Here is a 69,756-nt window from a genome sequence, read left to right on the forward strand (position 1 = left end):
CGCGACTTACCAGCGGAAGCGGAAGTAGCTTCACAAAGAGTAAATTAAGTGTCAAGATTTTCATACACATCTGCTCTAGCGAAGTTACCAGATGCAATCTGTGCTGGCTTGACCAGAATATCGAATACGTAATTATAATTAGAGGATTCATATTGATCAGATTAATAACTTCCAAATATGACGGCAAAATAATGCAGTAACCGTCGACTTACACATTGACCACAGCGCCACGCATGCGCGACAAGAGCGCAATTCAAAACGAATACGGAAGGCAGGGACAGTGACTTCTCTGACTTCACTTATCTTTTGCTTGACCGAAATGCTCTACAGCAGATCGAAAATGTGAAAGTACCATTATCCCACTATGCTAATACAAAACCAGGTAAACAAGCAGTGAGTAAATATTTTATGAAAAAACAGTATACCTATAAAAGGGCACCTTTCTAAATAAAATCACATATTCATGATTTTCCATAAATGAATAAGCAGTTAAACTCTTGACGTGAGGCCAACTTTTATCTCAAGCAGGTAATACAATGTAAACATGACAATTCAACACATCTGATTTACTGGCAATTTATAACACATTATATGTCCAAGTCATTAAACACTACCTTGTTGCAGCCTCCTTAATTTGCCCATCAACTCTTCAACTTTGGGCTCCTGCCCTCCGCCACCTGACAGCAGGGCATGGAAATATATCAGCATCGTCTGGGGTTTATCAAGATTTGTTTAATTTGTACTTTGTGCAACTTTGACCAATTTACCCTTTTCCAGTAGTGTGACAGTAATCAAGTCATCAATGTTGAATCCTGTTTCGAAAATAAAAATAAATGTTAGATAAGTCGTTTTTGTCTTATCTTACCATCATGCTCCACTGTGCCTACCAGCTAGTGTTAGCAAGCTAGCTAGCTAGCTGAGTTTTTTAACTACCATTATTTCAACGTTAACGTTTCTCTTTTAGCTAACAGCAATGACTTTTCAAACAACACCCAATTAACTGTAACATTTGAGTGATTAGCCAGCTATAAAGGAAGATACTGAACATTACCACTATATTTCTATTCTGCTTTATTACAAAGCTGTTACAAGCGTTAGCTAACGTTAATAACAGTTAGTTTAAGAGCCAAGGACAACTGGATGGTAGATGCTATCATTTATGCGGTACCTAAGTCAACTGATTCCTTGTTGGTATAAAACCAATATAAATGAGGAAATATAGTGACTTAAATTTACGCCGTCTAACCTGCAGCTTCGCTCATGTTTATCCAGCGAGGGAATCTTTTCCTTAACTATCCAGACGGCTGAAGTACCCACTTTTCCTCCAGTGACGTGCACACGAGCCGGAACGCGACGTTTGGCGCCAAAGACATATCTAACTTGTGCGTGCACCACAGTAGCAGTATTGTATTGTATAGTGCATGTATTTATTTATTGCTAAAAAAAATTAGTTAACTTACAAATAAAAGTTATGCTTGGACAGCAAACAGTTTCGTCAAACTTGCTGTTGTCAGCCGTTACTGCTTGTCTACAAATATCTTATAAACAATGAATAAAGATAACTTCTCCTGGGCTGCCACAGGGTTAAGCTTATATGCAATTTATATTTTCTTTTAACTCAAACATATCTTTGGCTTTTTGTACTGTGACTTCTTGTTTTTTATTGGCCAACATACTGTGTACACTGATATTATATCTGTCCTCAGTTAAAATCTGCCAATAATATTGGCCTTGTTGATTTGTTGGTCAGGCTCTAGTAACAATCAACAACTGAGCAGGCTTAGTTTTATCAGACAAATGCCTTCACAGGTTCTGGATGTTTCACTTTCTTTATCCGATGTGGTGTTTCCTGTCAAACAGTTGAAATGTAAATTAACACACAAAGTTGGACACCTTTCATTGTATCAGTTTTAATGAAAAGCTAACAGCAGTGTAGAGGAATGCGTTTCCACTTTGATTTAATGCAAATATACAATGCAAACAGACCTACAAAGCCCCAAAATTACATAATCTATACACATCAAACCACTAAGGAGTTCTATATACATGTACACGTTAGTTAGATACAAACGCAAGAGTTAAAAAAAAAAGTCTAACAGGGCTGCCAAACAACACTGTGTCTCTCCAAAACAGGAATACCTGCACAGTGTGCATTATCAGCACATGCATATGGGAGTTGAGGGTCATGCAAGAGGTAAAAATCAAAACAGAAATCACAGAATAAAAAATGTTGTTCATGTTAAATATGTCATTCAAGTTGTGTGTGTTTACGTGTAAGAGTATTTTGGCTTCCAGTGCATGTTGATTCCTTTCCCCAGTTTCACTTTGTTGATCAAGACTGTAACCAGTATGTTATGGTTTCAAAATTAACTTAAATAGTAAAGTCTTTGTAAATTTCCAAACAATAGTCTGAGTTTGTTTTCCTCGACACCAGCTTATAGCAACTTCAAAGCAACCCCGTTATCCACATCAAGCTCAATAAATAGATAAGTTATAAGTACCATTTCCTTCAAGGCTGGTATCAATTGAGACGTTTTTAAAGTTGGATCAGCTTGGTATAAAAGTGGTCAGAAAGTCCAATACTTCAACATTAATTCACATCAGTTGTAATGAGAAAAAATAAATACAGCACTAAATTTTCACTTCACATTAATGAGTAGATGAGAGGAAATTACTGAAGGGAGTAAAGAAAAATAAAAGGAAGAAGGTAAGGGGACATCTCAGCTTTGGAGTCATAGAAATAATTTCAGAACAAAAGTTTTCTTCCTTTTGAAAAGATATTCCGTAAGAATATATAGTTTATAAATATTAATTTATGTTCATGTTTGTCATATACATCCAACAATGATTCTTTCTTTTACCATTAAAAGATTTCAGTTACTGTACTGGGTAAGCAAAGTTCTGACATCAGAGCATATTTTTCCCAAAAAGCAACACATCCATATGAATCACTCCAGCATGCCTTTCAGGGGCAGGGGGCATATTAGCATCATATACAGTACTACACTTAACTATTTACAGCTGTGACAAGCAAGCTAGAGGTATTCCTCTGGTAGTTCTAAAGAATCATAACACATCTTTAGTTGTGTTTCCAATGTTGCCATGCAGAGGTGCTTTACACCAGCAGGCTGAAAGGGAGAGATACGTTTCGGGAAAACAGACAGATTGAAGGAGGGTATTTCTAGCACTAACTTCTTCTCTTCAGGCAAAGCTGGTTTACATCAATATCAAGCGCTACTGATACCTTCCCCTGCTCTTTTTCTGTTTAATCTCTGCAACAAGGCAAGGCCGAATGCCAAGCACCCACAGGATAACATGTTTTAAACTGTATGTTCCAAGCCAAACTGGAAGTTGGGGGTAGGTAATGTAGCCATAATGTAGCTATCTGTGTTAGTAGAAGCAGAGGACAGTTAGGGAAAGCAGAGTGGTCAAAATTGAGGAAAAGACAGATCATTACATTCTGTCATTAATGGAAGGATTGGTATTAAATAAATAGTGTCCCTCTCAGCTGCATTTTATGACAGGCTGCACCTGTTTAAAAAAAGAGATGTGTGTGTGTGATAGGAGAGGACACAAAGAGTTATCATGTGGAAAAAAAGTGAAGAAAAAGTTTAAAGGAGTTAGAGAGAAAAGGGCATGTTAGCAACATTTCACAATAAAAGGAGGCATTCTCTATCTCCCTCCTGTTCTCTTGAAGGTGCAGCCTCATTCACGGGAGCGTCCCACGATAGCCAGGATGTAGAGGAAAATGTTGATGATGTCAGTGTAGAGGTTGAGGGCAGCAAAAATGTACTCCTCTGGACTCAGGGCCAGTTTCTTGTTGCCCAGGAGAAGCTGAGTGTCCACAGCCAAAAACTGCAGAGAAGAAGCAAGCATGGCATTAGTCACTTCAAGAGATGTCTACACTTGGGATCTAAGAAGAATGACCTCATCCATAAAATAAGTACCTTAAGCAACACGTCCACACCAATGCAAGGTTGTTTTCGGTCTGAACGCTACGCTTTGAGACAACATGGATGCCTCACTGGAATGTGTTGGTAACCCCATCCTTTCATGTTTTCTTGGCTTTTCCTTTCACTCTTAAAACTCAACTTTGTCACACACCATCTATCTCTTCTCGATCCATTATGGCCCATCACACCTTCTCTTACTTTGTTCATTTGATTGAATTCTACTCTTCGCAGTGATGTCTACCTCTTCTGATGACCCTAAGCACTTATTTTACCTTTTATATAATAAAATGTTCTTAGTGCTTTAATATATTCAGATCTTAATAACAAAGTTAGCGTCTTACTTTCCCCTTTCTAAGCATGAAACTTGGCTTGTGCTTTACTTCTTAACATTCTGCAGATGTAATTATCCCTTATTGGGCAGAATAAAGTTCACTGGAAGGTGGAAAACTGTCTGTATGCCAATGGTGATGACTGTCTAGTAACTGTATCCAGACGACTGGACGCCATTGCCCCAAAAATATCAAATTACCCAACTGGATGAAATGAACTGCCCTTGCTCAAGTAATGACATCCAAGTGATCATTTCTATTGCATCAAATCTGAAACTGTCAACATTACGGCAAAAACGGAATACAAGCAACTGAAATTATCAATGGGAAAAAGATGTAATTTTCCAAGGACAAAATATGAGTGTGAAACTTACGCAGGTAAAGAGCAGGGCCCCCAGTGAGGCATAGACGATGTGCAGGATCCTGTGGCGGATGAAGATGCAGAGGAATGAGAAGAGCAACAGCACGATCAGGCACACAAGCAGCACGCCCCGGCAGGAAGTGAAGTCATACTTGCTCTGTGGTGCAGAAGGAGAGAAAAGACAAATGTTGGAAAATATGAGCTGTGATAAGACATGAGACCCACCACTTTAAAGACTTACGGAGATTGTATTCAAATGCAGAAATACAGAAAATCTATTTGTTTGAATATTTCATTTTTAAATCTTTAGTCCAGGTTAATTTCGGTTCAATTTTGCACCTTTTTTATCATCACAAACTTAGTCTGTCTATCAGTCTGACTTCTCATTTTGTCAATTTAACAGTATAAAGTATAAAGCTGCTAGAAACCCAAAATACAAGAAAAATGACACAGGCGTTTTTAAAAATGTACAAGCCATTTGTCATAATCACCCATAACATTACTACAGAACAGTTGTGGGTTGTACAAAATATTGTTTCACAATTTATACAAACACACATACAGCAGCATACAATAGTGTGAAAGCTCCACATCAGCACTTTTAACTGGTTTTATCGGCTTGTCTCTACATGATATATACATAAAGTTGTTACTGTAAATGAAACATGTTCATTGTATTCACAGATAAATAGATGGACTCCAGAGTGTTAACAAGCAGCTATAACTCTAAGATGATGATGATGATATTCCTGTGTAAAAGTGTGCCTTCAGTCGGCAGTGTGTGGGATTGACTTAGGTTGCACACCTCTCAGTGAAAAACTAAAATCTGAGGAAATTCTCACTTTTGCTTCTCTAACAGTTCAAATAACAAAGAACCAGAGGGACAATGTTTGTCTGTGTGTGCGTAAGCATTTAAATACATTTAGTCAAGCAGCTGAGTGTGTTTGCTGACCTGTAGTGAGAAGAGGACGACAGTGAAGCAGACCACTGCAGTGATGCCCACTGCCATGATGACGGTCTCTGTGTCATAGAAGCTGGCAATCATGCCCACCATGTAGGAGAGGCTCAGGGTCAGGATGGACTGCAAGACACAGAAAACACCAAATTAACATCACTTAAGACACACAAAGAACGGTTTGAAATCCAATATTTCTCCAAGTGGGCAAGGGCAAGTTCTTACCAGTGCAACCAAGTTCCAGGGGTGCTTGCGGCGGAATTCTCCACAGCAGCTGAGGACGATGAGAGACACGAAGAAGACTACGTAGGACACGTAGTATGTCCACGGATTACGTCGCACAAAGTACTTGGCCTCATCTACAAAGGTGAAGACGGCAACAAAGGAGAAAGTGACCAGCAGCTGCACTGTGAGAACCATGAAGACCTGGTGGGAAAGAGGAATGACGCAATTTTTAGGTGAGATGAAAAATGTTATTTTAGTGGTATTTCATATTAAGTTATATTACACGCTATATTTCATTCTTTATCAGACCCATTGAATCTATTTGACACAGTAAAGGACCTACTTTTCTGATGAAGGCTTGTCGGATAGTCTTGTCCTCAAAGCCAGAGTTGGTGAACTCCTCATTGTCGTAGTAAGATGGAGGCCCATCACCGTGGTAACCAGGGCTGCCGGCAGGTGCTGGTGACCAACAATAACAGGACAACAATTGGGGTTTAAAAAAAAACAACAACTACCAACAAACTAGGCTAAACGAATGGACACGTCTGTGGTGTTTTCAGCCCACTGTGATTGTCGTATTGATCATCTCATTGATTGCCTAGTCATCTGTGTTAAGTCTGATCTAGCCAGCAATGTGTTTTCTTTCTGGACAAAAATGTGCTTACACAGTTTTTCTAGCATTCACAAGCCGTTAGAGTGTAAATCTATTTACAGAGAAAACTCCATCCAAACTGGTAACTTTCACACGGAAAACTGAGACATCTTCATGTGGCAAAGAGGAAAAGTTTCCGGAAAGTAATAAATGAACACGACTTTAGCTGAGCACATTGGTTTTGGTCCTGAAAATGGAGCATAAGCAGAGTCAAATGACATGATGTGCTCACTTTCATAGAGGTACACCCCAACTATTTGGCTATGTCATGGTTTATCGCCTGTGATTCAGGTATCTAATAATGAAAAAGGGAAAAGTCTATTCATAAATGCCTCAGATATGTAGTTAAACACTCACCTGTAGCGTCGCCGGGAAAGCCTGGTTGTGCAAGTCCTTGCTGATAAGGCCCCTGAGGGTAGGGTCCCTGTGGGTAGGGCATCTGAGGGTAAGGCATCTGAGGGTAGGGACCAGGGGTGAAGCCTGGGCCTGCCTGGGGGAAGCCCGGTTGTCCATAGGCGGCTGCTGGTGGGTACGGTCCCCCTGGGGCTTGACTGTAGTTGGGAGGGGGCATGCCGAAACCTGGCTGAGGGGGTCCATAGACGTTGTTATGAAGTGGGTTGGTCTCACCCATAACAGGGTATCCACTCTTGTCCTGAGACATGTTGTGGGGGAAGGTTCACTCTGCTGCTAGAACAATCTATGAGAAGAAGAGATGCAGAATTGAAAAAACAACTGTATCCTGCACAACCATACATTAAGCAGGTAAGGAGATTAAAGGAGGAATTTAAATCTTATATTCACACTATGAATATTCATACAATTTCAACATCTTTATTACACCACAATTGTCCAAGAAGGAAGCAGAGAAAAAGTAATGACGGTACACTATCTAGGCCAAACTGGCAAAGACACAAACTGCATCTGCCTGATTAAAAAGGTGACAGCAGGAAGCGAGGACAGAGGAATGGAGCAGAGCTACAGCACGTTGCCTTTCTGTTTAAAATGTCTTTCTAAATTCTAGCTATATCATCATTTTGTGCTGTTTCACCTTCCTTTTTTGGATTGATTTTGATTCTGCTGAAATATGCCTCTTATTCACTCAATAACAGAAAAAATATAATTGGATTGGTCTTCATGAGGTCTTAGTGATTGTCAGAAACAGACTATGTTAACTCTGAGTTCTTAACTACAAGCAACATGAATGGAGAACTTAATATAACATGGGATTAAACGCTGATAGCCACGGGGAAATGTGCTTATTTCAGCACACAAAACGTAACATTCAGGGTGGTGAAATGTAGACAATATAAATCACACAACTAGAATAGAATAGCAGTAGAAAGCAAGTCTATAAATAATGTGTGAACTATTAGGCCTACATGTCTTTTTTGGTGTTACATTTTCTGTACTAATACGTGATACACAAAATGAAAAAAGTTAAAAGTAATGTAAGGTTGTTTCTGCTGCTGAAGCACAGAAGAAATGAGAGAGGAGAAGAAAAGAAGTTATGAGTTATTAATGAGTTTACACTCATCCTGTTGGGCTGCAGCAAGTGATCTAATGTCGGAAAACAGGCCAAAGGTTAGAAAGTCACTAGGGGCATTTGGCAATGGGTGCTAAGAGAAGTCCAGTCTAAAACCCTGCAGATTTAGGAAGTGAACACACACTGGCAGCAACCGCAGTTCCTAGAAAGAGCTCCACAAAAAGGTTTTCACAAGACAGATAATAATAATATCAATAATAATAGTGTGCTACTTTGCCTTGGCTGGTAAAATGTGTGCATTGAGACAGATAATAAATAAACACAGCCAAATAATACTAATAATACTAATAATGCACACACACTGTAACATTATTTGGGTGACCCCACTATCTAATGATTCATATTGGGTGTTTAGTGTTAACAATTTAACTTGAATGAATGTCACTTGGGGCTGCATTTTCTTAAATCTTATAGACTAATAGACTGTGAGATAAACTACATTCAGATTACATAAAACAAAGTAAAGCTGCAGATCCTCACAATGAAAAAGCTGAAAGTAGGTAATGTTTGACCTTTTTGCTTAAAAGGTGATTGATAAAAAGATTTATTTTTATTGCTGATATTCTTTCAATTCATTCAAGATTCAAGATTGACACTAATCATTTCAGCTCTAGTGTCAATTGTACACCGCCAGGTGGGGGTGGTGGTGGTGGTGGTGGTGGGAGAACTTGATGGCAGAATGTGTTTTATGTGATTCCTCCACAGTTTTTTTTGTCATTTAGAAACTTTCCCAATAACAAGGTTCAATCAGAGGTGTACTTGATCCTTTTTACTGCAGTGAGGTGGTGGATTCTAGTGAATTGACCTGATCTCAGCCGAAACTTACACAAGTAATCACAGGCTACATTCATACCTAAATAAAACGGTCAATCCCACACACAGGCTTTATGGATTTAGCCAGCAGGGAACGTGAAGCAGGGATGGATGGCATGAGAGAAATGAGGAGACGGCACGGTGTTTGCCGCCACACAAGTGCGGACAGTGTTACCATGGACGCAGGTGGTGCCTTGGTAACCAAATGTATTATTAATCTGCTTTGCTTGAAGAGACCTGACATATTGACAATTACTGCAGTATCCTTCCCCCCACCAGGCCCCCGCACAACCCTGGTCAACATGTTTCTGTGCCTTTTACGTGGCAATCTATAATGCTAATGAAGCATCTACACCCATGACACAGAGCTGCACACTAGAAAACAGAAATCTCTCAGCAATCGAGGTCAGATTTACAAGGTTGATTAGTGCTTTCAAATGTGCTGTGCAGGTTTCATATAAAGGCCTAAAGCCCCCGGAGGAAAACTTCAGCTGAGCAGGAGGGGAGCCAAAAGCCATTCCCCTAATTGCTGACTTCAAAAGAAGAGCTTGAGTGTGCAGCAGACTGACTTTACAGTGCTGCATAGGCCTGTGCTGTTTAAACTACTGCTACCGCATGTATATGGTACAGCTGTGTGTATAGTGCATATATATGCACACACAAGCAAGCACACTCTCAGGCCTTGTGCTATTTCTTACACACACACACACACACACACACACACACACACACACACACACACACACACACACACACACACACACACACACACCACGAATCAAAGGAATACACAGGAGTACAAAAATATCCATTCAGTGGCAGATTAGAGAGCTAAAAATCATGTTTACTGCTTCTCACACTCCCTCCATCCCTCTCCTCTCCTCTTTTCCAGGCCACATTGAACTGAGCGTTATGCAACACTGCTCTATTTTGCCCTGGAAAACGCATCCAGACTCCAGTGTGTGTCCTCATGATCCCCGTCTGTCCATCACCAGGACAGTGCAGTGAGGTACTGCAGACAAACATGGCGAGTGCTGGCTCTGCTTCATACTGACAGTCTCCATTAAGATCAAAACAGATTACAATCATTATCTGAGGAGCCAAATCCCTCCCGGCTTTCCGGACAACAATGGTTGTGTAAGGGAGGCATACAGTACACAGAGTACAGCAGTTTTGCTGAATTACCTTAAAAATCCATCTATCAGTCAGTAAAATGTTTGCACTGTAGTCAATATTAGATCAACTTAAAAAGATCACTCTCAATCTGAATTGACAAACACTCCACTTAATAATTCTGTAACACGTCAAACGTTATGTTTGCTTGCGTCACACAAGACAGGACATCTGTCAACCCAGAGATGTAACTGAATAACCCAAGAGTCCTTAACTAATCATGTGACACACACTGTCACAGCATGTGATCCCCTCCCTGTCCAATGTCCATGTAAAGCATTTCACTTTGTAACTCAGGACTTGAGAGAATTTGCCATCCATGTTAGGGCTGGACAGTAAAGCTGAAATCCCACGTAGAATAATCATGCTGATGTAAGAAGCAATAAACTGTGCTCTGTAACTAACAATAATTTTCAATATTGATTAATCATCCTATTATTACTCCTTTTAATTCCATTAATCAATTCATCTTTAAGTCTATTTAATGATTTCCTTAAGCCCAAGGTGATGTCATCAAGTTGCTTGTTTTGTCAGACCAAAAGTCCAAATCTCAAAGATATTCAGTTTATTATCACACAAGACAAAGAAAAGCAGCAAAACCTCACAATTGGGAAGTTTTAAAAAACTGTCCACAATATCACTGTTATGTATCAGGCTACATGAGGGCAAACTCTTCATTTGTGTAAAACAAAAACTTCAATAACTAACTTTGTTCATCTATAATTAAAGCTTGTTGTGACTCATTTGGACAGAAATTTGTAGAATGAACATGATAAGATTATATCATCAGTGTATGATTTTGTAGAAAACCAACAAACAGTAAGTGAATTATCCCCCAGTCTTGATTCATATTCATTTCTAAATTGTAGCAAAAGCTTAAGATGATCTTGTAAGTCATGTTTAACAAAAGTGACTTCACATGTTTTTAGTACTCAATGAATACGTATTGGTCTGTGTGTAGCTTTTTATCTGTGTATGATGGATTAACTCCATAGTAACACACCATGCAGTAAAGAGAATGGGGCACTAAAGTTGGAAAATGTGCATGAAGTCACAACATCTAGGTCAGGAGAGATGGCCTTCTCTGATATTTTGACAACAAATATATGTGTCTTGAGACATTGACACATGTAACTGTAACCACTAAAAAAGTACTTGTTTAATAAAGCCCAAAAGAAAAAAGAAATAAAATAAAACCCTGATCTCCAACAGTTTTTAAAAGAAAATAAGGTTAAGGCGGTTCAACAAAGGACGTTAAAAGTTAGTGCACTCTCTGCGAGCCACTCATCTCACAAGTGCACAAGTTCAATTCAACGACCACAATAGTTTCACTTCCATGTCTGAGAAGTGGTGAAAGTGAAACCAGTCAACACAGTTTTTTGGGTTGTTTTTTTTTTTTTTGAGAGTGGTGATTCAGTTTGAGGTACTGTTTATGCAGCTTTACATGCATTATGTGGGAGATTTCAAATCCTCTTAGAAGAGACGCCCCAACACTAGGATAACGGCAGTGCCACTATCCCTGGCTGATAGCTATCGCTAGGGGAATTAGGTTAAAGGGAGGGATTCAGTGGGCTAGCCAGAGAGCCACGTTAACACAATTAGGCTAGTACAATACCTCCACAAACCCATATACAACATGCTATGTGCATGCCTGAGCAACACCAGGAAACACAGTGACAAAACAGGAACTGCCACACAAAGCAGTGGGGCCTACACAGAGGGCAGCATGTTAACATGTGTGGCGCCAAAACAAGTTAAAAGTTGTGATTTCTGATGGAGGAAAATACAACTCATTTGAAAGATTAAGTATACAACTTCTGAATATGCTGTTTCACCGTCACATGATGGGTGACCAACTGGGTGGTAACAGTTTTGCAGCCTGTGGGGGGGAAAGTTTCACATGGTTGTTTCACACCAAGTACAGAACAAGTTGATTTTAATCAAACTCCTCAAAGCACTCAGTGTACAATGATAAGAGTCCTATTATGAAATTGTCACTTGGACCACCTGGTAGATAAATCTCCTACACTGTGTCTGCCAGCCGATGCAGCAGTCTGGCAAGATATTGTCATCATGACACGCCGTGTCAGCAGCAGCTCTGGCTTTGTCAAACCTGTAGACACCTCGCCTTGTGACAGATGGCTGCACTTTGGGTAGGCTAGCATAGTATGGCAACATACGGCTGACACCATGAAACAAATCTCAATTTCTCTTTATAACAGGACTGATTTTTTTGCTAAAAAGATTTCACTTTGATAATTTCACATTTTGAACAATGTTTTTGTGTTTTCTTGTGGTGACTGCTGACTTTGTCATTATAATGACATAAAAGTTTATGGTTTGAATACCAGCTTATCTTGTAATAACATCAAGTTTCTAATTATAGCACCAAAATTTCAGACATTATTATATAAGGACATGTTTTTGCTGAAACAAAATAAGATGCCATGTTGTAATAACAAGAAATAAATGTCATTACAAATGTAGATTATCTTGTTGTAAGAATAAAATAGCAATACACTGCCGTGGCATAGCCATAGCTCTAACAAACACGACTAATTTATCACCAGCTTAGAGTTGAAATCGACTATTCACTTCTTACAATGTGTAAGCAGTTGCCAATTTCAGGAGGTGGCGTCGGCAAGATAGCTCAGCTTTATTGCTCTTGTCTGGTCAATACAAGCCCATTGATCCTTGAAATCCAAATCTTACCAAATAAAACTCAAGTGTTCGTAAAACAGACTTATCTTACTCCAATACTCCATCAACAGGAAAACAGAATTGGCACATAAATGCTTTTTTCAGGATGAGGCAGTTATTTCCAAGGCTGCAATGGAAATTCAGTAATCCTGGACTTAAAATGAAGTCTGTTTCACAGCCGGATAGTGACACAACAGCAGAAACATCCACTAAGCTCTCCTCACCTTGTTCTTCCATTAAATGCTTATCCACTAACAATAGTTTTACTGTAACCCTCAACATTAATGACAAAATGTTCATTCAAAATCCCTCACTCAACAAATCAAGAAGCTGCAACCAGCTAAGCACAGCAAGTCAAGTTAAAACTGTATTATATGGAGAACAAACCGGATGGCATCATGCATAGTGACCAGCTGTCAGAGAAGAACAAAGAGGCTGTTTATCTGAGTTGATGAATGTCACGCTCAGGTATATTCCTTTAGCTTCAGTCAACGCAGGACAGCCAGACTGTAAGTGGAGAACTTCAACTAATAATTAAAAAGCACTTAAAGGAGAGTTGATAAGGACTATATAATAATATATATAATATAAATCACATAAAATTAGGAAATCCTCACATTTGAGAAACTGGAACTCGGTAATATACAGCTTTTTTAAAATAAAAAAATGGTTTAAAAGATTAATTGATCATCAAAGTAGTTGCAATTAACTCATTGATTAATAGAACAACATATAGATAACATATATCAATATCATGACAAATGCCTGTCACTATTTTCTAAAGCCCAAGGTGATGTTGTTGAATGTCTCGCTTTCTCCAAACAGTCCAAAATTTAAAAGATATTCTGTTTTTCATCATAGAAATTAAGTTTACATTTAAATGAAAGAGAGAAAAGCAATAAATCCTCACATTAGAGGAGCTAAAAAATGACTATATAGATTAATCAATTATTACAATGGTTGCGTTATTGTTTTTATGTCGACTAATCGTGTCACTTCTAGAAATATCATAACATATGATGTTGCCAATATCACATCAATAATTTACAGTGGAAAAGCACCACAGATATTAATTGTATGTCATGCATAGTGACTTACAACACTAAAAGATCAATCTGAGCCAAAAAAGGAGGGAACGACATCCATTTAGAGGTTATACGCGACAGGAAACCAAACCTGAAACATGAAGCCAACATAAACAGCGAGCCTCGTTTTCATGGTGAACCTGCAGCGGGCGCAACTCCATCGAGGCCTCACCACCGCAGACAAATGCGACACTGCGATCATCTGTTACATCAGACTCAAACATATTAGCCCCAAGATAGCCGTCCCGTCACTGTAGGAAAATACTGCAAAAATGTCAGTGATCAGGAGATAGCAAGATATCCGGCACCCCTGCTCGCCATGATGAATCCATTAAATAAGTTGTTTTTTTTAGGACGTCGACCACACGCCGCGCCCCCACGTTTACAGTCCTGAGCTGTCAGCAGCTTGCAAAGCCAAATTTCGCTTCTTTGTGCCTTACTGTATCCATATATGTAGTTTGCAACTCTTCTGCTTATGCTATCTGTTTTGTTAATTTACCGCTTTACCGTTATATCTCGCAGATGTTAAGTGACCGTTGGCGACAGGCTGGATGCTGACGGCGGCTAACCAAAGCCGTGCTAGCTAACAGCAAAACTTGCATATTTAATGAAAATTAAATTCTACTAACAAAACACACACGGCTGATATATTCTCGCCAAACTCTAACACCCTTACCTGTAATGTTTATTTCAGAGTAGCTGCCGACATTAACTCTCCCTCCTCCTCCTCCGGCTCTGGACTCAGACTGAACAACTGGGTCGAGAGCCGCTGACGACACCAAACGACGTCGTCACGTGGTGTGTGGGAATCTCCGGTTGTTACACAAAATGACAACATGTGTCTCAGCTCCTGCCACAATGACGCAGTATTTTCCATAACGTCGTTAGGGTCAACATATTTGTGCAGGTAAAGGTCTGTTCTAGCTTTGCAAACAAAATACTGCAATGGAGTGATCTAGATGTATCTGAAGAGTTCTGCATGATGCATAACAAAAGTACTGTACTTAAGTACAATTTTGAGGATCTTGACTCGAGTATACCCATTTAATGTTACTTTATACCCCCTTTTACTTACTACATTTATCTGACAGTACTAGTAGTACTCATATACTAGTATGGTACTGCTGTACTTTTACTCTAGTACGAGTTGTAATGGAGGTTTTCACTTTGTTGTATTAGTGCTTTTACAAAAGGTACAGGCGTATTTCCACCTTTATTTGTTATTAAACTTCATGGTGGTTTCTGCCACAGTCATCCATGTCTGTTAAACATTCTAAACTGGGTTCAAGAAATACTAATCTTTTACTTTCTGTACACATTAGAGGAACAAGTGGGCGTATTGCTGCTGCATTCACATGAAAAAGAATTCCTTGTTGCATATAATCAATTCAAACAGCTATTTGCATATTTTACAATTATTCTGTGACCATCTGACACCTACATAAACCATTAGACCTATAGGTCATTAGCTACATAGATGAACATGACAAATCCTGGTTTAACCCTGTACAGAGCCAAGGAATTTGTGGGCAGCTATTGACCTGGTCAGGTAGACAAGTCAACATTTCAGCTGACAAACCTACTGACACACCTAACATGGGCCCCAGGGCAGTTGCCGTCTTTGCCTGGTTGGTAATCCAGTCTTGTGAGAAATGCTGTTGAGTGGATTTTACAAATATATATTCATTGTCACAGACAATAGGTACAATCTACACAGTATACAAGAGGTGTTTGCACTAATAGTCCTTACAGTTTCTTTTTACAACTTCTCTTTCAGTTTGCCACGTGTCTAACATCCTAGCAAACTTTGTTGTGTGTTCAAACACACGTGCCACCCGGCCCCTATGTATCCAGTTACTGGTTGTGAGGACGGCTTCGTAAGAGATTGTCCAGGTCAGTCTTGTTGATGGTACCATAGGCCTGGGAATAGCTGCCCAGTTTGGCTCGAGGGTCACCTGCAGCTGCCACATTACAGTTACTCTGAAATACTTTCTTGCTGAACCGTGGCGGTGGCCGAGCCTCACGAACCTGGGAATTTGAACGCTGGTTCTGCATGGGAAGAAAAAGAAAGTTAGACATGCCATAGCAGCCATTAAGCATTCTATATTCAAATCAATATTTCAGTACGCATGTAAATAGCCTGAAATTGCATCCTGCCATTTAGTCATATTGCACATGCCCTGAGGTGCGGTGGACTGACCAGGCGTGCAGATGTGACACATAGCCCAGAGGACAGGGCTGGCTCATCCTTGCGAACCAGCGGGTTGTGCTGGGTTTGGTTTAGGGTCAAGGAGAAGGAACGACTATGGGTCACAGGGGCTGAGCGACCACGCTGGAGAATCTGGTCCATGGACTAGTGAGGGTACGGATAAGAGACAGAACAAAATAATGGGTGAGTCACAGAGAGATCACGAGTAGGAGAGAATGCAAGTAGTCCAAAATAAACAGCAAGAGAAAACGAAACTGAATCAAAAGTGAGCCGGGGTCTGTTGCTTACTACATTAGCGTTGGTGCCCTCTGTTGGTGATGTTGTTGCACTTCCATTGCTGGCCTGCTCCACTAGTCTCCTGCTGGGTGCAGTGGAGTGGTAGTAATGAGGAGGACCAGCTGGACTCCGAACAAAACCATCTGAATGAAGAAAAGACTTTGTGTTTTCTACCTGAGGGAATGTGTATACATACTGTACGTTTGAGAGATTTGTGTACAATATATGCAGTTGCACTGTTTAGATTTCATTGTGAAGGCATGTCACTAACGGCTGGGTATTGTTTAAAATTGTTGTTACTCGTGCCAATGTGATACCTGAGTTTCTGTACTGATACCAAAATAATACTTTTCTTGATGAAAATCTAAATCAGGAGCTATCTGATCAAAGCATATTTAAATATCGAACATATAATGGTCAGTACCAAAAAAGAACTGAGGTACCCAGCCCTGTGTGAAACCTGCACAGATAAAGTCAGACATACTTGGGGCATGCGTGATGGGGTTATACGTGAGTTTCCCCACGCTGGGGCTAGCTAATGGACTCTCCACAGCAGGTGGGGTTGATGCATTCACAGGCCCAGGTTTGGTGACGTCCATATGTGAAGGCATGTGGTTTGTCTCATCAGTCTTTTCATGTTGTGTTTTCCCCTCATGGTCACCATCCTCTTTGCCATTCTCTGACGTTGGACCCTCTGCTTTATCCTTCATGCTGGGCTTCACCCCAGTACTGACACAGCCTCCACCCTTTGGCTGGATCAGCCGGAGCATCCCCTGATTAGTTCTCCGCTCCAGCATCATCTGCAGGTAAAGAGGAGGAAAATTAAGTTTAACCGGAGTTATCAGATTAAAAAAAATTAAATGTTGTAATACACTTCTGTGTAATGTGGCCTGCTATGTAAAAATTAAATTCAATGTTGCCTTCTGAATATTTCTAACTCATTTTGTACCTCATAAAGTTTGTTGCGGTACTGAACCACAGATAATTGTACATCGTCATCCACTGGCAGCACTACATCATAGTTAAGAGCTGGCTCCTTGGCTGGATTATGAAACCTCCAGGGACAGAAAACACAGTTATGGTACAAGTGATAGCACTTTATGGCATAATGATGCAAATAGGCATAGGCAGCATAGTATACAGAAGAAACGATTGATTCTAACTGTTCAACTAAGCAAACACAAGTGCATAGGATAAAAAAAGATATCTCTACAATCCTCTTGCTATGAGGAAAACCTGACCAGAGTTACTAATCCATGAATCACTCTGAGTTCTTGATCCTTAATACCTGGCAACATATGGGTGTTGGAGGGCTTGCTCAGCAGTCAGCCGCTTGTCTGGGTTGAAAACTAGCAAACCTCTCAATAGGTCCAGAGCATCAAGAGGCACAGACGGCTGGAGAAGATCCTCCAAAGGCACCTGTGGTCTGGTGAAGGAAGGAAGAGTGACATTTTAAATAGGACACACGATGGACAGTTTCTTTGAAAAAAGGATCAAAACCAATACAGCAGAACAAGAGATCTTTTTTTTTTATTCCACGCATTAGTCTTCCTTTTCCAAACTTGGTGCCTACATTACCCACAATGCAACATGGCCACCAACAGTTCGGTCGGAGATTCAGGTGTTTTATGCTCACTTCTTTCTAACTCCACACCTCCAGATTTATTTAATTTTCAAACTTGTGGTCTTCAGCCCCAACCAACACTGCCTCAATCACTTGGGAGTTTATCAGACTTCACACAGAGCTTCCTCTGGAGCTACAAAAGGCTTTATACAACTACTTCCCAAGACCTGGGGGGAGGTTGAGTAAAAGATAGATAACCATACTGTTCCTTTTAAAGAACAGACAGATATTTACTGATTACAAACTGTTCTGTCCTGTGCAAAGATCAGAAACATAGCAAGAGCTACTTCAAGCAGACAATCCAACTCTCCCTGCTCACTCAAACATCTCATCATTCTCTGCAACACACGTCTAACACACCCTTTTTCAACAGTGGTGGTTTATTTAAGCTGTCCTTGCTTAATTCATGATTTTGCTTTGTCACTGCTGCTTCCCTGAGCATGTAATCAGCCCCACCTCCCCCTGTAGGCTCATCTCTTCCCAGTGGAGGGGGAAGAAGTTTTGTTATCGTCACTCCCTAAACTAGCTCTGTGCCAGGAATGACAAGGTCAGGAAGAGGCCAATCATGAATGGTGCACACTCTGTATTCACATATTAATAAAAGTACTCCATGTGAGTTGAAGTGTGTGAGGTGCATTGTTGGTTATAGACAAAAAGAACATCTCCATAGTTAACATACCCTGTGTACAGCAGCATCTTCACAACATAAATAATACAAAAGAAAATATTTTCTTACTTCAGTAACATTCTCTGAATGACAGAGGATCCATATTCAGACTTGATTGCGAGAATATCTGAAAATTAAATTGCATTGAATTAATTAATAGTATTGAATGCTTTCCATTACTAAACGTGTGAAGGGTTGAAATGAATTCAATCTGGAGTTCTTTAATCACCCTCGGGGCTGGGGTGTGGTATGGCACTCATGATCTTCTCTATTTGGTTGATGGTGGATGTCCCAGGGAATAGGGCTTTTCCAAGCAGCATCTCTCCCAGGATGCAGCCAAGGCTCCACATGTCCACACCTTTAGTGTACCTGTGGACAGGATGTACTCCTTTAACAGTCTGGTACACTCATACCTCATTTTCCAAAGAAGTAATTTGTCCCTTGAATTAAAATGCTGTGTTATCTTCTTCCCCATTGTTAAATCAACTCTTAGAACAAGCACAAGCAGCAGATGTGGCACAGATACTGACAACAGATGCTCATCACAGTTGATACCTCGTGGATCCCAGCAGGATCTCGGGAGCTCGATACCACCGTGTCGCCACGTATTCCGTCAGTGCTGGATTACCACTGTCCTCTTGGATCTGGTTGAGTGATCTGGCCAAGCCGAAATCACACAGCTTGACTACACAGTCAGTGTCCAGCAGCACGTTGGATGGCTGTGGGAAACACAGACAAGAGAAACATTCTTCACAAGGACAATAATAGTTAGATTTATTTCACTTAACTACAGAGAGGTCAGGACCAAGGTATGAACACAGAGATTACACAAAGAGTGAAAAGAGGTGGAAAAGCAGAAAAATAGGAAAAAGGAGGGATGAAATTCTAGTCTCTAGGGTCAGAGACCATTCTGTGTGGACATGTCAGCAGATTTCCTGCAGACTTGTGCAAGTGTTACCGAATGTGATTACATAAATACAGTATTTTAGGCATAATGACTGTGACTAAATATGTTTAGCTGTACATAAGAAACAATTAATCTATCGTTGAAGTAATTCTTTCTTGCAAAAATGCCAAACATTAGTTTGTTGGTTCCAGTTTCTTGATCTGCTTTTCTGTGTTTTATATCAGAGTGGACTGAATATCTTTGGGTTTTGGACTATTCAGTCAGAAAAAACAAGAAGTCTGAAGGCCTCAACCTGACTCAACATGACTTGCATTCTTCATTATATTCAGACATTTCATAGACCAAATGATTAATTGATTAATCGAGAAAGTAACCAGCAGTTGCAGTGCGTCTTTACATACATAAATAAATCCCATAGGAACAACATTTACAAGCACCACAAAACAAGGATAAAGGAAACCATTAATGTGAGACAGTGAAGTATAATGCAGCTTTATAACTTGGGTTTCTTTTAAAATAAGACCATATTTTGTTACTGTGATATGTTTAAATACTTGTCATATTACCGTCCATGTAAATTCAGTCACGACTTATGCTTGATATTCTCTGCCTGGCGTACCTTTTGGTCCCTGTGGATAACATTTCCTGAGTGCAGGTATTTGATGGCTTTGAGGAGCTGGTACATCACATAACGTTTGTGGATGTCCTTCAGTAGGGTGCCTTTCTTTATCACTGCATGCAGGTCAGTATCTGGTACAGAGCAGAAAGCAAAAACTGATGATAATACGACAGTAACATCTACCAGTGTTTGGATTGTAAATCATCCTCAAGATCATTATCAGCCGTGATTTTGGCATTGGGTTGCTTAACACACACACACACACACACACACACACATACACACAATGATTTCAACCAAGCAGCGTCATGAAAATGAAATGCCAGAGAGAAACAGTGGAGTTCTGTGCTGGGATGCTGGTGCACAGTCATGGATTAGACTGCAGAGAGGAGGAGGCCAATCTGTGGACTCAGCAGTAAGACAGTGCAGCCCGCCAAGTGAAGCACAAGCCCTTTAACACACACACACACACACACACACACACACACACACACACACACACACACACACACACACACACACCTAGGCCTTTTCAGTGCCAAGTTAAACTGCTAAGAACAACTATAGCATTTACTCTTCCCCATTGTTGATGTGTCATAACTGATTGACTGATTATTTGTTGAAGCTATGTTTGTGTGCCACGGCTGAGCAGCTCTGCATGTCGAGCAGCAACACCTTCCAGCACTCACCCATATATTCAAAGATGAGGTAAATGTCTTTATCGTTTTGCGCTCTGACGACATTCAGAAGTCTGATGATGTTGGGGTGATCTCCAAACTCCTGCACGCAGAATATAATAGAGACTTTTAGTAACAGAGAGCACACACACAAACACAGAAAGCCCACTCTGGCTGCTGTTTGACCCATAATAACTGGCAGGTATAGTGTCAACGTTGTGCAAACAACAGGGAAAGTTTCAACAGAGGTTACATAACGGTCACTATAAACCCCGTGATTACAACACCAGAGTTTCAGTGGAAGATGAACAGCTGATTAGGGGGCACTGGCACAGCTGAGGGTCACATTAATGTAGGCCAACAAATAAAACAGGAACAGGTTACACAAGGACATAGAGAACAGAGGGACAGTAAACTGAAACTAAACTTCTACCTATAAAGCAATAAAATATGCTGAAACAGAATCTTTCAGTCTTCAGGACTTAAACTAAGAAAATGATAGTATGACAGTTAGTTCAACTTTTTTTTAACTCGAACACGATTATTATTGTTACCTGGAGGAACATAATTTCCCTGAATGTCCGCTGCAAAAGGAAAGGAAATTAGAGTTAGAACATGAACTCTACGAGCAACATGCAGCCATAAACCTGGCACACAAACAAACATCCTTCTATCTAATCATTAGCCAAACTCTTTCTGTTGAAACAGGGGAGGGAACCAATTTGCTACACAAAATTATATTTATCTTTTTCAAGGAGCTTCACTTAATTACTGCTTTTGGTCTTGTGAATTGCTGGATAATTTTACCTCTTTGGGCTGCTAAAAATCACTTTTCAGTGAGTCAAAACATAACATTTTTAAGGGGGTCAAGAAGGTTGGGCTGGATAGTAGATATGATATGAAGATATAAATAAAGGTAACTGGTTACAATAATGTCTTTACTTCACTGTCACTTAGATCAGACACACCAAGCACACACCTGGGCATCTGTCCTGTTCCTGAAGGCGTCAAAGATCTTCTTCACAGCCACGATCTCGTCGGTCTGTCTGTCAACCGCTTTCCATACGATGCCATAAGCCTGAGACAGATTACAAAATACTGGTAACACAATATCCGGTCACCTCTTCTCCACGCAGGAGGTGGTTTATACTCTGTACTGAGTCAAACATTAACACAGTTTTAACTGCAGGATGTCAACCAGGTAAAATCAAATTATAGAAAACTAATTTGGGGAAACACTGTGGTCAGGGCTGTAGCCAGGAATTTGGAAATACTGAGGTCATAAGTCCAAGCAGCTCCCCATCTGCAAAATCTTCTATTGATTTGGATTTTTTCCCACTGTTTAATTCATTCAGCTATAATATTATATCTTTTTTGATTAATTTAAAAACATCTGTATGTGTAAGACTTTCTCTACATGATGGTCTAAAAGACCGGAACAGTAGAGGTTATATTCATTTTCTTATGTATCTCTCTGAATTTTTCTTTGCCTAAACAATGTAAAAAAAAAAAAGACTGTGTAACTTTTAATCATAAAATGTAAACTGCAATTCTGATCACCATATTCCTAGATAAAAAGGTGAGGATGTGACCTCTGTGTCCTCAGTGGCAGCTACAGCCCTGACTGGCAAAGGGAGAGTCGGTGGATCAGATTCACACAGTCCTGGTGTCTCTGTCAAACCGCAGGCTCCAGAGGAAGAGATAGTGATGCACGTTTACAAGGGAAGTTTGACAAAACAAAACACAATTTATTCAGAGCTGTAGAAGCGTTTTATGTTATCTCTCTAAAGCCAATTAGCACAGTGCTGCTCACTATTTGGTTCCCTGAAGCACCACTGCACAGGAACACATAATATGAGTTTGAATACCTTTTGATATATTAGAATTATATTTATTGGAATTCTGTGATTTTGATACAGTGTTGATTGACAGAAATATCATCACATCCACTGAAGACCAGACAAACCACTGTTCATTTTCCTTTATTCTTTCAGAATAAAACCATCCTCCCTTTTCTTAAAATATCATCATTCATCCAATTTCCTCAGGTCAGCTGGATAGGTGGTGTCTATCTTGGCCAGGCTATTGAACTGTTTGGCCTCAGACACTGCAAACAGGTTCAACAGCTGTGTAACATGAGTCAAAGCCTCAGTCAGGTATGTCTAGTTAGTCAATATGTTGTGACTACGTGGCAACTACCACCTGGCCATTGCAAGCAGAGCAGCAATTTGTGAGTCTCTGTGGACAGTCTATGGAAAGAAACCACAGTGTTTTTAGTCAGGGCTCATGAGGCAAACCGTACCAGTGGAGAGAAAAACAAAAGGGTTTGCACTCTAAAAGGGAACAAGTGTCCTCACACATCAGCTGATCTGTAAAGAGTTTGTCCTGCCAAAGTAAATAAACCCCTTTACTTACGACACTGGTATTCACTGAGGACCTTAAGTCTGGATAATTACAGGAATTTCTCTTAAGGCTAAAGTACAGGGGGGGCTTAAATATGTGGTAAACATTAATGCACAGCAACAGAGGAGGTTGATGTTAAGAGGGGTGTAGTAAGAGGCTGCACACTGAAACAGAATTGAAAGTGAAACTTTTCTGAATGGGATTCAATTATGAGGAGTATTGTTATTAATCGTACATTCAGGTGTATATTAACCTCCATTTGCATTAAATCCAGTAAATTTAAGAGACAAAAAGGCACTCACCCCTTTTCCAAGTCTCTTCTTGATTTCATACTTAAAAGAAATGTGTTCCTCCACCTCAGACACCTTCGCTGATACATATTTTTTGCTCATTTTCTAACAGTTCGTTCTTCTGCTCATGCAGAAAGTATCGCCATACTCTTGGATTATTCCTGAAAGAGATCTTGAATGTCCCGGAAAACAGGTGTTAAAACTGTTAGTAGCGAGACCAGAGCCACGGCATCAAACTGAATGATAATTTCCACGAGATACAGAAAAAAAAAAAAATTGTATCCTATCTGGCGACCCTATATTTCTACTTGCAGCCAGGCGTCGCGTTGCTTACAGTTCAATCAATCACATGAGAATCAGTCGGCCGAGAAGCAGCACTTTTTAACTCCATGCAGTGACTGAAAAACACACACGCTCTCTTTATAGCCTTCACTGCGCAGAATATGTTGTTATATGTCAAGGTGTTCGTCAATTCTTACTGCACTTAGTTTGAATACTCCCACACTGCTGCTGCTAACAGACGAGACGAGGAGTTTTGTCATTTTTTTGTCGTCCTGGTAACGAATACGTGCTGCCCGGTTCTTAAAGGAGCCGCCGCACCAAACACTTCCTGATTGACCCATTCATGTGGCTGCCATTCATGGACATCTGGTGTTGTCAAGGAGATTAGTGCTGTAGACGATGGGAGAGGAATTATGAGAAGACCTCCTTTATTAGTTGTACACAGACTCAAAAGGTCGCGTTTTTCATCATGGCCTCAAATCAAAAAGTTAAATGAAGTTCCCTGTTTGATGAGGAACGGCTGTTCTAATTGTTTCAGTTCGGCAGCAGTCGGAAGCCAGTACAAAAAAAGGTGCGTCTACTGTGGCCTCTAGATCAACACTGGCTAACCCATTAATGTTAAATTTAACTTCAGAGAAGAAACAGCAGCAAAAGTAAATGATTCACCTCGGAAAATTAACTGATAGGCATGCAAGAAAAAAGGCAATTAAAACAGTAAAGATTATGATTAAAATAATTAAAAAGCAATAAAAACAACAATCACCACTTCTAAAGATTGTCTACAAGTATGTCCAGAGAAATAAACAGTAAAGTAAGTGGCCTTTTACCAAAGACTGAATGGCTCACTTTTGTCACTTGGGCTTTGCCAAATTCCTGAATTGCAAACTGTTGCGTTTTGAAAGAAGTGGTGTACACCAGTCAGGGAAGGTCTAATGAAAGATAACTGAGTTGCATTATGGGAAATGTAGGACCCAGTGTTCTCAGAGTTCCACACTAGCACCTAAAACTCAGAACATCTCAGCGTCTGCTGCATCAATTTTTTTTGACCATTAATGAAAAATCTGTCTCAATTACACTCAAGATTATGGTCATAGTTAATAAAAAAGGAATAATAATCACAACTATTTGACAGAAAAAACAGTCCAGCAACGAGCCATTTGCCTCTTTACATTTCTTAACACCGTATATAGTTTTGGACAACATTAGAAAAAACAAATTTATCTTATCCACACACAACACAAGTGAAGTTGGAGGTAGATTTTTCATCTTTATTTCTAAAAAGGTGTTACATGCTCTTTTTTAAAAATCAAAACTATTATTTACAATGATAAATCTTAATAAATATGTTCTCCCTAATGGTGTTTGAGGGTTGAAACATATTTAGCAAGCAAAATAAGGAGGGGGTGTGTCCACCTCGATTCTGCCCACTTAATGTGGCCAAACCCTCACTTCTAAAGGAAATATGGATTAGGTATGTTAACAGAAAACAGGCCTAGAAAATGTACATAAATAATTCTTTCCACCATAGTTTCAATACAACAATTAATTTGAAGTGCAGACTAAACATCTTTAAGTCCGAACAATTATTTCAGCTGCATTTATTTCCATGAACTGACGGTCTATGTCAGCTTCTTTTACTCTATCGGCAAAAACTATTGCAAGATTCTACAATAGAAACGTGTGTAATAGAAGAACAAACATGGTATACATAACAAAAAATGCTAATCTGACCCCAAGTGGCAGGTAGTGGATAGAATTAGGGTACCAAAAAGAAAAAATATATATATTCATCTTTCCAATAATACAAAGGCTTTGGCTGTTGCAACCTTTTCTTCATGTGCAGACTTTGCCCAGTATAATTGTATCATGCTTCTTTGTTGGTGCTCTGCAAAACTTAAGTATAAAATTAGACCTTTTTGATATTACAGTACAAAGTTAGAAGTAAACTGTTTTGTCAAGGGCAGAATAAACAGCCAATGTTAAAGGATTTTTCACATAGTTTGGCTAGAAAAGATGCCAATGGAGCATCTCACAGCACAGGACTGGTGGGCAAGGCTGCAGGCAGCATGATGTACCAGACACAGTGGGGTATACAAGGCGGTGAAGTCTGTACTGAAGGTGAATAGTACAGATCATGAATAAAGGACATAGAAAACTGATGAAAGGAAAGAATTGGGGGATATGAGACAGAAAACCTGTCCAGATATAAATCCACTCCTTACCAATAACCATAAGGAGAAAGTAGAGTGTTTAATTAGAGCCAGAATCTCAGACAGATGGGATCAATGATGGGTAGATGCTTTAGGAGGAGTGGAGGAAGCGGTTGAAGGCATTGTAGGCCGACTCCAGATCAAACAGCATCTGGCGCACCTGGTTATCATCCAACTCGTCTGAGGCAGACATGCTGCTGAGGGTGGTCAACCTAATGAGAAAAAATAAAAATCAAGGTAGATGACAGTAGGTAGAGACCAGGCTCATGCCAGTTTTTGTAGGCAGCATGTTTTTACATCATGGCCGACATTTTATTTGCTCTCAAAGACTGTTGGATAGATGTAAACAATGCAGGTTTAAACATTTTAAGAAAAATTGGCTTTATGCACTGCTAAGTTATTGCACGAGTTGTCAAAGTCAAGTTTTAGAGTCCTCTCAGAAAGAGTAAACACAGGTTTCTATAGATAGTAAGATGATATCAGGATTGTATGAGGTGTTAGTTAAGCACCAACATGTAAAGATCTTCAGTTCTAGACCCAGTTTTTGTCTGACTTGTTTTACCACAGCATTTACCCATAACAATTAGTCTGCTGCAAATTATACATACACGGATTGAATGAGTGTTCATCAGTGAGTAGGATAAGTTGACCTTATGGACACAATCATCCCCACCCGAGCAAGTGTGTGTGTCACTGCGACTAAAACAGTACTTAGCGTCCTGCACTGAACTGGCATGAGGCTTAACAATATAAACACTGTAAACTGGGTGGCCCAGTGTAACTAACCAGAGGCTGACTTTGTCCTTAGCCTCTGAGTCTGGAGGCATGTTGCTCATTCTGTTCATGGTTTCCATCAGTTCCCGCAGGTCTGGTTGGATCTGAACCAATGGAAAAGAATCAGTTAAGCAATTGATTTTAGTCTGTTAAATATTGACGTTGTTTTTTTGTTTTGTTTTTTTAAATTGTATTTACCTCATCCATGGCCCTGATCTCCAGTCTCAGCTTGTCCATCACAGTGATGAAGAGCTGAAGGTGAGAGAAAGTGACAAACAATGAGAAAATGCTCAACAAATTTTCCAACTTCCACTGCCAGCAACAAGCAGTTGTTTTTGTTTTTTTTACAGACATACTGTATCACACTGTCTGTCCGCAGATTTTATTAGTCTGTCTGATTTTATGAGTTGAGATCAAAGTTGGCAGTGGATACAGCTGGCAACACCCATTCACATTCTTCAATGACAAACAAGAGGATGAGCCAAATTAAGTGAAACCACTTCAGCCACTTGCAGTTTGAACTGAACACCCTAAACCATTTTATAAAAAAAATATGACTGCAACCATTTGTATTCTGGCACATGTCCAAAATAAGCCTCTGGTTTGCACTGACTGTTTAATATGATGGAGGGGAGAGGGGACGTACAGAAACTATATCTGCAATGCAGCGGTTCAGGTTGCCCTTGTCATCCTTGATGGTGATTGGCCGATCCTCCTTAATCCTTTCCATGGCTAGTGGGCAGTCGAGCTAGGAAACAAATGACAAGTAACTTACTAAGACAGCACCACAGTAATAAAATCTATTTTAAAAAATGGTAGAAGGATTGCATCATCCATTATGTTCACAAACATTAAATGGATGTAAAATCATCTCCAAACAAGAACTCACTCTGTACTTCCTGCAGAAATCATCGATGGAGCCCACATCAGAGCCCTGCACCTGTTTGAAAGCAGCCTTATACTGAACCAACAGTCTGGAACAGGAGGCGGTGTACCTGAAACAGACAACTCCTGCACATTAATGAAAACATACAATCAAAAGTCACAGGTAGTATTTTTGTCAGTCTTTTCAACACAAAACATAAACTCAAGTATAACTCACTCATTAGGTGTGACGCAGTCTTTGATGTAAGCCTTCTCCAGGGCCTGAAGGGTCTTGACGACAGCAAACAACTCTGCCATGTTATCATACCTTCGGAAACAGGGTTAATAATGAGGTGTTACAACACTGGAATCCCTGGGTTACTGTGTATTCCTATTAGGCTGGTAATTGGTAATGTATATGACACTTACTTCTCTCGTTCTCTTGCATTTTTGTATAATTTCACCTCCTGAAAAGACATGATTTGTGATGAAGGCCTTGCTACCGCTAACAAGTAGAGTATCACATATTTATGATTTTATCTCTGGTTTTAGTTCAATTTTAATGAAGCATTTCTTGTAGGAGTAACAGCAATAAAAATGGTAAGTTTGATTTTCTTTACTTTACTGTGTTTCTTTAAGGTTTATACAGACTAAAAATCCTGTTTGCCTAGCCTTAGTTAAAGTAAAAAACAGTTACATTTACCTCATATAACTCAGGTTTATTGGCTGGAGCTGTGGGGGAAAAAACAATGCTTTGAGTCATTTACTGTTGAAAGGATGATGATTGCACATTTTGAATATCTAAATTGTAGACATTAGATTTATTTGAATGTCTTACCTCCTCCCACACCTCCTGTAACTGGTATCCCATGAAACATGATGCTGATGTATCGCAACTTGATCTGAAAAAGACTTATGTTACAATTTGTCTAGTAACTGACTAATAACTGTGACCAAGAACACAGAGCCAAATCTAACTTAATTGCAAAGTAGCTAAACGCTTTCCCACAATTTATGAATACAAGTTCCACAATCATATCTATTCAAGTCATATTTTAAATGTTGTTTTCGGTAGCTTGGACTGTCCTGACTTATGGGTGGGTTTCTCTCAAGTTATTATCTATATCAGATGTGTGTCCAATGCAGGCGCTGCTCTTTTAATACTGAACCAACCTTCATAGCCATTGCGCCATTATACACAGAAAATGCCAAATATGTAATAAGTGTGGCTTATTGTTTAGGCCAGAAGATACATCAGGATTCAGGTGGCTTGTCACCTCGGCTAAACAATTTCCTGATAGAAACCCCAGTGTTCAGAGATATTTATGGCACTGCAACGTACTAAAATTCAATTGATCAAGGGTTCAGGGTTCAGGCTCATATTTACGTGGTAATACTTTTAATAAGAGACATATCAGAGATTATTCTCAATCTTTGTTTCTTTTATGTCGAGTTTTAGGGGCGACAATCTGCTGTTAGTTATTCTCGGTTTAATTATTAAACACCATACAACTGTTGTGCCATAGTTAATTCGCTGTGTGTTCAGAACATTAACGTTAGTCCGATAAGTACAGGCTGGCTACAATAAGCATCAAAATTCACTCGAAGAACTTGCTGATCCACTGAGAATTAGAGGAACATTTTCCTACTGAGGATAGCCGATCATCAGCCTCCAATATCTTGTTTTGCCGAACTAGCTAACCAGAAGTTAGCTGTCGAGGCTAGCTCGTAAGCACTTCCTTCATGGTTTATTATAACTGGGCCATATAGGTAGTTGTTTGTACACACCAAACTTTATGTTAGTGACCATTATTGTGGCAACTGGTACGACGTCCTCAGACTTTTTACGCTATTTCAATATCAGCGTTTAATCAACGAAATTAAAAGACACTTTACTCACCCTTTCGGCAAACTGCTGTGACGTCAATGTAAACACACCCTCCTGCGAGGACCCACAGACGTCAAAATATTAGGCGTCCTTTGTGCCTCACTAAAAATGAATATTTTTAAGATTAATACTGGCGTATCAAACATACGTAGTCTATAGTTGGCCTATTTATAGCTCGCATTTCAAAGAAGCGGTTGCAGTAAAGAACATATTTTAAGGATTTACCACATTACATTATTTTCACACAGTCAAACATTAGTGGCAGCCCATCGTCGAGGCGCCAGACTCAAACAAACAGTAACGAGGACGAATTTCTGAACAAAGCGAGAGTTAAATAAGTCAGATAAGTTTAAGTAAGGGCGAAGGAAAGCTGAAAACATCCCTGTGCAATTTAATGAGGTCAGTTCAAATATGGTATGATCATTTGTGTTATATGGCGAACCTAAGTAACTCTGTGATTATTATTAACACATAGCTGTTGGCGATGTTGGCTAACTGTTAGCCAATGGTAAAGTTACGGTGTGAATTGATAATAAGGAAAGTCAACGGAAAATGGCAGGAGTAGCAAACTGCGTTCAACTTAAACAAATTAAAACAACAAACGTTAATGTAGGACAAATAGAAGGAGGCCAGCGGATTAGAAATCAACTTTTCAATGCATTCAGTGTTGATTAACGTTAGCTGGTCGTAGCTCAATTTTCACAATGTCTGAAACAACTGTAACATGAATATAATATTGTTCCAGATAAATCATGCACTGAACCTATTTCAAATAAATATCTAGTTTACCCTATGCACAAACAACATTTTTATTTAATGTATTGCAGATCTGTCCTTCCCTCTCCACCATGAAGACCTCTGCTCAAGAGGAATGTGGTGTTTGGCTGGACACTGTGCAACTGAAAGGAAAAGCTAAACAGGTGACTGTGGAAACTAGCTTTATATTCTGATACATTTAATAACTTGTACACAGCAGATGTTCATAATACACGCTAGCAGCCATTTTATTCTGCAATTTTTATGTTTCAGAAACGACTCGCTCGTCCCATTTCTAAACTGCTCAATCCCTTCGCTGAAGGTGGAGGATACAGTTTGGCTGTGGCACTCAACTTCACTCAGACCAAATTGGAAATACCAAAGACCAAACAGAGCTCTATATCAACCTTCTTCACCCCTCAGCGCAGAGGTAAGTTGCAAAAACTCAGCTCCCATCAGGTTGTCAAGACATTTTCTCAGGATTCTTATAATCTTCAGTTGAATCAGTCACAAGCGGATAACGCTGTGTTAACATAATGCTATTTTTTATACCTTCTGCCAAAGTTCTCAAGAAGATGTCTACCTCTGAAGTACCAAACATGGATCCAGCGCAGCTGTCTTCATCATCTACCTCATCCACATGCGCATTAACTGCACCCACACCTGTAGCATCAGGGACAAAACGAAGACGTGAAATAGATCTTAACTTGTACAACTCTGAGCCTGGTGTGGATCATGAGTGGAAAAGTGAGAATGTGACCGAGCCTGAAGCAGCAGTGTGGCAGGAGCAGGCAGCAAGCCATCCACCTTCTCAAAACATGTACTGTGAACTTGAAGAAGAGCAGTTCGAGGAGACAAATTCACCACAGAGCAAGAGGAGGATCACTGCAACCTCCTCATTGCCAGGTGACAGTCAACCTCTTCCACAGGCGTGGAGTCAGGACCCACTGCTCACCTGTAGCCAATATTCTGAAGATGAATTTCACCTGACTGACCAGGAAAACACCATAGCAAACAACTTTAGCAATTCTGAGTCAAGTTTCCTTAACAGTCTGCAAAGTGAGGAGGCCTTTGGTATTCGGATGGATGTGGAAGTAAGAACCTCGACTCAGAAATCCTTTAAACACTTTCATTCTTCTCAGATGGATGATGAGAAAGAAAACAGCAGGGTTTTGTCTTCTAAGTCCCCAGGTAAGCTCTTAACTATGTCTCATATTGAACCTCTTTCAAATCATAAATGGACAGAACCAAAAACTGCACCTCGAAAACATATTCCAGTGCACCTGTGGAAAAAGGCTGATAAAGAAGAGAGCTACGATTCACAGTTCAAGTGGACAAAACCGAGTAGTTCTCCTCTTAAAACATTGGCTCCACAGCAGTCATGCAGAGAGGTTGATGAGGACCGTCTGGCCATGTTGTTCACCCAGGACTCCGAAGGCTTCAGGGTGATAGCACACAGAGGTATGCAAGCCAGGAGTCCTCTCAAAGATCAGAGTAACATAAGCACCGGCGTTGTGAGAACTAGTGCTTATAAATCTCTGTTGGAGGAGGACGAGGAAGACGAGATGCTCTTTACTCAAGACTCCCAGGGAAATATGGTGATCAAACACTGAAAGGAGCCTTTGAAACTCAGTCTTGTGTTATTACAGTCAGGACATGGATAATTGATCTGTAATTTTTAAATTATTTTTAAAATATTTTTTGTCTGTATTGCCAGAGCTTGAAATCAGTTGTTATAAACTGAACTCTCGTTTCTTTGTTTCCATATTAAACCTGACTGATTTACTTTTAGCTACTTTAAAAATAAAATATTGACATTTTTTCAATGACCATCTTCTTCCCTTTCTTTGTCTGTAGATCTTTTGTATTTTCCTGTAGGTTCTAGCCATATTTTCTTCCTGTTTTGGTCTCTGTGATGCTGAAATGTCTTTTGGAATAACACAAACGAGCAAGAGGGTTTTTATTTTATTTGAAAAATGATACACAGTTACATCAAATGGTTTTCATGTAAATTAAAAGTTTTGAAAAGCATGAATGGTGTACACTATCTTCTCCCTTATGGTGGCGCTACTTGCTACATCCTACAAAACAAAACTGATGTACAAAGTAATATAGACTACAGGAAGTGCTAAAGTGTGACAGTTACCACTACTGTCAGTATTTTAATGTTTACAAATGCCAGCCAAGTATGTAGTTAATTATTTTGAATCAAGTTGATTTAATGTCTCCTGCTGAACACCTGACATTGTTACGTCCATCTGAGCTGATTGATTATATCTTACATACAGTCTTATGCACTAGCAAGACAGTGACATCTGCTGTTAATGCAAAATATGGTGAACAGTGCTGCATAAACTTCACTCAGTAAGTGAAACAGAACTACGTGACTACCATGCACGATACACACTTAAAGAGGTAACTAAGATACACTTCATTAGATAGAAAATATACCAAATAGTCCGACACTTAACTCCGAGTTATACTTGTCTGCTTGGCCACTGAATGTCACATGTGCACGTTGTGTGATCTTCAGCCTTTTCTGTAAAATAATGTGCTACTGCTGTGATGCTAAATTGTGCTTCAATTCTCATACGATGAAACACAATGAACGTAGATGATGTACAGTCATAATAATGGTAATCCAGAAAAATATTTTGGAGATAATGAGATTGCTTATGTTTCATATTCTTACATAAATGCCTTTATTACTATGGCACGGAAATGTAAGAAAAGGTAAACACAATGGGTTTGTGTGACTTCAACCTGAGGTATCCTTTTATTCTGTGGGGATGTGTTTTGTAGAGAGGGTTTATCAGCCTACTCAGTGGTTCATCATAATCAATCAAAGTGCTACAGAGACATCATGAAGTCTCTGAAATCAGGGGAAGGGAGAGATTATTATGTTTTGAAATCAATGGTGATGATGATGATTGGTGTGCTGGTGGTGATGACGACCGATGCATCAATCAGCCTGCGATCTCAGTGGGTTCTGTCACCAGTTTGGAGCCGTCCCAAACAGTCTTGAACTGCTCAGGTACTGGAAACTCCCTCTGTAGAACGACCAAGAAGATCACTGTTAAACAAGAACTGCACACGTGAAAGATTCAGGAAAATACTGGATGAACACGTATTCAGATCCCAGCAGAGAGAGGCCACACTCTCCTTGTCGCTTATCTCAGACACTCACATATTCGTCATCCTCTTGTGGTACCAGGATGTTCATCTCAGAGCTCTTGGCACTGACAATGTCACAGTTGAGGGAGTCCTTACTCAGGTAGACCTGGCAGCCCTCTGTCTTGTTGATGGAAATGGTGGGAACTTTTCCCAACACCTGTAGAGAGACATCTTGCAATTACTGACGGGTAACATACGTGTAGCATTATTTGCTCTTTAAGATATAAAAAACAACAAACAAAACAGATTCTAATGTTTTAACACAGGACAACAGAAAAACATGGATAACTGCCCTTAAATTTCAAATATTGTCTTTCTTTTGAAGCCAACATATAGCCATTATTCTGTAAATGCTTTCCTCACCTGTAACTGAATTGCCTTCGAGTTGATGATCTCCACAATCCCAACCACGTTCTCAAACACCAGACCCAGCTTCTTACAGTCGTCTGGAGAGAGTCAATACATGCAGAATGAAGAAAATCAAACTCAGAAATGATGAATTTAATAAAAAAAAGCAACCTTTTCAGTCTGCAGCTCACCCAGGATGATGGAGTTAATTTTGCCCTTAATCTGCAGGGTGGAGTTGTTACAGCTGAAGACATACACCACTTGCTTTAGCTCCGTCTCCTCAATCAGCAGGTCGTGTTTCTGCTCAAAGTTCTCCTGCAACAACACAGGAACAGATTCAATCAATAATCTGTGAAATTGGCTGACCCCAGTGGTAAAAAAATACAATATCTTCCTTTGGGAATAAACCCTTAAAGAGAGAGTAACCATTTCACGTACCACCCTCCATTTCTTCCCCTCCAGCTCCAGCAGAGGGGGTCTTTTCTGGACGGCGGCTCTGGGCGAGTTCGCCGCCGCAGGGGACTTTGTTTTGGTTGGTGTTGCTTGCGAGCGCAGATTGGGGTTCTTATGGGTCTTCTGGTTTTCTGATACATGCTTCAGACCTACAGACGGATAAAATATGAGGGGAAATGATTCCTGCACATGATGGGATGTCACAAGGATTTTAGACATGCTGAGGTCATGAGTCTGAAATCCCTCAGCAGGTCTCCACCCACCTGAGACATTTTTCTCTAAATCATATCTCCCTACATTACAGTTAATTCCTTTGGAGAACACTAAACCCCCTTTGTTTTTAATCTAATTTAATTTAATCTAATAAACTTTACTTTTTGCCTAAAAACAGGCTAAAAACGATTTAGTCTAATAAATGTTTGGAATGAGCCTTAAAAATCCAACATGTTTAATTGTAGAATGTAAACTCGTACTTGTGTAATTAAAACCACAAATTCACAGAAATATCATCAAGGACTTGTTGACAAATTATTGTAACCACGTATATATGTCAGCGAAAGTGCATAGCAACAATACACTGAGCTTGAACGTACCATTGTATTTAACAGCAGAAGAAAAAGTTGTGTGCTCTGCTCTTTTGTCATTATTTTCATCAACTTTCAGGCCCTTGAGTTAACCCACCTTTAGTGATCTCCATGCCCTGGTTGAGCTGGGCAAATAGCATGGAGTGCTGGGCCGCTGCACTGCCTGCCTGAGGCTGGGAGTCATCGTCAGGGAAGACCGGAGGTGGCCCCGGGGGAGGAGGGGGAGGTGGGGGACAGGGAGCGCTGGGGACGGTGGGGGGGTCAAAGAGAGGAGGAGCAATGGGGCCCTGGGGGGTGGGAGGGTGAGGGGGTAGGGGTGGAGAGAGTCACATGTTAGATAGCAACACATTTTAACACAGCAGTGCCAGGTGTTTTGTGGATAACAGCTGTAGTAGCACCTCAACTCTCCAGCAGGGGTAGTATTGCACAAGAAATATCTTAAAGCTTGATGGCAATACTTCTTTATATTATTATTATTATATTAAGTTATTGGCAGCACTTGGGATGTACATGTAGTACAAGAACATGTAGAGGAAAGAAACCCTTTTTTTTAGTACAAAGAGATATTTATATGATGGAGAAGCACTTTTATTTCCCTCTTATTTCTCTCTGTCTGTCAGTGGCACAAATTAAGGCTTCTTCCAGCTCTTTATCGAACCTTTATGATGTTTACACTGGGTGAAATATTCAAACTCCATGTATTATATGGCTGCACAAATTCAATTCAACCTGACATATTTTGTCTCTTTGGAAACTTTGAGATCTCCACTAGAATTTTAAATTAATTAAAGTTCTGTGGCTTTGAACAATGTTTGACTGAGCAGTATGAGTTTGTATTTGACTAATCGGGTCCTGAAGTTAATGCTCTGGTTACCTCCAGTCCACCCTGATGTGTCTATAATGAACAGCAGCTTTGGCTTAGCTGATGAACTGTGTACAGTAAGAGTGCTCGGCCATCGACTACTAAAGCGAGGAGAAGCAGACACACACAAACACACTCGCTGTCTGAAGACCATGCACAGCTGCCAGGGACACACACACACACCTATCACAAGGGTTGAACTGTCACTTTACGCGCATCTGAGTACAGCTGAGACTACTTGACCTTTGACACGAGGCACATGTGTCGTGAATATCATTGCTGAACAATGCTGACCTGTTACACTAAACAGCTCAGCGCATACCACTGGATTACAACCAGAGTGTGTGTGTGTGTGTGTGTGTGTGTCTGTGTGTGTGTGTGTGTGTGTGTGTGTGTGTGTGTTTATGCATGGCTGTAAAACTGTCTGACTGCTTCTTTGTGTTCATGCCTACTTGTGTGTTTGTGCGTGTATGGGTGTACACAAACATGCTTGTTTTTAAAGGAGCATTTGGTCAGTTTTTACGAGTAACTTGTATCACTGGGATGAATTTCACTTTAAAGTAACAATCAGAGACATTTTCTTCTGCTTTTGATTAGCGCTGAAACAATTAATTGATCATTCGAAATTTAAAAGTTCTCTGATTCCAGCTTCGCAAATGTGAGAATCTTTTTGCTTTTCTTTGTGTTACGTGACTTTAAACTGAACATCTTTTGGGTTTTGGACTGTTGGTTGGACAAAACAAGCAATTTCAAGGTTGGGATTTATGAATATATTTAATAATTCAATAAGAATAACCTTGATTTTCAGAGGCATTTTGCTCCATTTTTATTCATTTTAGTCATGTTTTTTATGAAATGAGCCTGATCTAAAGCATAGCATTAATATGATTGGTTGTGTGTGTAAAGCCACCTCCATATGTCAGCCTGTGCATGAAAGAGTATAAGTGTGTCACTAAAGCCCTATCTGAGCAGCAGATGACGGCTGCGTTGAGGGGGGAACAGCCCTGCAGTTTAGGTTACGGCGCAGGCTGTGTGTGTGTACACAGACTCTTTGTCGGGGTTCCTCTGTGAAGAAAACCTCCATTCAAGTAAACCCTGAGGACCACCTGTTAGTACCACACACTCCCCGCCTTGTACGCACACACACTTCAGCTCTGTCGTCTGACAGCAGGGACAACAGCTGACACACACACAGGCACCGCAGGCTCTCAAGTTTCGGCATGGAGGAAACACACATGCATACACAGTTGTTGAGCAGTTTTAAGCTAATCTTTTGACTTTGACTCAACATTTTCACGTTTTGGGAAATACACTTACTTAATACGCTTTTACTTTATTCCCGAGATGAGAAGATTGGTAGCGCTCTCATGTCTGGATGGTAAATATGAAGCTACAGCTAGCAGCCAGTTAGCTTAACTTAGCTTAATATAAAGATTGAAAACAGGGGCAAACAGTTAAAATATGCCAACCAGCATTTCAGGAAGCCACTACTCCAGGCCAAGAAATAGTCCGGCACATGATCCCTTGTAAAAACCTCAACTATGCTTCAGTTTTTCTACGGATTAAATGAATTAGATACAACATGTTAATTAGTGAGCTTTACAGGTGCTGGTAACCATATTTGGACAGAGCCATGCTAACTGATTCCACCTGTTTCCAGTCTTTATGCTAGGCTATGCTATGCTAACTGTCACCTGAGAGTGAGAGCGGTATTGATCTACTCATCTAACTCTTGGCAAGAGCCAAATAAAATAAAAGAAATACCCGCATTTCCCAAAACTATTCCTTTAAGAGAGACATTGCACCACAACCTTTCCGAAAAGAGTTTTTCTATGGGTATTAGATGCCAAAACCCAGAGAAGCCCAGTCAGCTTTCTTTCAGTGAATAAGGATGAGAAACCCTTCTAGCTAAAAAGAAAAGGGGTCAAGTGTGTGTTGAAGGATTTGGTTTCGAGCCATCATAATCTCTGGGATCTAGTGAGTGTGAGTGCCCGAGGAGTCCCAGAGCAGACATCCATAAACAGAAATGTGTGTGGGAGTGACAGAGGCTTTTGTGAGCTCTATGGAGAACCACTGGAGAGAAGCTCATTCATTCATTCATGCTCTCTGCAGTGGTTTATGTAACCGACTGCTCCATACCTAAAAATGGAAAAAGTTAATTTGAGCTCTGATATAAAAATATCAAGGCCTGCGAATGGATACTAAATGAAAGCACAGCTAAGATAATAAACAAGTTGTTACAGGAGTCATTTCTTGTTTTGAGGCAAGTGTATTGTTAACTTTTAGAGAAGAAGAGGAGCTGGATGTTCTTATAGGAGGATGGTGTATATATAGTAGTAAGACTATAACATGTGTGTGAGTATGCTGTACTCACAATCTTGCTCCACATCAGTCCTGTAGTGTGGTGCTGTTTGATGAAGGACTGCATATCGGTCCAGATTGACAGGTAGGAACCCACCCAGTCTACATGACGTCTGTCGCTGGGAGAAAAGGGAAGGTTGGTGAGAGGAGAAGGCAAAGATATGATATGCAAACAGAGAGGTGGATGAAGGAAGCAGCAAGGTAGGAAAGAGCAAAGGGAAGAATTGGACGCAGGAGAAGGAAGATGTAAGGATGGATTGTAGCAGAAGATCGGGATCAAGAAAGGAAATTATGCTGAAGCAGCGCACAGACAAACCTTCTTGGACAGAAGTTGTCTATTGTGGTCTTAAAATGCACGTTTCTGGAATATTGCATATTATGCTATTTAGTGAACAAAATACCACAAAATGAAGCAGATATGAAAGGTGACAAAAGCAACTCACGTTTCCTTGTAGTCCTTCAGCACTCTGTTGGTGTAGAAGGTGGCAGCATCATTCATCTCCTTCACATACGGACCCGGCTTCTGACTCTGAGAGAAAACATTAGAAAACATCGCTATGGGGTCCAAACGGCCTCATACAGACCTTTGGGAAAGTATCTGACAAGCAGATTTGTCTTCATTTGAGAGTAAAAAGGAGACATGACATGTCACAGTCACATGCTTGATAAGTCCTGTGGGGTAAAGTGCTGTCCTGACAGCAACTTACACTGACCAGAGGCAGCAACAGAGATCTTAGTACTCAAGTTGAAAAGCTTTGATCTTAATCTGACAGATATTCATCCCTAAACTCAGAAGAGATTTTGTTCATATGGGAAACAGAGACTGATGAGAAAACCGATAGAGGGACAAATACTTAGTGTTGTAGGAGGATGAAAAACATGGTGGGCTGTGTTTACTTATACTTATCTGTCTGTATGCAACATGATTACAGCTTTTATATATTTAATTTGAATTCCAATTAAGGTTTAGACTTCATTTTTCAAAAGTGTTCCACACTAAACGTTTAGACTTTTGATGATTTTACATGGACATTATGAATGTTCAAATACGATCAATGTTTCTGTGTATTTATCAAAGCATTTCTTGCTTGAGGTTTCTCGCAGTAAAGGAATCCCTTCAGCTTATATTATCCTTGAGTGACATTGTGTTATCTGTATATATACATGTGTCTGTGTGCTTTTTATGTTTCTCTATAAGCTGATTCACAACTTCTTACGTGTGTTTTCCTGTATACGTGTGTTCTTCCTTACCACAGCCACCCAGCCTAGAGCGGGGATGCTCTCACTGATGGCCGACAGGTGGTTGAAAAGGCTGCTGCCGCGGTTTCGTTCTCGGAAGCTCTGGATCTCCTGGATGTGATCCGAAATTGGCTTCAGCAGGTCACGAAACTCCATCTGCAGAAGAAGAAGAAGGGAGGAGTTAGGATAGGACAGCAGGAGGATGTGAGGATGCAGGAGCATTATCTGGACACTTTACTTTATTCTGGTCACTGCACTGTTTGTTATTTATCTTATTTTTATTTTTATTCTTATTTTACCTTTTATATTCTACTTATTTGTTATCGAAACAATAGCACCTTCAGACCACGGCAAATTCCTTGTAATGTATGTTACTTGGCAATAAACAGTTTCTGATTCTGATTCTGATTCTGAAAAGAAAGAAATGTCCTGTGTGTGAGAGGAGAATGCATGAAGATGAAAGAGCTACGGAGGGTGGTGGGAGATTAGAGTAGGGGTCTTGTAAACAACATATTACATTTAAATCAAACCACAAAAGCCCTGATAGCTAGACAACCACAGTCTTTAGCAAGACATGACTTTACATGCAGAATTCTCTCAAACATGCTTCAGATACTTTGGATTTTACAACCCCAGCGTTGTTTCCATAGCTAGCCTGCTCTCTGTGCCAGTCAGTAATTCCTAAACTAGACTACGGGACAGTAACTAATTTTATTAGCCAGAGCCTTTTTCCACTGGATCTTCCAGATCTCAGCTCCAGTATCGCTCGTCTCCCAGCTCTCAGCTCCCCTCCCTACAAACATTCCTCGGTTCATGGGGAGATCCCTCTGGCCTTGTAAGGCATACCGCTCCTCCAGTGTTTACAGTTTACCTATCATGCGCCTGCACACACACAGATTCAGGAACACAATGTTTCATTGCTGAATCGGCTGCTGCAGCTTTCTTCTTCTGATCTGCAGTGAACTGGCTGCTGTGTTTTTTACACTTACTGTTAATGAGCTGTGACAAACTTGTTTCTTTATTCACACGCAGAGTTGCACACTGCTCTGTTACTGAAGTAGCCGATTGATTATATGCATTAAGATAAGCCAGTTCATGTTAATGACATATACCTGATGTATCGTAAAGTATCACTAGCTTTGTAGTCTATAGTTTATTCCACAGTCCACAGTTCATTTGAGTGTGTATGTGAGTGTACATCAACATATCTGTTTTAGTTTTAGTGTATTTCTTGTGTAATATATGATATATACTGTATATGTATGTATAGATGTAGCTGTGAGGTGATGCTGGACTTGAGGATTCATGTATGTCCGCTTCTGCAATTTTATGCTTGCGTGCAAAGGAGTAATAAAAACAGAAGTAAGCTTTCTCCCTTTTTCCCAAACAAATTCTTCCCCCAATCAGATGCACATGATCTCCATAAGCTGAGATAGACGCTCCTTTCTCTGCTCCTCCGGCTCCTCGCTAAACCCGGCTAATATCTGTGTGCGAGCAGCTTTGAAGCGAAATCTCTCCCCTGTCCAAAACATATACCGTAGGGATGTACCGTGTGTGCTGAGTAGGAATGTACAGTTGATTTGAGGTAACCAAATCACGAATCACAAAAAACATATGAGGTGATTGTTCGATGAACTTTCTTGCTGTTTATTCAGTTTATTCTTTCAGTTTTCAGTATTTATCTACACACCCAGTTCCACTTCTCCACTATTTCTGCAACCGACAATTATTTTCACTTAATCGATTCTTTGTTGTGTCTATAAAATGTTCACAAATCATGGAAAACGCCCATCATGGATTTCCACAGCTTAAGTAGATGTCTTTAAATGTCTGACCAACAGTCGAAAGCCCTAAAACATTCTGTTACTATCAAATACGACAAAGGAAAATAAAATACCCCACATTTGAGAAGCTGGAATCAGCATGAATGGCATTTGTGCTTGAAAAAAATGACAAAACCAATCAATCGATTATCTAAATAGTTGCAGATTCAGACTAATAAATTAATCAACTGATCGTTTAAACGCACATTCTCCAACAACTGATTGCGATTGTCTGGCCCTTTCTATATTACACAACAACAACAACGTCATCATGGCTCCCAGTGAAAGTATGACTTGTACTCTGTGAGTCAGAGTGTGAACCTCCCCTCATTTAATCATGCTGCACAGCGATGAGAGAGACAGATATATGGGCTGGGACAGAGTGAGAGAAGAAGTAGAAAACTGCAGCCAGGACTCATTCAAAAAGAACAACTTTAGCTGTATTCCCAAGTGCGCTGTAACCTGTAAATGTTCTGGCAAATTTACATGTTGGCATCAAGTCAGAACAGGAGCCAGAGTCCATTTTCCATGTAAGACCCTTCAGCAATTTGCCAACAAAAACAAATACATTCCTCGACACAAATAAATCTACATTGGTGTTATGTATGGTCCATGTGCTGGTTGAGAGTTGACTATCTCAAAGGATTTTAAAAGTTATGTTGCAGGAAAATCAAACCCACAACACAAGCAACAAGCAAATATACTCCTGCAGTTATTGAACTATTCCTTTTAAAATTAATAAAGAGTGCTAACGTGGGCATTTTAGTACTGAACTGAAAAAAACAGTTTGACAGTTTGGAGCATACGCTATTTGCTTTCTTGCAGACAGATGAGAAGATTACCACTCTAATGTCTGTATGCTAAACATGAAGCTGGCTCCAGTTAGCTTAGCGTAAAGACTGGAAGCAGGTGGGAACAGTTGGCCTGACTCTGTCTAAATGTAACAAAAATCTGCCTACCAGCACCTCTAAAGCTTAATTTGTTTAGTTTTTTCTAGCTGGGAACGAAATAGCTAACCTTTGGGCAGACCTAGTTTCATGAAGCAAGTGCCAGCACACAGTTAGCTTAGCACAAAGACTGGAGGCAGCTTCATATTTACCGCACAGACATGAGAGAGGTATTGGTCTTCTCAGCAGACCTCAAAGACTGAACTGAAGCAGCTCCAAACAGTCATTGTGTTATGAAATGTGATTGCTTACTGATGATGATAATCTCTGAACTGAGCTGAACAAAACGATTTAAATCAGCAAAGTGATTCATAATTTCCAGTGCTCCTCAGGCAGATATCAGTCTACCAAAAAAACACTAAATTTCTCCAAATGCAAATGTACATATGACTGCGTGGATTAGACTGTAGACGTGGTGAATACACACAGAAAGAGAATGAGCCGGCAAAAGGATCAAAAACGTCGGCTCACATTATTTGATGGGCAGCGAATGTGCTCAATGTGTTACAATAGCACAGCGAGCCTTGACTTCCTATACAAGCAGTGGATCAAAGGTAGAGAGTGGAGGGCGACAATTAAAACTGTGAAAGTCTACTGTGCGTGTGTGTGTGTGTGTGTGTGTGTGTGTGTGTGTGTGTGTGTGTGTGTGTGTGAATTGGCAGCACCAGCAACACAGACACCAAAACACACAGTCACACACAAGTTAACAGGCCAAGTTGAGGTCACATGAGTGTGCTTTCTTTCGCTCTTTCTCTCTTTGTCTCACACTTTATCAAACTCTCTCTCTCTCTCTCTCTCTCTCACAGACACACACACACACACACACACATACACACACACACACACACACACACACACACAATCTCAAAGAGGCTCAAATATAGAACATGCCCATAAAAAGTCAGAGAGCACAACAGAGCTGAGCTGCAGAGAAAGGCCAGAAGTTTGTAAGCTGTGTGTGTGTGTGTGTATGTGTGTGTCACTTTCAGTTACCAGAGCTGTTTTAAGTCTTTTGGGGCATGTTTCAAGACCTCTCACAAGTTTTCAAGCAAACTACCAGTCAAGCAGGTTTTTCAGACCACAAATCACATCTAAACATTAAACCTGTTCGAGGTGTTTTTTTTCTTTACAGCTAAGACCCAGTCATTTCAATGGGTGGTACTACTAATTAGATATTAATTAATCTGGCACTGTGTATTATTTTTTTTACCGTTCCAGGACTTAACAAGGTAAAATCTTGAAAAAGACTTGAATGTATTTGCTTTTTTAAGTCTTTAAGTCTAAGTTTTTAGCGAGTTATGTCCAACTTAAGTTCTCATTTTGAATCCAAGTCTCAAATGTCAAGTCTACAGCTCTAGTAGATACTGATTTAGTTTAGAAAATGGACAGAAAACAATTGACTGTGACAATAACATACTTGGAAAGACTTTAAAGGGAGTTCACAAAGTTGTTTTTCGTCCCCCTTCTGTTTTTATTTTGGGTTTACCCATTTGGCTGAATTTCATCTCCTCTTATATCTCTCTCCTCTCTGTCACTCTCATGGGTCTGTCCCTCTCACTCTTTCCTTGTTTGCATTTCTGACAATCACTGAACGCTCTTTTCACCGCCTCTCAACCAATGACCTGACAGATAGGGAGTAATCACTTCCTGGTGGGCTCTGCGGACGCTGTAACACACACACACACACACACACACACACACACACACACACACAACACAAACAGAAGGCCAATGGGATGATATCATATCAGCTCTCTCACACTCACACACACACAGCTTTCTCTCCCACCCCCCTTTCTCTATACGTGAACATGTTGGGAATGTGTTGTATTAGCGTTTTTCTTAGTCAAAGAGCAGCGTAATCCCTCTGTGAACGGCCCGGCCTGCTGGGGAACACAGGAGGGGAGGACACAGACCGACACACAGGACTGAGATCCTCTTCATTTCTCTGTGAAACATCTGATGCAATCTGTAACTGAATGTCGTGAGAGTTGCACTGTGCAGCCAATCATAATGATGGTATCAAGTCACATGGTACCATTATTTCCATCACTTTCAGTTGGGTCCTGATAAAAACAAACAAAGAGCAAACTATAAACAACAATAATGGCAGTGGGACAACAAGTGATGCTACCTTAACTGTTAATGACGTGATGATTGGCACACATGATTTCTGATTTCTTGTTTTATTATGCAGTAAACGTTGTTAACAGTAAAGTTGCACAAACAGCATGCAACTAGCAACCAAGTTAGCCTAGTTTTTATGGGGGCAAGTCAACAGGAAATGAGAAGAGAGAGAAATGGAGAATGAGATGCAACAAAGTATATAGTATTATAGTTTTACAGTCTAGCCCAGGACTAAGAGTTAAGGGGAAAGTGTCAAGAATAACTGGCACATTGGCCTGTTTTCTAGAGTAGTAGTTTAAAAATTATTACTGTTCCTAAAGAGTTTAGAACACGTTTGAGGTGTTATTTAGGAAAAAACAGACATTGAAGGTTTAATGTATGCATTTTAGAGATAGTTTGTCTTTAGCCATTCACTCTTGCTAATTTGCTAATTAGCTTTTATCTATTATGAATTATGTAATCAAAGGTCCAAAGTTTCTGAGAGTATACCTGACAGAATAAGTTAGAGTAGTTGTGTGCAGTGGGATACGTGCTGGACACCAAAATCAATACAATTGCAATACAGGGAGTAACACCTTTAATTCTATTAGTGACATTTCGACCCACTCCTTGTATTGCAATATACCTGGCTGCTAATTAAGCAATCAGTCTCTAAACTGAGTGGATCAACAGTGACCACATCGGTATCAGCAGGCTTCAGTGTGTTAGGGTACCTGTGCAGGTTCCTGGTGCGTGGCAGCCATCTTGAGGAAAGCTCTCTGAGTCTGCAGGGCGCTGTTCACCATCTCCGCCTGTCGATCATAAAGAATCCAAGTCAGATAGGTTAGGATTAGCAGCATGTTGCTATATTGTGTATACTGAATATAGACAATGTTACAGTGCCCTGAAAACAAGATTTGCATGATGTTCTTTCAGTCTCTTTTGTTTATGCTTCACTAAGTTCTCTCACGCATATGGAAGTTAAGGCAGTGAATCTGTCTGTCATAGACATAAAAAAGAAAGTATAGTGCACCCCCCCCCTACACACACACACACAGTCTAGGTTAGTCCCAGCCAGCTGTGTCCTGTGTGTGTTTGAGACCTCCAGTTGCGGGCCAAGGGAACCACCAGGGAGGCTTTGTCCATAAAAGGAGCTCTGCAAACTTAAAGAAAGAACCTCTGGCTCTCGCTCACACACTCCCCCTCCTCCTCCCCCTTGTTCAGTGATGGGACACAGAGATAGAGGTCGTCTTCTAAAGGTACAGAGAAAGAAGTGCAAGCACTCTATTTCTTACATTTAGCTGTAATTTCTCTCTGCCTGCCTTTACTCTTCTGTTTCGGGGCACTCATTGTTGTTTTGGACGTAACACAGCTATTATTGTCAACTGGCAAACCACAAAACACATTTGCAGTCCTAGTGGGAGTGCAGGTCATTACCAAATAAGAAAAAGTGCTCCACTAGTGGTTTGATAAATGAATGTAAGGTCAAAGTTCAATCATACTCCCATCCTTGGCTTTGTGGAGGACAGGAAACCTTTTCAGTCACATACAAACACACCTCGCTGTCTATCTACTTTTGGACCACAGACCTCCCATACACACAAACATCACCATCCTTCAGCTTTCCACAGTCGTGCATATCTTAGTGGGATCTAAAGTAGGACAACCCATGTTTGTTTATAAATTCATGTCCAATCTATTAAGGGCTGGCACTAGTTGCTCCATTGGTATCCATCTGTGCTCCATTTAGAGACGAGCTCAGCTCATTATGAAGAGCTTTCACTCGTCCACAATATACCTTCACACCGAAGTACAAAACACTCAGACAAATTTATTTAGTAAGCAAAACTTTTCAAACTGAAGACTTCTCAAAATCAGGGTCAACATCTGGACTGAGAGGAGGGTTTAATGAAGTGAGAGCAACCTTTCCTTTGGATGACGTGTCATTAAAATAAGGTTCATATTTTGAGGTATTAGATTTAAATGGGTGCAATTAGTATTGCATTTCCATTAAGTTAGGGAACTTTTAGGAGACAGATTTGTTTTTTTAATTGATACAGTAGTGCTCCTCATGAAGAGTCGAGTGAACTTGGCGTGTAGTGTAGGCTTTAAAAGATGATTAATAGTTGCTTTTGCCAGCAGTGATCAGACAAACCTGTCCTGTAACGACAGACTATTCGGCAGACAGCAGCTGTGGAGACATCTGTCTGCTGCAGAATGAGCATGAGTGTGTGCGTGGACAGGTGTTTGTCTGAATTATCATCGTCACACAACATTTGTGTGGAGTGGTGAGACTTTATACTCTGAATAGTTGTTTAATTGTATAGCTTCATAAGTGAAGTCAGAGGTTCTTCAACCAAAGTATATCAATTATACTTGCATTTATTTACATTTGTCCAGCAAATAACAAACTATCATGACATTTGTTAAGAAATTGGTTTAAACTACGATTTCCAAGGTCAAAAATGAACCTTCAGGCTCAATAAATGTTGTATTTCCATCTTTACTACAAAGAACATTGTCCTTTACTGCAATTTCTTGGATTGGGAGAATAATCTCAAAATAAAAGAAGATTAAATTATTTTTTCAACCCTGAGTAGTGTCTGCCATCTTCCTCTCAGGCTGCATGTAGTAGGCATGTTGCGTTGAAAGACAAAACCCAGGGCAAAAAATAGCAGGAAAATCACCTGCTGCTGATCTTAAAACTCATGAGTCTATTAACATTTTGATTAACTCCTCTCTTCTCTCATCCAGAGTTTGGCAGCTGAACAGTGAGAGGACACAGTTTAGAGACGTTTTAGTGAATGAATCAAACACCACTTACGTGTTTCTCCACCTCACCTCCTATGGCTCGGCTGTTGTTCAGGTAGTCTGACACTGGACCTTTCAGTATGACGTCAAAGGCCTCGACACACTGAGACAAACCTGGAAACAAAGGGGCAAATCACTGCTCTCATGTTGCGCTTTCACTTGAATGTACCCAGTGCCTGTTTAACTTGACAATATTATATGATTGAATAGAATAAAGCTGTTTTTGCTCTGTCTACCAAACCTCCGAGTTGAGTATTATTGAAGCACAGACTTGCCTCCATCGATGCCGTTGACACAGCCCCCGTTAGCCATGCCGCTGGGCGCCTGCGTGGTGACGGACATCTTCTCCAGGCGAGTCACAGCTCGCTCCAGTCGCTCCATTAAACCTTCCATGGTGACAAACCTAGAAACAAAAACAGGAATGGTTTCAGAGGCTGCACTGTGACATTTCTGATCTTAGGCTGACGATTTGTTTTGTGATACAGTATGTTGTTTCACTTTATTCCAAGAAGAACATTTTTGTGTTCCCCTCTCGACAGGGAGGAGAGAGCGATCAGTACTGGAACCTGAGCAGAGTCACTATTCAACTTTCCCACCCTGCTGCTCCCTGTTCTCAAAAAGCTGGCCCGTGTCATTACACAGTGAAACTAAATGTAGCAAACGCAGAGGGGTTTATATGAACACTGTCTCCGTTTGAGCTGTCTGGCCCTCTGCCACACTCGCAACCTCATGAGCATATCACACAATTGGATTAAGGAGGGACAGAGACTTGAGCCTGTCTGAGAGGAATTTAGTGCAGTGGAAGAAAGAAAGAAAGAAAAGAAAGGAACCTGATGAAATATTAAGTCTCTTCAGATACAAACAATAAAAATACATGTTTTCTGTTTCGGGCCTATGGAGACCCAAAGTGAAGAAAATAAAATAAAATAAATAATCACATAAATATATACAGACAAAATATATAACCACAAAGCCGTGACACAATCCATTAAACTTTTAAAACAGACTTTATTGCAGGTAATTTTTATCTAATTCCAGCAGTTTTTTACTTCAAAATATCTGTCTGGCTTCCTGCTTTGGTTTGATTACACAAACAGTCACATAACTGGCTCTGATGAAAAGTGGCATCATGAAATATGTCATCATTGAGGAAAAAAATGGCGTTCTGAAATATAAACTATAAAATTAAAATTAAAAAAAGGCCTTTTGAAAAAAAGGGTTAGGGAAATTCATAATAATGAGCTGATTTCACCTCGTCACACTCACATTATTTGGCTGTTTTCATTTACATAATGATTTATTTCAAAGTGTTTAATTTATCTATTTAATATTGAACACCATAAATATCCCAGGTAAGGCATTTTGTACAGAAATAGTTTCCTTCATTATTCAATTGTCTGGATCCCAGCTGGTTGAAACCTCAGGCCTACAATCTATATGTTATTATATCAGAGTAACTCTCTCATTTCCTCATGTTACCACAAACAACTCCTTGTCATTTAGAGATGAGACACTCTGTGAATTTATACAACATACATGATCACAGACTCCACCCAAAAGCAGCTGAAATGTGCAGATAGTGTTGGCAAGGTTAGCTTACTGTTGAGAGGTAAACAAATCTCCAGCTGTAATCGAACGCCACTGAAACACATTGGCGATAGCGTCACAGATCATATTGTAACGCCGTCTTTAACACTCACCAGCCATATGCCTCACCATGAGGCAATGCAGGCCTGTTTCCAATATTTATTAGTCAACAGAGTGGAAATTCAACTCCAGCAACCCGCTGCATGTTTACGCAAACTACTGCTAGGTAACATGCACTTCCTAATCTGACACCTGCTGCCTTCATGTCCAACACACAATCCAATGGTGTGAGTTATAATCCGTTTTATTTGCCTCACAAATAATCTATAATAAACACCAGCAGGCTCAGCATTAACGTGGCAGCTATGCAGACTGGATTGTGTTCCCCGTCTGTAATCTTTGTAAATGATGTCTAGTAATTATGTGCTGTGAGCAGCAAACATGTCCTGATGGGCGTCATCGATTCATCTCTCTGGAGAAGCGTCTCAGCAGTGCCAGATGCCTGTCGCAGGACTCAGCTGCTATTTCTGCTCTCTGGGTCACAACAGCTCCGAGGCAAGACCTGAAACCTGGAGGGCTCCATGTAGGCTGGTCATGTGCAACAATCCACATATGAAACAGCGATATCAAATCTGCTCCAGGACATTTGCTTGGATCGAGTGGGATCAGGTTTATTTTTAGTTTTTATTTGCCCTTTTTGGTACCTCTTTAGATTTTGGAGCAATTTAAAGAGGAACTCTTGGTTTCAAGCCTGTTTCACGTCTGACCACACCCAGCATCACTGATAGGTGGGGTTGCAAATGTGCTCTGTTGCACCTGTAACCACACCCAAGAGTGATGTCACAGGGTCCTGGAGTACACCTGTACATCACTGCAGCCAGGTGAGAAATTAAGCAAAAACAAGATTTTCAAAGGGTGTTAAGTTACTCTTTAAAGACGTCACTTTGGGTTCTGAGAAATCACAATGGGTTTTAATTTCCTGATGTTTTATAGACAAAATGATGAATTAATTAACCGAGAAGACATTCAGCAGATTCATCCATAAAGGAAATTATAATTTGTTGCAGTCCTGTGGTTGCAGCTTTAAATGCTATACATTAAATAGAGGACAAAGAATCTATTGCTGTGTTTTCTGGAGTCCAAAACACTTAATCACTGTCTAGCTCAATAATAATGTCAAACTTAGTTTAAAAACCATGAGACAGAAACAGCCAGCGTCTGCACTGTTTGTATTGTCAACGAGCCAAATTCTCCATGGCAATGCAAAGACACGGCCAGTGATGCTCTGTGAGCTTTTCATATACACTTAATACATTCAGCCCACCGCAGAAACTGAATGGGACGCAGCCAGAGTGGGTTCAAACCATCAGCAGCACAAAGACTGTAAAACAAACAGCAAAATGTTGCAGTCAATGGAAATCATCTATCAATAATTTTCAGCAGCTGTATTAAGTAGACATTCACAGACTCTAGCTAACACATTCCTCCCTCTGTTGCTGAAGACAGGTGGGCAGCAATGTCTGCCACATAAAGACCCCAACCGACAGCTGAGAAAGCACACATGCTCCGGCAGTGGAAAGATATTACTGACTTCACCCTGACCTGCGTGTGTCTCCTGAACCCTCCAGCCTGGTATCTGATCTTTGGGGCTATATTGGGCCACAGTCTGCCGTTTGCTGCTATGGGTCCACTGTAAGATATTCTAATGTAGGTCTCAATGTCCTGTGTTGTACTGTAGCCTGTGGAGATCAAAGATAAAGTAAATCTTGTCAATAAATATAGGTGCTACAGCTGTTCATGCGGCCACTAAAACAGGAAGCTGTGATAACATCAGTATGAGCTGTTAGTGAAAGAAAAACTGCTGTGGCAACTGGTTTTGGGTTTTTGTCATCAAAAATAACTAAAATAGATCATTTTGTTGCTGATTTCCATATAAAAGTGAGTCTGCATCATGATTGTTGAGTTTTAGTTATACAATAACTATATCTATACAGACGATCATGGTGAATATACTGTGGTTTATCGTCAGAAAAGAAAAGCTGTGAAATCAATGTAAAATGGGCCTATTGATTAAGATGGAGCTGTTTGAATAAGCAACAGGTATCAATGTGCTTAAAGGCTTATGAGAGGCAGTTCATCGTGTAATCATATAATCAAGAGTTGACGAAACAATGTCACCTCAAAGTCCATTTAGTAGCTGTCCTGGACCTTTCGACCGTATCGCATGATCTTCATCAGCAGCAGATGGGTTCATTTTCATTTTGTTCATTTTTTTCCTGAGCACTTCAGGACTTCCTGTCCGTGTTGGCTTAAACATTGAGTTAAAAAGTAAAAGCTGGGTTTAACTAACTCAACTTTTAAGCCAAGATGGAGGAGATGTGATACAATCGAAAGCCCCAAAAGCTAGCTACTAAATGGACCTTGCGGGGAGATTGTTTTGTCAATGACTATACTATAATCTATAATCTATAGCATTAAAAGGCTGTTTGAAACTCATATTGTCTGATTACAGGTGCTCATCGCGCAGGCACCCACAGGCCACAGATGCTCACCCTTCATAAGAAAACATGACTTGGCTCTGGCACGCTGACAGGACTTTCACCGCCCCTCAAATCTGATGCTTCACGGTCCGCGCCACAATATCACCGTTACCACAAGACGAGACAAGACACAAGAAAAACATCTGGACAAAATCAATACAGTGTTGCGCCACTTCCACAGGAAGCAGGTGAAGAAGACTCTGTTTGGACATTTCTGCAGAGACGCATCTCTGTCGGACACCCCCACTGCAGGAAAATGATCCCCTCCGCCCCCACCCCGACATTTATCTAAACTTGACATCAGTTAGAGGCTCGTCAGTGTAGAAACAACTTACCTCCCTCCTCTGGTCCGCGGTAAATTTCTGTCGGGGATGTTTTGTTGGGATTGTCAATATCCCTGGACGGATTCGTGGCTGTGTGCTGCTGCCGTGCGGTCCCCCCTCCTGCCTCCCTGTCCCGTCACTCAGCTGCGCACAGGACCAAGACTCTTCCGGGATGTCCTAATTAAGCAACACTGTGAACCCGAGAGCCACACAGAGCGCAGACTGAGACCGGGACCGTGACTCAGTGCCGCAGTATCTCCTCTGGGGCGGACGAGCGTTTACCTCGCAGGCAATATGGCAGCCTCAGAGAGCCCTGCTAAAAATAGGCGAGTGATTGACGCTGTGGAAATGTCTGCACGGGTCTCTCCTGAGGGACTGGACCTGTACTTGCAGGGGAGTCATCACCATCTTCTTAGAGTCGATGGGAGTGAACTCGGGCCAAGGTTTGACCCCTAACTTGGAAACCCCCTTTTCTAAAGTCCCCTTAAACATGAGAACTGCTGTAATTTATAAACAGCTGATGTAGGTCCAAAGTGGGTTTTACCTCCTGGATGCTGAGAGCCTTCAATAAGTGAACAGGTACACAATACAAAATGAGGATCGATCAGTCACATTTAAAGAGACACTCCACCTGTTCAAGTGTTGCACTTTCATGAAGTTCTGGGGTTTGAAATAGACAGATTTAAAAGGTTTGGTCAAAATTGGTTCAGCAGAGGCCACGTTACTTTGACTTTAAGTCCCAAGTACAGGCCAAACTCCGAAAACATTGGCTCCATCCTACCCATAATGCAACTTGATTGCATCTATTGTTGCATTCACACAACGTTGTCAGAATGGGAAGATAACCTCCTGAACTATCCTGACTTGGTTCTTGTGTTCATGCATCATTTTCAATTAGTTATACCGCCACTGCCAGCATTGTAGTCACACCAGATAATTAACCAAATTAGCTTTTTTAAATGATTGTTTGGGCATTTTTATGCATAGCTACAGTAGAGAGATGACAGGAAATGAGAGGAGAGAGAAAAGGGGAATGACATGCAACAAAGGTCCCTGGTTCCAGTTCATGGTTACCGCCTTTTGTTGTGTTATGTATTTGTAGTGGTTTATTAACAAGTAAAACCATAAACAAACTATGGCGTCTTTTAAATTAACTTAACGTTAATTACTTGGGCTTTGTTCATGTACAACTGTCAGTAATGGAGCAGCCAGGTAGCCAGCTGTCTGTTGACACTTGTAGTTCTTCTCAACAAGTGGAGATACCATTACTGCCAGAAATCCACGTTAATCTCAGACTCAGAATTACAACTCGGAGGCTGACGTGAAAGTTTCTTTTTCCAACTCGCCTGCTCACAATTATGGTCTGAATGACATGGCCTGAACGTAGCATTAGACCCCACCTCCTGTGATTAAATCCCAAGTCGATTTAACACTGATGATGTCATCTGGGTTATGTTGGGTTATGTTTTAGGACTTGACAAAGCTCCTCGAGAGCTACTGAGGACATTATACAACTGTTTTCACAAGCTGAGTGACACTCCTCATGACAAGTAAACTGGAATGCCCCTTTTATAAGTCATTAATAAAGGGTTTTTAATTAATTAATTCAAGATAGAAAGCACCTCCAGAGCCCCAGACGACGTTATAACCTACAACCGATCTTGGGTTCCCCTTTAAAGTCTCATCAGAAGTCTATCATAGCTCTACATCATCAGTTTGATAAAGTAACAGCTTTATTTTTATGAGATCATGAGGTCAGATGCTATGATCGCTGCTGATTTCACCAACAAGGCCTTGCTGCGTCCAATCTGTGTCATGATCACCCACCTACAGTATGTGGGCCAGTTTCATGTTTCACCAGGGACCAAAAATACTCCCTGGAGGCGAGTAAAAGAAGGCAGTGACACGGCAGCACACTCTTTATTACATGACTTATTGATTAGAGAGCGGATGAATCATTGATAGTCTGATAGACTTCGGTCGTATCCATGTAAACTGTGGGTGTGACTGTAATTTGAGAGTGTTTCAAATAACGTCTCCTCAAGACAGTTTCACAATGAGGAGGAGCAGTGCAGCATCTGGCATGTGTGATGTGTTTGTCAACTTGCAGGCAGAGAAATAAGACACACACACATATATTCAAACTCACAAATACATGCAGACTGTGGAGACCTAGAGCGCTCAGTATGAAATAAACAAATATTAATGAAATGATTACATTAATACATTGCGTAAAATATATAAATGAAACAATAATTTGTACAATAACGTGAGAAACTATTAAAACTCATTATAATTCAATGTTATTTCATCATTCTTATTTTCATAATAAAAAAGATTTGAATTGATGCTGAGTAATAATCCAAGCTCACAACCCAGCCTAGCTCGTTAGCCGGCTAGGTAAGTAGCATTAAAAGCTTTGTTAAGCTAAATAAAGGTAATAGAGGTGTAGTTACTGTCTCTGTGTGCTGTGTTTAGTTGGTTGATTCTGGATTATTCCTGCATTGTTGTTGCTCTAACTAACGGGAGCTAACTGGCTAAGTTTGGCTGCAGTTGTTGAGCTTGCTAGCGTAAGAGGCAGGGGGTACGTGATTGGCTGAAAGGTGAGCAGTCATTGACAACCCCTCTGTCATAAAAAGTGATATTTTATTTTATTCATTATTAAAAGTGAACTAAAACTCTGTTATTATGAAAATAATAATTGTGAAATAACATTTAATAACAATGCGTTGAGTTTTAATCATTCAAATTGCAAATGGTTCTGGTTTTGGTTCATTTTTATATTTGATGCAAACTATTTAAATGTGTCTTTTGTGTTTATTTGTCTTTTGTGTTTACATAGCAGGCACAAAGGAAATATATTAATTATTTTCATGGGTGTTTGTTGAGAGACAATAAGGAGGAAGATCACTCAAATGTATCCATGAAAATATCAAACATGGATGTGTGCAAATATGAGACGTGTCACATTCAAATAACCTGGACATGGAGCCTCAGTTTATGAAAGTCTTCATGAAAATAAATATCACCAAGCTTTTTAAATATAGAACATTTTATTCCAATTTTGAGTAAATGGTGTTGAAATTCTGAAGTAAAGGTTTTAATATCAACAGGACCTTTGCATTTAAATAGTAACACTTTACATGCCTTCATCCAGTGACAATGAAAAGCTTCTTTAAAAAGTTTTTTTTGTCATTTATTGTCATTATTTTTCATATTTCCCTTGTAAGAAATAGTTCAAGTATAAAAATTCCCAACAGTGTAAAATAGCCCATCTGATGAATATGAAGCAAAAAGAAGCACAGCTACTGAAACCTCGACGACGACTATACATTCTAGTGGAGAAGCAGCATTTTTGCTTGTTTTTTGTCAAAAAGTATTATTGTTTTTTCCTCTCATCTAAACACAGAAGAGGCAAGTACAATCTGCATGCAAACAGGCCTGCATTTAAATAAAGTTTCTTCCCTACAAAAGGCATAAAGGCATTAAGCTAATATTTAATGTCATGTTCTAAAGAATCAAAAAGATAAAAAATAAAAGTACAGTGCACATAACAGTATCTTAAATAACTCCTACATCAACATTTTTGGTTGAGTATGTTAATAATAATAATAATAATAATAATAATAATAATATTACTAAAACTAATCAATAACTTATATATGCCTTGAGATGAGTACATAATGATATTATTAATACAGTACCGCCACTAAGTCTCTACTCTCAGAGCGTCAACATAGTCAACCCTCAAAAATAAATATCTTAAATAGTAGATTTCTCTCTTTTTTTCTGTTTTTTTTCTCTCTTAAATAGCAGTAAAAATGTAAGGCACACAGACCAACATAACGTCAAAGAGTCAAACCCCCGTCCTCTCCACCCCACCTGGTGTTCTTGACAGACATGAGGCAGGCCAGTTGTTGGGGTGGCTTTGGTGAACGTGTGTGTGTGTGTGTGTGTGTGTGTGTGTGTGTGTGTGTGTGTGTGTGAATGTGTACCTGACACCAGACTACAGCAGCACAGAGGTGGAAGTGCTGACAGCTGCAGGGCTGAATGACTGTGGGGGGTGGGGGCTCTGCTGTGGGGCTCTGCGTTGGGTGGAGGGGTGTGAAGTTGGTTCCCAAATGGGCCCGGCCGGGGATTAAAATGTGACAGCTCAACAAACGAGCACAAGTGATGCGTTCTTTCCAGAGTGATCTGTCTGTGTGGCGCTGGAGCGGCTCTGTCCACCCCCTCCAGCAGCTGCTCTCTCCCTCTTCTCTTTCTCTTTCTCTTTTTCTTTCTCTCCATCCCGGAGCCACAGAGAAACACAACTGTGCTGCCTTTGTCTTTGACTGCTATGTGTGCAACTCTGGATGCGTGTGTCGGTGTACGTGTGAGTGAAACATGTGGAAAAGCGACTGATTTCGTGTTTCTCATTGTCTGAAGCCATTTTTGACCTCTCTTCCTTTTGTCAGTGCGTTTGTTTTGTTTGCCAAGTCCCCCTTTAGTCCAAGAATCAAGTCAGAGTTGATGACATTTTCAGTTTTTTTGTTTCTTTTCTTTGTTGTTTTGTCTCCTGGTGATTTGTTTGCTTTGCATAGGTCAAGAGGTCGAGACACAGAGTAAAAAAAGGGACATTCAGCATCAGGAAGATAAAAAGGTAGTTCTTCAAATATGTGTGACACAACAAGTTGCGGCTCCTCGACTTCCTGACAGAGGTCACGTAATAATAGCTAACACGTTGGAAACGGTTCCATTTCCCTGATTATCAGAAAATATTAACTCCAAAAAATGCACTTGAAAAGACAAAAAGAACAAGAAGAGCCCCCAATGTGTAACAATAACAATAATAAATATAAATGTTATGAGGGCATCAAATAACCGAAAACACTTGTGGAAAACCACAAGTGAAAAAAAAGAGACCAGTTTCCTAAACTAACGTTAAAGACAGCAATAGGACTTAAAGGCTTAGTTCAACACCTATACCAACCACAGGGATTAGTTCCTGCATTTCTTCTAGAAATAAGTACTCTACTACAATGATAATAGTAATGATAATAATAATAATAGTAATAACAACAACAATAATAATAGTAAATCACTTTCCATTATTTGTTCTGCGACTTTTTTTCATTTTCTGGTTTTTTGGTTGAAGCACAGCAAGTTGGAAAGTTACTGTAAAAAGTTCCCACCTCACCATCATCATCACTACCACCACCATCATCACCACCATCATCATCATCACCTTTTTAAAGCAACTCTGCCTCTGAGTCGCTGACACGCCCACCCCTAAGGCCACTCCCTCTTCCTTTTCCTTCGCTGCTCCCTCTCATGACCAATCAGCTGTGGCCGTGGGTGGGCCTCCTCACTCTGCATGTCCAGTGGTTGCAGTGGCTGCTATTGCATGCGGTCGGCTTGCAGCTGCTGAGGCTGGTACTGACCGAAGGCTGCGGCTGCAGCGGCGGCTGAGCCCGGGGCAGCGGTGGCTAAAGGCTGCTGGACCGCATAGCCGTAGCCGGCGGTAGCCACGTAGCCTGCGGCAGCAGGGGATGCAGCGTAAGGATACTGCTCATATGCAGCGGCGGCAGCAGCACTGGCTGCAGCTGCAGAATACTGCGCGTAGGCGGCTCCGGTGTAGTCGATGTAGGGGGAGGAAGCGGTGGCAGGTGCAGCGGCTGCAGGTTGCACATGAGGGATGACCACACTAGGCTGAACGAAGGCCTGAGGGTACACATAGTGGGCCGGGATGCTGTGAAACAAACATATGACAGGTTAGTTTGATTCACCCAGTCTGAGAGTAATAGCACCCACCCTAAAACCCAAACCCAACTCCATCACACTGCGGCCAAGCGCCCTCCCACCACCCACCACCCAGCCCCAGTCCAATCCACCAGTCAAGAACACCAAGGAAATGCCTGCTAGTAGGGATTAGAACAATATAGGGTTGCCAAAATAGAAATCTCTCTGTGAAAAGAAGACTGGAAGGTGAGGAAAACTTTGAGGTGTTTAACCTCTGGGTCACTCAAATCTACTGAAAAATCACATTTGTTTGATCACATTTGGAGGAGGTGATGGTGTCATATTCTTTACGGGATACAATATGGGAACAGTTTCTGTTTTGGTCAGTTTTGAGTTTGTGGTCGTGGAGGCAGAACTACAGAGAAGCAGAGGGAGGCGAGATGAAAAGAAAAAGTCTGGGATCTGCAACCTGCAGCTAGTTTGTCCGTCACATGTGGATTTGGCTCTGGTGCTGTCCCCCTGCCTGCTGGAGGGCGAGGGGGTGGGGAGGAGAGGGAGGGGAGGCTTACAGTGCCGGGGGCGGGGGGGTGCGGATAGAGGAGATGAGCCCTGGGATGCATTGTGAAAATGTCACTGCCACTTTGACAGCTGGACAGTTTTCAAAAAGGGACGCTGCTGGCCATTTCCCCCTCTGTGTTGGGACAAAGAGCCGGGGAGGCAGAGGGGGGAGTCGGGACTAGGCTCCGCACCCAGAGGGATGTTTCGATTAAATAAACAATTATGAACAATGAGCACATTCTGCCCTCCATGACATAGCCTTATCCCGCCCCCCAGACTCTATAAGGTCTGGAAACTCAGCCGGACAGCAAGCGTGAGGGGAGCTTTTGAAATTTACACGACTGCTTCAAAGAAGTGAAGTATCAACTTTTGACTGTAGGTGGAAGCAAGAAGAAAAAAACTTGAAAGCTTTAGGCCTTGTGTGAATTGAAAAAAACCTCCCTCCACTTTAAAGATAAAAGGAAAGTCAAATTCCATCTCACTTCAATTCAAATGGGAAGCATCAGGCTTGACAGAAACAATTTGATAGCAATTCAACAGCCATGTGACTGTAGGTGGGTTTGAATGAAGGTGGCTCAAAAATCTGTTGAGAGAAAATCAAGGAAACCAAATATAACGAGCTGAGTCTGCATAAATGAACATCAGGTGGTCACTTTTTTGAGTCTGGATTGGGAGAGAAGAGAGGAAGTGCAGGAAATGTTAAAGGTTGAAAGGCAGGATCTATCGTGGCAACCCTATTGTCAGCAATCCATTATCCAATCCAACCCACATCTCAACCGAAAACAGTGAGCCAGGAGAAAAACAGGAAAAACAAAACAACAGCAAGGCGTCAGAGAGGAAGAAATATGTAAAAATAGTCCACCTCGACCAGACTGATTACAGAAACAACAACAAGGGCACGGCACAATCACTCAACTGAAAAGACACAAAAAGAAAAGGGAAGGTATAAACTGAGTGAGTTGGTATATAGAGGTTTGGTGTGGCTGTCAGTAAAGGGCAAAGGTCAATGTCTTTACACATAAAATGGTACACAAACACACACACACACACACACACACACACACACACACATTAGACCAAGACCAGTAACAAAACGTCTGCATTGAAAAGACTTAGTGTTTTCTCCAGAAGAAACAACACTTTTATTATCATGTGACACTGAAACTCTCCATTGAAACCCACACTAATGAACGTCAGCAGGGTAAGGCAGTTGTCCATGAGGATTCTAGTGGACGACATCTCTAAAACTGGCAGAATAAGAAACTCCTACACAAAACAGTGGAGAGACATTTCCTGTCTGAAGTTATCGCTTAATTATTCACTATCAGCAGACAGGGAGGAAACAACACACCGCCTGGCCGTTATCCAACATGTAATAAAAAGCTGATATTAGCCTGACTGGTCTAACGCCAAAACACATCGCAACTCAAATCCAATAAAATGTGGCCCATGAATATTCCAGGTTCTGGTGTTTTCTTGCATGCTATGCTTGCAGATGCATGCTTTTTAGTAATTTGTTTGACTGCTCGCTAACAGTGCAGTTAAAGTACAGTGATAAAGGTGTCTGTACTGTGTCGGCAATATGTAATTGAAGAAGCAGCACAATGGATTTAACTGGATTGATTACAGTGTTTGTGAATTTACAATGGCTGAATGGTACTGATTTAAACATTTAAACATACAAGCCTGAGAACTTTTCTTTAGCCAGTCAGACGAGAGCATACCAGACCGGTCTGCTTGAGGCAAGCGACTCAAGGCTACATTAGCCACTACTAGCATAACGCACCTGAAACTCGACTTACATTGTGGGTAATTCAGGCACCAGGTTTTGAAAAGGAAATGAATACATGGAATACAAAATATGATATCTCTGATTCTGCTGCTTCGATTTTTTTTTACATTTTTAAAGAAACTGTCCATTGTGAGTCCGACAGCGTTATAAAGGTGCCATGCTAAGTCAGTGGACTAGTCTTTTAAGAGCTGCTTGTGCATTTCATGAATGTTTTTATGGCCTTTCATTGAGTCTCAAGAGGTGATGACTCTGCATGAATGACATTAAAGAAACATCTAACATTCCCCCAAACCTTCAGTTGCACAGTTTAACAGCAGCTTCTGTATATGATTGAGTGTAGAGGCTGCAGCTCAGACAGTAACTATTTTCTGACTAACATTTTAAAAAAGGACTTCCAGTGGTATGTTATGTACTCCATGTTTCCACTGCTCTTGAAATCAAACCTCTCGCTCAGTGCCTTTTGCTGTCTCTGATTCCCCACTACCACTGTATCTATGGGATGGTCGGGTAGGCTAACACACATATACAAGCATGTGCGCACACACACACACGGCATAAGCAGAGGTGTTGGTCATGGGAAGCAAAGCTCACTAACCGATCTAATGTGGCCCTCTAATAAAAAAGTACCCTTTTTCCCTGGAGGTAGTCATAAAATAAGAAAATATTAAATATCACAATAACTGTGTATTTTGTGAAGCCATGCCGGTAACTATAGTGTGACATCTTGTTCTGTGTGTGTGTGTGCGTGTGTGTGTGTGTGTGTCTTTACTGGAATGTCGTGTTCACGCAACCCAGCGGTCATGAAAGTTCAAGGCTAAATAAAGGTCCTGTGCCGTCGTGCTGAGGGAGATAGCACAAGTACAAACATACACTGAGGTGAAAGGATCTGATGTGTGTGAGGTGATGTGTTTGTGCTCAGTGGTTTGTGTGTGTTTGTGCACCATGCACACACACCCGCCCTGCTTCGATAGAGTTGCTCATAAGACTTTTGTTATTATGGCCAAGACACAGATGGACCTGGTGTCTAATTTCACTTAAAGTACAGCGAGACTTGAGTCATAATCCACATATAGAAAGCTACTTGGATCTGGTTTGTGTGGATCCTTCACCAATGGCTGTGTATTGAAGTTCATTAGAAAACTACCGACCAATTACAAAACTAATTCAAGCTGGAATTAAGTCAAGAGCTGAGAGTACGCTGAGACAGTTTTGTAAGTGCAGAATATATTTTAAATTGAAAATCCTGACACGAAGATGCTAAGTTTGAAACCTGCTCTCACAATTTTCTCACACACCTTTCGTTTCTGAGCAGTTTGAGGACGTTAGAGGGCGATTATCAAGTTAAAGACTATACATACAGTATACAGTTTTTAGCAACATAATTTCTCTAGTTTATGAGATGTCCCCTTCATGGACCATCATTTGTGTGGATGCTGGGAGGTGCTGCTGGTGTCCTCTGATTGGTGAACTCTCTTTGGGTGAGATTTATATATTTATGGTGCCAGTACTGTTTGATTAAATTAATTTTTACCTGATGAGGAGGGTGTAAGGATCGAAACTTACTAAAGTGAGTACAAGTGACCTGTCTTGCCTCATTACACTCACGCTCTCAAATCTAGACTTGCAGACTGATTGATCAAACTTGTTTTGTACTTGGTCAATACTTTTGTCAGTAACTTCCATATATTATATATTTCATATATAATCTCTGAGCGTTAATCGCGAGAGACAACCTGACAGATGCTTCTGGTTCAAATGCAATGAATGTTTATGCACATGGACAGGCTGTACGTTTATGTGGCCCCTAAAACACCCACTCTGACCCTGTTTAAATGGCCCCTGATCTGCTTTTACATGACAGAGAGAGACGCTCCCGCACCGTCACCAGACCCCCCCCAACACACACACACACACAACACAGAGCTTCATGCGACTGCAGCGTCAGCATTCGGGGCTTTGTGTGGCACAATGGCCGCGCTTGTTTTCCTTAACACCACGAGCCCATGTGACGAAAGCTCGCTCCGAGAGAATGAGAGAGAGAAAGAGAGAGACATCCAGACATTTGTTTGTGTCACACTGGAGACTTTGGTGAGCTGAGCTGAAAATGAACGCGCATGTGAACGGACAAAGACACGCGCACACATATGAACACAATAAGAGCACACACTCACATGTACCAATGCAGCCACACATGAATACACATATCACTATGACTGGAGCTCACATTATAACCGATAGGCTACATGATGGTGCTACATGACCACAAGTCTGGCATATGTGGTGTAGAGAAGAGCAAAGAGAAAGACAGATAGAGACAGGAAGGAAGACAAGAGAGATGTAATGAATTGACAGAGTGAACCAGCAGTAACATGGCAGAGAGACACTTTGATAGTGAATTTGTTGCTGCTACGTTGTGTTAATGTAAGAAACTGCTAGTAACACCAAGAAGATGCTATAAGCACACACAAGCAGTGGTGGGTTATTTTGAGGGAATAATATGAGGAATGCGAGTGAGGAGGTGATTTTTTTGAGAAAAAAAACAGAAAATCACACAGAAAATTCACTCACTCCAACAAGACAGCCAAAAAACAACCCCACAAAAAAAACACATGAAACAGCACATCCTGTTAAACAAACAGGTCAACCACAAGCTAAAAGCAAAAAATAAATAGATTAAAAAAAAAACTTTGCTCTTCCTTTGCAAAGTTAACACGCTTCCACAAAAAATGAAAAAGAACACCCCAAAAATTCAATCAATCCAGCTTTTTTTTTTTTTTTTGTCATTAAAGTAAGAAAGCACACGGTTTAGCTAACAACACCACTTCATAACTGCACACAAAGCTCTAAGTTCTATTCAAATAAAATAAATAAAAAAAAGGTCAAAACCCACGTACATGCATCTATAATCACCATTTCGAGAGCTTGTTTGTGTGTGTTTGAGTCTAATTCCTTTCTCTGATCTGTGATTATGTTCGCAGAACTATTCCACAAACCAGCACAGCTAGCTTAACCGAGAGCGAGCCTGTCGAACCAGAGAAAGATAGATAACATTGAGTCAGGCTGGAAGTTTCCATCGTTGTCCACTCAGCACACACACACACACACGCACAGACACACACACACACACACACACACACACACACACACACACACGAGTATGTATACACACTCACACACAAACCTAGAAAAGGCAGTTTGACTGGCTGTTTGGTGGACAGTGATAGAGGACAAAGCTACATACGACTTAATGTCCACCTCTAATTATCAGCCATCAAATGTTTGGGGAGAAAAAACAGGGATAAAAGACAAAAAATCAGACTGATAGTATCAATTATCACACATTAAACTGGGAGAATATAAAATTAAAACATGTTTGAATAATTAAGTATCTACATAAGCAATGTGTACATCCCAAGATTCCTCTGAAACACATGTAGACTCATCAGTACTTACCCATAAGGCCTTTGGATGAACGCAGGGTGAATTTGGGGAACACCAAAAGTAAAGCCTGCAAAACAGAGGGGAAAAAAGTGAATTCAGGCACCTTTAAAAAAATATATATATACAATAATAACCTCCTGACATGTTCCTACATCTGCTGCAGCCGCCTCAAAAAACACCTGAGGTGAAAATCAGAATGGATTGACTTGATTTTCTTGTTTGTTGCTTTGCCAATAATACAACACCACATTCCCACACAAACACTGTGAGAGCAAAGACACTTGCTATGTTGGTTAAACGTGCTGTCTGATTCATTCATCTCGAAAACTGTTGCTCTTTAAACAGCCATATCAGCTCATGTCTGCAAATTTTGATAGAAAACCAACACATTCCTGCAGCTTGTGGAGGAAATTAAAATATACACATTTATTTTGTATTGATCCTCATTTGGCTCTCTTTACCTGGCTGCATCACCCGAGGCTTGGCCCCCAAGTAGGCCAGGTTGACGTTGGCCTTCCTGCCGTCAATGATTGGGTTGGGGTCCTTGCAGGCCCGGTCTGCGGCCGAGCGGTCTGCCATCGTCACCTGACGGAGTAGGAAAAAGCACAGAGCACGAGAAAGATGTGGATAACTGAAGCAGGTGTGTAAGTGAGGTTTCCTTTTCCTGCAGACTCCACAGGCGGACTTAACAGCACATATAGTCATTTATAAAAGCATCATCAATGGATGGGAGAGTGCATGTGTGTGCGTAAGAAAGAGAGAAAAACCTAACTTCATATTAAGTGTGCATGTTAGTCCTCTTTCTGTGTGTGTCTGCTCATGTGGCCTTCATTAACAGCGAGTTTTTGGCAGCACACACACACACACACACACATCCATCACCCTCGTGTGGATGTGCTGAAACTATCAGCTGTGAATGGGAGCCAGAGCCGGAGATGACTGACTGAACATGGCTCCATGATCGCTCCCATTACAACAACCAAACTTTGTTACTCTGCTCAGAGCTTCAGGAGCCGCCACTTTTACACTCTTTTGCAACAGAGAAAAAACCTCACTCACCTGACCACGAGAAAGAGTTTGAGTTTCGAGGGGAAAATAAAGAAAAAGAGGATGAATGATGCATGAATATGATGTCTGATTTAAGCAAAAGTTGGAGTAAATACACATCAATTTTACAGAGGAATGTTAGTTTCCACAGATATATATATTGTGCATATTAAGGGTGACTGTACAACTTTGTACATCCTCTACTGGTATCGTGTGCCAAAGTTACTTCTCACATATCATCAAATAGTCTCTGAAGAGGCCAAATAAGGTCTGGTGCCGAGATCCCTCTTCAGGCAGTCATGTTACAAGTATATTTGTGCACTTACAACTGAATTAAACCGATAAAGTGAACTAAAAAGATAGTCCGAGTAGCATTGAGCAGCTGGTTGCTTCATGTCTCCATAACTGCGTCCGAAATGCTTTTTGTCTGTCAGGTTTTATGACAAGTGGGAGCAAAATATTTTACAGGCGTTATGAGCAAAGTTGTAAACAGCTTAGAGATGATGAAACCAGCGCAACCGCTACCCCAACCCCAACCCTCTGTAACATCAAGTCATCATCGTGAGGTTTTTCTCAGCCCACCAGAGCTGTCAGTGTGAGGGCAGCTCGCTTTCAAACGTGTCAGGGCGCATACCAATGCGCAACAAGTTGGTGGGTGCGACATTGCAACAGAAGCCAGAGACAAATTTAAGCCGGAGCTGCTTATCAAAACATAAACATCTCATGACTGCGGAAATATTAAAGTTAGTGCTGATGTTGTGACAGACAGCAGCAGCCGCGCACGTTGACAGATACGTGTGGCGGCAGGAGTTTTCCTACATGCGTAAAAGTGTGTCGGAGTTGAATTCTGCGTAAAACTGACAGACGTGTTATTAAGAAGTGATACTTACGAATCCATAACCCCTTGACTTGCCGGTCTGTCTGTCGGTGATGACCACCGCTTCTTCAATCTCACCGAACACCTCAAAATATTTCCTGAGACTTGAATCCGTGGTGTGGTAGGGAAGACCCCCGACAAAAATCTTCGTATAGGTCGTGTCCTTTTGCGTGGTGTGCATCGTTAGTGCAAAATACAATAAATAGGAACAATTAAAAAATAAAAAGTATAGTGCAATGTGTTCCTTATCAGTAATTCTTTGGATGAAGAGAGAAAGAGAGATCAGCTGGCTCTGTGACTTTTTCAGAAGAGAAAACAAAACAAAAACTCGACAAAAATGAAGCCTGGAGGTAGATTTATCTTCCGACAGTTAAGAGGGGAGTTATATGGAGCGGATTGTCCCAGAGAGACCATCAGGTGTTTCCAGCTCTTCTTGGTAACTCTGCTGTCTAACTAAATACGTTGGGGACCCATTCCTAAAAGCGCTGCTCCTAACTCCACCCAGCTTTTAGTCCATCTCTGCCCGCCCACCAGCGCGCACAAACAGCTGGGAAACCTGCACAGTGTGAAACACTGGAGCTCCGAAACAGATCCCGGCTATCTGCACCAGAATCACGTTTAATCATCAGGGGCCAACAAAACCTGATTCCACTGATTAGCCTATATGTTGGGGATAAGGATGAGCAGGGACCTTCAGTATGATTCATGAGAAAATGAATGAAGCAGAGGGAATGTTTGTGGGATTAAGTGATGTTTGACTGCCTTACAAATAAATATGTGTTTATCTCGGTATTTTCTCTCTTTGGTGGGATAAAACGTAGATCATGGTCTCTATAGGCTTGTGTGGATTAGGATTTCTGCAAAAACAGCCGGACAGGGTGTGGACACAGCTCGGGTACCGACGCACAGCAGCAGCGAGCAGACAGACAGGTGCAGCTTTGAGTCTCTGCTGGAAGGATCAGCTTCAAGACAGTCCACTTGTGGGGGGTTGACAGATTTTTGGAAAGTTTCTGTGTCCATGCAGACAGCCATACAGGCGTACAGTCGGTGCGGATTGTGCCCTGAGTCTGAAAATGTGATGAAACTTTTCTTTAAAATTGTTGTCTGTTTTAATGGTTTACTATAAGCTCGTGGGCTCCACTGTCTCCACTGATATAATGAACCAACAGGATTTAAAAATCACATCTGACAACATTTGAACAAGTGGGGCTCTTATTTCTATCTCGTTCAGGGTCCTTGAGATGAAGACGTTTTGCTGAATCAACCCTTATTAAAAAGATGGCGATCGCATGTCAGTAATCAAATCAGGTGAGAGGAACTAACTTCTGAATGCGCCGTGCGTCATGGCGTCATGGGTAGGGATCAAGTAAAACAGGCAGAGATCAATTCAATCAAGAACATCAATGATTTAAATAACTTGTGAACGTCCTCAGCACTGGGGCTGACTGCTGGATGGATGTCCTTTTGAACAGGCCAGGTTGAGTAATTCACCTCCAGTAACGTGAGAGGGAACTGTGGTGTTAATCATTCATGGCGGCTCCGCTTCTGTGCGCGCTCTGTTCCTGGCCTACATGTGCCCTGTCTCCCCATGTAACACGGTGAGTTGAGTCATGTGTCCTATTTGTTGTGGAAAAAACAAATATTTTCGTGTCAAACCCTCTACTGACAATTAAATCAGATCACGTGACTGAAGCAAAGCGGTCCAAAATGGCCCTCAAGTGTGTTTTTCTCTATTAAAGAAATGTTTGGCTGTGTTATTTTCACCTTTGTAGGCTAATAATAAAAACTACAAACACAATCTGTATTCTTAAAGAGAAAAGTAAGACAAGGGCCCACATCCGCTGTCACATCCATCTGAATGTGAGTTGCCATTGCAGGACTGCAGTTCACAAAGAGATGCAACCTGAGAGAGCGTCTTTCTGCAGCGTCTCTGTTCACTCACTCTTTTATTTATGCAGCCACGCGCGCTTTAAAGTCCGAGAGGAGTCGTGAAAAAAGGGGGGACTGGCATCGAGTTTCCCAGGCTCAACAATGGGGATCCGGTCAGGTTGCGTCCAATTGTTGTTTTCTGTTCATGTGCAACATGCTGACTAGTCTGAATCCTCTTCTACTTTTACAATGACAGGCTGTGGAGCCACTGGAAGCTTTAATTAGACTTCATTTCACAACCATCTTCAGAAACACTCAAACTGACACCTCCACGTCACATGTATGGTGAATATGTATCAGCAATAATCACCAGAAACAAACTTATGAATGTGGTTCCCATCTTAGCTGGCTCTGTCTGTAAATTAATTCAATCATCCAACATAGTGCTGGAGAGCTGAAACTGTAACTGTGTGTTGAAGCACACACCTGTCAGGCAGACAAGCTAAAGGTCAAAGGTCACTGGAACAGCTGAATACCCACAGCTCAGTCACACAAAGGTCTTACCCAACGGCCCTCAACCTCTCAAAAGAAAAATACATATAAAAGTTAAAAATGACTGTGGTTAATGAGCTAATTTCACAAATATTCAGTTTTTTCACATTCTGACAGACAACTGAGCACCCACGAACAACACATAGAGAAACATGTGACCTTTATTGATCAACAACAACATGTTGCCAAAACCTCCTGCTCATATCTTACAGATGAGGAGCACCGACTTCAGGGAGCTGTGACACAACTTTAACCCACTGAAACAGCGCCATCTTATGTCCAGCAGAGCGACTGCCCCACAGTACAGCCTTCACATGCAAAATGAGACTTAACATCTTTACAATAACATGTAAAACAAAAATCTCATTTAAATTAATTCTGTATATTGGCAAGAACATTAAGCCTCGTTTATATTTATTAAAGAATTCATTGAGGTAAATTATTTTGCATTGGAAAGAAAACCCTCATATTCCTTTGTGCTTATTTCTGAGCTATGATGTTATTACAGCAGTTTATGGGCAGCTGCAGTGGAAATCAAACAATAGCTTCAACTGCTGGGCCAGTCACACCTGTTCATTTCTTCCAAAACAAGATATACTACATACATTTCTTTAAATCTTTCTTTTTACAAGTTTTAACAGGCCTCTTGTCTGTGCAAAAGGAATGATTTTGGCTCCCTCCCCCTCTCTGTTTTATCTCTATAGTGCTAATTCATGGCTCATTTTTGTAAGACAATTAAAATATCTCCTCTTTGTCCTCTGCAGGTTGAAAGCTAGGATCATTCTCCAGCTCCCCAGAGGCTGTCAGGGGCCGCTCCTTCTTGAGCTCCTCCACCTGTGTCAGCTCCTCTTCCTCGTCACCATCCTCACTTACCGTCCCTGCACCTTCCTCTCTGTTATCTCCACTCTCTCCTCTCCCCTCTCTCCCCTCTCTCCCCTCTCTCATGTCTGTTTTTCCCATTTCTGCTCTACTCTCCGCTACCCGTCGTGGGATCTGGCTACAAGGCAGCGGGTCGAGGGGGTCCGGGTTAAGAGGATACTGAAGAGGCTCTACAAGGGTGAGGGCTGCGTCCTCTTCCTCCTCAGTGCTGGAGGTGGGGGCACGGCCACGGACACGGGCCGACTTGGTCCTCAAACGTGTCTTGAGCTCATCCTCCCTTAACTGAGAGAGAGGGGATGAAAAAATAAGATAAACTGTGAGTGGAGAAAGAGCTGACACACAAACACAAACGCACACACACGCACGCACACACACACACTGTACCTTGCGTCTCTCCTCAGCAAGTCTTATCTTCTCCTCAAGCTCTTCTCTGCTGGGAAGACTTTGCTCCTTCTTGGCCTTCAGGGACTCCAGTCTGGCAGGAGGTCTTCGCCTGACCCCCTCCCTGCCATCCAGCTGACACACACACATGCGCACACGCACGCACGCACACACACACACACACACACACACACACAGCAGAAGGAGACAGAGGACAGACAATCTCAGTATTGCAGGTGAATGCACTCCTGCTGAAACTGACTGCCTTCGCCTTCCTGTGAACACAAAGGCCTACTGGATACCATTTATTGTGGCCTTTTCTTTTTATTTAACCCTCAATGGATTGATTTCTTACTACCTGTGTGTGGTGGCCAGTAGGGTGACCAGACTCCACTCTATAGTAGCCAAGGCCACAACTAGCCACTTTCATATTATGTTGTTATATGAGCACCTATTATTTGTCATCAATATATTTAAATCTTTGAAGACCATGTAAGACTGGGCGTTGACATCAGATTTAATTTTTTTTATTTTTTACCTTCATTCAGATTGTGAGAAAGTATAGAGAAATAGGAAAGGATGATTGATACTGATCATGAATATTTTTATATTAACAATGGATGACATGTATGTGAAAAGGGGTCGCTCATAGTGATGAGCCCACAGAGAATCATCACTTGACTCCACAGCTCCCCTCAGCTCTACGAAACCTTGTAACATCATTTCAGCTCGTTGTTTTGGGTTTCCAGCCCGCAACTTTACTCTTTTGGTTAGATCTGCTCAGACAAAATGTAATGCAGCTTTTAAAACCATGAAAAAAAAACAATAAGCCAATCAAAATCAAAGTTAATATCTAGTCTCGTATCACAATATTGATATTGTGTTCTCCAGTTCTACCCAAGTTTGGCCAGTGTGCACCAGGCACCTACCATGATGCTGTAAGCCTCTCCAGCCCCGCCGCCCTTCTCTCTGGTCTGTCCCACTGGGATGATGCCCTGGTTCAGCAGCTCCTCCAGGATCTCACTGGACTTTGCGCGCTCCTGCACTGTGCTGTCCTGCAAGCCTGCATCGCAGACAAAATAAAAACACTGTAGGTTGTTTGCACTGGATTTTCTCTACAGCGCGTCACGGCCTGTTTTTATCAGCATGTTTGGGGCACATCCTCACCATCTTGTGTAATTCTGTCCGCCTCACTTTCTCTGACACATGTTAGAGGAGGGAGTTTTCTGGGCACTGCTCCAGGTAACGC

At 41.0% G+C, this 69,756-nt stretch overlaps 7 protein-coding genes across 12 annotated transcripts in view; 1 reads left to right on the plus strand and 6 right to left on the minus strand.

Annotated features, from left to right (window-relative positions):
* Positions 1 to 1,900: 1,900 nt before the first annotated feature.
* On the minus strand, positions 1,901 to 14,513 carry grinaa (glutamate receptor, ionotropic, N-methyl D-aspartate-associated protein 1a (glutamate binding)). The gene is made up of 7 exons (XM_070921392.1): positions 14,466 to 14,513; positions 6,833 to 7,172; positions 6,167 to 6,282; positions 5,824 to 6,024; positions 5,596 to 5,724; positions 4,657 to 4,800; positions 1,901 to 3,855 (listed from the first exon to the last, which is right to left on the minus strand). The coding sequence occupies exons 2-7, from the start codon at positions 7,134 to 7,136 to the stop codon at positions 3,706 to 3,708; spliced, it is 1,044 nt and encodes a 347-aa protein (XP_070777493.1). The 5' UTR covers positions 7,137 to 7,172; positions 14,466 to 14,513; the 3' UTR covers positions 1,901 to 3,705.
* Positions 14,514 to 14,983: 470 nt separating this feature from the next.
* Positions 14,984 to 23,563, minus strand: mapk15 (mitogen-activated protein kinase 15). The gene is made up of 14 exons (XM_070921740.1): positions 23,474 to 23,563; positions 21,748 to 21,846; positions 21,323 to 21,352; positions 20,781 to 20,871; positions 20,092 to 20,222; positions 19,121 to 19,284; positions 18,795 to 18,934; positions 18,635 to 18,692; positions 17,563 to 17,700; positions 17,224 to 17,329; positions 16,759 to 17,074; positions 16,287 to 16,417; positions 15,990 to 16,142; positions 14,984 to 15,838 (listed from the first exon to the last, which is right to left on the minus strand). Exons 1-14 carry the CDS (start codon positions 23,561 to 23,563, stop codon positions 15,644 to 15,646), a joined length of 1,842 nt encoding a protein of 613 aa, XP_070777841.1. The 3' UTR covers positions 14,984 to 15,643.
* A 1,427-nt stretch (positions 23,564 to 24,990) lies between these two features.
* On the minus strand, positions 24,991 to 29,524 carry vps28 (VPS28 subunit of ESCRT-I). Of its 2 annotated transcripts, none has more exons than XM_070921675.1 (10): positions 29,492 to 29,524; positions 28,430 to 28,503; positions 28,295 to 28,323; positions 28,021 to 28,058; positions 27,830 to 27,919; positions 27,617 to 27,722; positions 27,374 to 27,475; positions 26,926 to 26,979; positions 26,740 to 26,831; positions 24,991 to 26,165 (listed from the first exon to the last, which is right to left on the minus strand). In XM_070921675.1, exons 2-10 carry the CDS (start codon positions 28,467 to 28,469, stop codon positions 26,045 to 26,047), a joined length of 672 nt encoding a protein of 223 aa, XP_070777776.1. In that variant the 5' UTR covers positions 28,470 to 28,503; positions 29,492 to 29,524; the 3' UTR covers positions 24,991 to 26,044. The 2 variants fall into 2 exon arrangements, with proteins under 2 accessions (XP_070777776.1, XP_070777775.1); XM_070921674.1 differs by having other exon boundaries at positions 28,430 to 28,493; positions 29,492 to 29,518.
* Positions 29,525 to 30,327: 803 nt separating this feature from the next.
* LOC139299489 (aurora kinase A- and ninein-interacting protein) lies at positions 30,328 to 31,848 on the plus strand. Its single transcript, XM_070922397.1, has 3 exons — positions 30,328 to 30,399; positions 30,509 to 30,665; positions 30,800 to 31,848. The coding sequence occupies exons 1-3, from the start codon at positions 30,328 to 30,330 to the stop codon at positions 31,846 to 31,848; spliced, it is 1,278 nt and encodes a 425-aa protein (XP_070778498.1).
* A 375-nt stretch (positions 31,849 to 32,223) lies between these two features.
* On the minus strand, positions 32,224 to 47,336 carry cap2 (cyclase associated actin cytoskeleton regulatory protein 2). Of its 4 annotated transcripts, none has more exons than XM_070921629.1 (12): positions 47,219 to 47,336; positions 46,957 to 47,057; positions 44,867 to 44,944; positions 39,269 to 39,412; positions 38,461 to 38,546; positions 38,031 to 38,136; positions 34,892 to 35,081; positions 34,196 to 34,359; positions 33,949 to 34,072; positions 33,773 to 33,855; positions 33,423 to 33,566; positions 32,224 to 33,285 (listed from the first exon to the last, which is right to left on the minus strand). In XM_070921629.1, the coding sequence occupies exons 1-12, from the start codon at positions 47,334 to 47,336 to the stop codon at positions 33,202 to 33,204; spliced, it is 1,422 nt and encodes a 473-aa protein (XP_070777730.1). In that variant the 3' UTR covers positions 32,224 to 33,201. The 4 variants fall into 4 exon arrangements, with proteins under 4 accessions (XP_070777730.1, XP_070777731.1, XP_070777732.1 ...); XM_070921630.1 differs by having other exon boundaries at positions 46,957 to 47,046; positions 47,211 to 47,336; XM_070921631.1 differs by lacking the exon at positions 44,867 to 44,944.
* Positions 47,337 to 56,769: 9,433 nt separating this feature from the next.
* Positions 56,770 to 65,007, minus strand: rbm24a (RNA binding motif protein 24a). 2 transcript variants are annotated; one of them, XM_070921896.1, is made up of 4 exons: positions 64,840 to 65,007; positions 63,364 to 63,487; positions 62,915 to 62,969; positions 56,770 to 57,121 (listed from the first exon to the last, which is right to left on the minus strand). In XM_070921896.1, the coding sequence occupies exons 1-4, from the start codon at positions 65,005 to 65,007 to the stop codon at positions 56,770 to 56,772; spliced, it is 699 nt and encodes a 232-aa protein (XP_070777997.1). The 2 variants fall into 2 exon arrangements, with proteins under 2 accessions (XP_070777997.1, XP_070777996.1); XM_070921895.1 differs by having other exon boundaries at positions 63,364 to 63,573; positions 64,836 to 65,007.
* A 2,975-nt stretch (positions 65,008 to 67,982) lies between these two features.
* Positions 67,983 to 69,756, minus strand: part of stmnd1 (stathmin domain containing 1) — a 2,896-nt gene continuing 1,122 nt past the window's right edge. Inside the window, exons 2-5 of the mRNA XM_070922145.1 lie at positions 69,654 to 69,756; positions 69,437 to 69,570; positions 68,511 to 68,642; positions 67,983 to 68,408 (exon numbers count right to left, since the gene is read on the minus strand). The exon at positions 69,654 to 69,756 is cut by the window's right edge and continues 96 nt beyond it. Coding sequence (XP_070778246.1) covers positions 67,983 to 68,408; positions 68,511 to 68,642; positions 69,437 to 69,570; positions 69,654 to 69,756 — 795 coding nt within the window. The remainder of the gene's footprint in view (positions 68,409 to 68,510; positions 68,643 to 69,436; positions 69,571 to 69,653) is intronic.

Source organism: Enoplosus armatus, chromosome 16 (genome assembly GCF_043641665.1).
Source record: "Enoplosus armatus isolate fEnoArm2 chromosome 16, fEnoArm2.hap1, whole genome shotgun sequence".
Classification (NCBI taxonomy): domain Eukaryota; kingdom Metazoa; phylum Chordata; class Actinopteri; order Centrarchiformes; family Enoplosidae; genus Enoplosus; species Enoplosus armatus.

Bases quoted from the DNA above. Each gene is read 5' to 3' on its own strand.
- grinaa (XM_070921392.1), bottom strand. From the start codon at position 7,136: ATGTCTCAGGACAAGAGTGGATACCCTGTTATGGGTGAGACCAACCCA. The intron at 5,725-5,823 runs GTAAGAACTTGC...TGTGTCTTGCAG, and splicing joins CCTGGAACTTGGTTGCACTG to TCCATCCTGACCCTGAGCCT. The intron at 4,801-5,595 runs GTCAGCAAACAC...TCTGCACCACAG, and splicing joins TCGTCCTCTTCTCACTACAG to AGCAAGTATGACTTCACTTC.
- vps28 (XM_070921675.1), bottom strand. From the start codon at position 28,469: ATGTTTCATGGGATACCAGTTACAGGAGGTGTGGGAGGAG. The intron at 27,723-27,829 runs GTGAGTTATACT...TGTCTGTTTCAG, and splicing joins GACTGCGTCACACCTAATGA to GTACACCGCCTCCTGTTCCA. The intron at 26,832-26,925 runs GTAAATACAATT...CCATTGGTTCAG, and splicing joins AGATCAGGGCCATGGATGAG to ATCCAACCAGACCTGCGGGA.
- LOC139299489 (XM_070922397.1), top strand. From the start codon at position 30,328: ATGAAGACCTCTGCTCAAGAGGAATGTGGTGTTTGGCTGGACACTGTG. The intron at 30,400-30,508 runs GTGACTGTGGAA...TTTATGTTTCAG, and splicing joins TGAAAGGAAAAGCTAAACAG to AAACGACTCGCTCGTCCCAT. The intron at 30,666-30,799 runs GTAAGTTGCAAA...CTTCTGCCAAAG, and splicing joins CTTCACCCCTCAGCGCAGAG to TTCTCAAGAAGATGTCTACC.
- rbm24a (XM_070921895.1), bottom strand. From the start codon at position 65,007: ATGCACACCACGCAAAAGGACACGACCTATACGAAGATTTTTGTCGGG. The intron at 62,970-63,363 runs GTAAAGAGAGCC...TCTGTTTTGCAG, and splicing joins GCCTCGGGTGATGCAGCCAG to GCTTTACTTTTGGTGTTCCC. The intron at 57,122-62,914 runs GTAAGTACTGAT...TTTGTTTCACAG, and splicing joins TTCATCCAAAGGCCTTATGG to CATCCCGGCCCACTATGTGT.
- cap2 (XM_070921629.1), bottom strand. From the start codon at position 47,336: ATGGAAGGTTTAATGGAGCGACTGGAGCGAGCTGTGACTCGCCTGGAG. The intron at 38,547-39,268 runs GTAAGGAAGAAC...GTTTTCTCTCAG, and splicing joins CTCTAGGCTGGGTGGCTGTG to AGTCAGAAGCCGGGTCCGTA. The intron at 33,286-33,422 runs GTGAGTGTCTGA...GTCGTTCTACAG, and splicing joins CACAAGAGGATGACGAATAT to AGGGAGTTTCCAGTACCTGA.
- mapk15 (XM_070921740.1), bottom strand. From the start codon at position 23,563: ATGAGCAAAAAATATGTATCAGCGAAGGTGTCTGAGGTGGAGGAACAC. The intron at 18,935-19,120 runs GTATCAACTGTG...TCCTGTCCACAG, and splicing joins ATCCTGCTGGGATCCACGAG to GTACACTAAAGGTGTGGACA. The intron at 17,330-17,562 runs GTATTAAGGATC...CTGTCCCTGGAG, and splicing joins CAACACCCATATGTTGCCAG to GTTTCATAATCCAGCCAAGG.